Source organism: Cibotium barometz, chromosome 50 (assembly GCF_041138505.1).
Source record: "Cibotium barometz isolate CiBa-2024 chromosome 50, ASM4113850v1, whole genome shotgun sequence".
NCBI classification, from domain to species: Eukaryota; Viridiplantae; Streptophyta; class Polypodiopsida; order Cyatheales; family Cibotiaceae; genus Cibotium; species Cibotium barometz.
The window spans coordinates 34,405,311-34,477,399 of record NC_141095.1 but is presented as its reverse complement, the minus strand read 5'-3'; the positions used below and the strand labels follow the sequence as shown (position 1 = coordinate 34,477,399).

The 72,089-nt window shown below is 41.4% G+C and overlaps 2 protein-coding genes across 2 annotated transcripts; both read left to right on the top strand.

The window, feature by feature from the left end:
• Nucleotides 1-14,940: 14,940 nt before the first annotated feature.
• LOC147610053 (mitogen-activated protein kinase kinase kinase 20-like) lies at nucleotides 14,941-16,152 on the top strand. Its single transcript, XM_086787256.1, has one exon. It carries the CDS (start codon nucleotides 14,941-14,943, stop codon nucleotides 16,150-16,152), a length of 1,212 nt encoding a protein of 403 aa, XP_086643382.1.
• A 23,761-nt stretch (nucleotides 16,153-39,913) lies between these two features.
• LOC147610052 (mitogen-activated protein kinase kinase kinase 20-like) lies at nucleotides 39,914-40,537 on the top strand. Its single transcript, XM_086787254.1, has 2 exons — nucleotides 39,914-39,952; nucleotides 40,052-40,537. Exons 1-2 carry the CDS (start codon nucleotides 39,914-39,916, stop codon nucleotides 40,535-40,537), a joined length of 525 nt encoding a protein of 174 aa, XP_086643380.1.
• The last annotated feature ends 31,552 nt before the right edge of the window (nucleotides 40,538-72,089 follow it).

Here is a 72,089-nt window from a genome sequence, read left to right as displayed (position 1 = left end):
AATGACCACATTTTAGCAAAACTGCTTAGTTCAGTGTCCCGGTCTTGATTTTTACACATGGCCATAGTTGCAAAATCATCGGTGTGTTCTTTTCAGGTGCGTGCACACATGTGTTCTTTTAAGGTGTGTGCATGTATGTGTGTGTTTCTCAATGTGTGTGTCTATGTGTGTGTGTGTGTGTGTTTGATACGTATACTTACAAAAAAAAGTGTGTGATACGTATATGTTGTATGTTTTAATGACTTTGGAGTGTGTGTGTAATTTCTATCCGTGCATATCATGTATTTCTTGCATTGGTTACACACAATCTTAGTTTGAAGGAAGCCTCAATCAGGGTTTCTTAATTTTAATCAATGAAAGTGGTGTGTGTGTGCATTTTTTAGGTGCGCGCGCACGCGCGCGTGTGTGTGTATAAGTACATTACCTTAGTTCCCATGTTGTGATCATGGCTACTATACATGCAATATGTGTGTAGGTCAAACCTTTGCCTACATGGTTACACATTGTTATGGATGACCTTGATTAGCAAGAGAATGATGATGAGAAAAAGCTTGATAGTGACGACAAGCATGACATTTAGAACGATGGGAAGAAAAAGCTTGATAGTGATGATGAGCAAAAGCTTGATAGTGATGACGAGCAAAAGCTTGATAGTGACGAGCAAAAGCTTGATAGTGATGAGCAAAAAGCTTGATAGTGTGACGACGAGCAAAAGCTTGATGCCGCATGTGGCTGAGTCAACTATCCAAGCTGCTCTTTATGATCCTGCACAAGAGCTAGACCTAAAGATTGTTAAGGTGAAGCCTAGTTTTCTTACTTGTTTTTTTGGTGCAACAATGCTTAAATGTGTGTGTCCATACATGATGCTAATTGTGACGGGGCTAATTGTATTAGTGTTTACATGCTATACAATCTTTATGTGCAATATTGGGACAAGTACCAAGGCAGCCCAACTCCACAGATTGCGGCTTTTATGTGATGGCATTTGTGAGGTATCTCATTGCCGGCATACTGCAAGACGGCATAAGCAAGACATGGGTAAGTCTAACAAGCTTAGCGTGGCCTAGTTGAGCAAGGTATTCGAAGCTCAATCTTACTTTATATCCTTGGCTTGTTGGCAAATGTTTGTAGCTTACAAAGGATTGGTTTGACCACGAAGATGTGTGCAAGTTGAGAATGGAGCTACACCAATGGTGCATGAAATGCTTAGGTGAATCGTGAAAAAGCTCTCTTTTTGGATCAACGCATTCAACACTCTTTGGACCAGCTCTCTTTCTTTCAGCCGTAATTTCAGTTTTAGTGCAGCACTTGCCATTTCATTTTGCGGGCAGCCATGCACTTTTGGTGCATGTTATCTTATTTGACACTTTTGGTGGCGCACGCATTCGACACTTTTTGTATCTCAACCCAAATTCTTCCTTCTCATCTTCTTGGATGATCTCCATGATGATCATGACGTATTGATCCTGTTCCATCTTTCCACTTCAGTGATCTCCTCATTTTGGCTTGATTTCGTGCTGCCTTTGCTAAATCACTCATACGAGCCTTTTCCTTTGATAGTTTTTGCCCAAAAGTATATCTGTAGAACCAATTGAACATTTCTTTGAGGTAATTTGTACGAGTCTTTCCTCCTCCATGTCGGGTGTTTTTGAAATATACTCCTCTAGCTCGGTAGTAAGATTTTTCCATCCCTTGGGTGCTCCACATGTCAAGAGAACCATATTCATTCATGAAGTATGCACCATGTGCATACAAAATGTGCTGCAAAGAAAACACGACCAATTCCGAAGCTATACTTTATACCTTATAATCATTTCAAATTGATGAGTAGAAAGAAACTCGATTACCATGTAATGCGTAATGTTGGTATCACCCCATGTATCGACCATGGCTTTTGTAAAATTTTGAAGCTCTTCTAGAAATTTTTGGCACTCCTCTACAGTCGTCCTACTTTTTCTCATTAATTTAACCATCTTATTGAAGTTTGACCAAACTTTCTCATGTAGAACTACAAGGCTTGGATTGGTGCAGTCAAATGTTGTGCATTTCCACAAATCCTTCCACAAGTCCCAGGACATTGAGTCCTTTACTTTTCTGGCCTCTATAGAAAATGTCTTGCCTTATATCCAATCATTGACACCTGTTGGGACACTTCATGAGATTAATGCCAGAGGTTTTCTTGTTAACAGTAATCTGCACATTGCCGCCATGGCATCCAATTGAGTTCAGTAGTTCCTCTACTTTTTGAAGAGCTTCATGTTGTCTTTCCTTCCCTTGCATAGTAAATGCATAATCAATGTGAGACTTGAGAAGATGATCAAACACACACAGGAATGAATTTAAAGTATAAAAGTGGACATTCTTCAGTTCGAATGGAATTATAGGATTCCATTCGGGGTCTATCAAATGCCTGTTTGGCTCAGCTAGCATGTTAGCAGCAGATAAGACACCACCAACCCAATTTCCAGCATTATCATCCACTGTGTCATTTTCATCATCTTGATTCTCTAGCTTCCTCTTCCTTCCTGCCTTCTGTTTCTTTTCTCTCACCATTCTCATGCACCATGGACAAGGATTTGGGGTGTTGGCACCTTGTGGTGGACACCCAAGAAGGCACTTTATTGTCTTCATCATGTGTTGATCTCACTCTTTGCATATGCCATTGCCTCATTCATAAGTGTGACACTCATTCGTTCTAACCTCTTGCCTTTTACAATCTGACACTCATCCACTTTCAACACAAAACTTACCTTATCACCTTGCATGACAAACAAAAGTAGATAAGTTTTAGTACTTGAAAGATTTTTTTTTAAAGTTCGCAAAGAATGTAAAAAGTTACTTACATTGTTTAGGCAGTCCATAGAATAAGATCATAGCTCTCTGAAGACGTTGTAGAGATCAACAAATATGTTGTTGAACTCATTGTATAGGGATACATAATCTTACCATTTGTGCTTCGTTTTTTTCCCCAAGCTCCACTGGTTAATGTATCATTGATGCAATAGTACTCTCTAATTTTGCGTTGCACATCATCATTGCATGTCCTCTTTGCTAATCTTATCTTTTGGGGATAGGAAAAATATTCCTTGCGATGCTTTATTTGCGGAGTGTATCTTTTTGATGGAGGGCTTGATATCCTTTTGTGCTAGTGCCCACCTCATCGCATGCATTTTGAACCTCCTAAATGCTTAGAAGATTGGTAATGTCATCCATTATCTCGTTTGCGAGTACTTGTCGTATCTTCTTGTGGCGTGGGTCGCAAATAATGGAAAGAATGTCACGCCTCCTCACACAGCTACGTAATATTTCTCCAAAATCTTGAGGACCATTATCACCACATGCTTCTTTCAAAAAGTTCATATCATCACAAACCAATAAAGATTAGCAAAAAAAAGCTTACTCTATTGTTTATAACAGCCACAACAACCAAAATTCCTTAATAAAAAAAAAAAAACCTTGCTGCATGGATTCTTCGCTTGCGAGACGAGCACCATAACCAACTACGAGTTTTTGAATGTTATTGATTGTCCTCTTTCTCTCTCTTGCTCCCACTGGGTTTTATTAGTTTTCTCTTCAGCCCATTCAAAACACTAGAATGCCATTTTTTCAGCATTGAATTATGATCTATCTATATTTTGGAGCGTCAGCACACCGATTGTGGCACATGGCTACGTTGGGAACAGTGTTGGAAATAAACTTTTTTTCTAACCAGCGAAAATAAGGATGACCTTCAAGCTCAACCGATTTTTATTGAAAAAAAACATAAGTAAATATGTTTCATAACTAAAACTTCAAAAATTTGAATCTTTTAGTTCAAGACTACTTAAAATTACAATCGATTTTTCTCAATTTGAACCGTTAAAATTACACTTAGAACGATTTCGATTGAGAGAGAGAAAAAAAAGAATAGTTTTCCCACGCGCCACATTTAAATGGCTAGCCTTATCCGAGTGGGGCTTTAGATAGTTTTCCCAAGGCTAACCACGTCCCACACCGAGCACACAGACTTCAAAATGCAATATATTAAGAGCAACTTTTGAACTATTTAATTGAGAGCAACTTTTGATGTCGGGAATCTCCAATTAATTTTTTTTTGACAGCTGTCTCAGCATGTGAGCGGTATTTTAAGGCTAAAATACAGCACCGCACTTCCACAAGAGCATTTCCCAACATTGTTATGTAGCAGTCGAGTGCTTGCTTGGCATGACCTCCTTCTATATATCCTCCAGTCCATTTAGTGTAACGAAATTTTGTATGCAAAAAGTGTTATAAACATTTTTACTTAATACAGACCTGTAATTAAAACTTATTCATATCATTTCATTACATAAAAGATATAACAAAATATTTACAAAATGACAAGATAATTAACTGCTCTTGAGTCTCTTCTGTACTTGCTCTTCCTCTTCACTAGGCATTTTTTTCTCTATAACGCAAAGACTTCCTGCGACTATAACCCTTCAGTGCATTTACATCTTCTTGTTCAACACCTAGAGCATAGCTAGCATAATAGAGGAAGTATTCATTTCTAGAAGGCCAAAATCTTGTACCATATCCAAAGATACGAATAGCAGCACACTTCTCTATCAAAATGACCTTATGTGTATTGTAAGGGATAAAAGAATAGCTTGTATATCTAGATAGTGCCTTGAGTGTGAGAAGTGGAATTTCAGAATATTTGTTGTGGTAGACAATAAATATTTCTTTGTCAATAGATGGGATGTAGTGTGCAAGAGCAGCATCTTGGCCAACTCTTGTACGGGCAGCACCTCCATGTCCAAGGAAACCATCGGCATCATCAAGCTCAATCTGCAATAAAAAAGGAATAAGCTTTCACACATAAATTTAGTCAATACCAAAACATAAATTCACTCACTCAAGAACAGATAAATTACCTTCTGGTTCTCATCCTCTTCCAACTTCGATGCATCCCAAAGGTTGACAGAGCCTTCTTCATTTCCTTGATCAAGGGTGGGCAAGGGCTCTCTTCGTATTTTAGTTATTCCTAACTCCTCTTGAAGATTTTGAAATTCTAGCTCTGTGGAAAGAGAAGATTTAGTTTCCTTGGCTTTTTCAAAGCACAATGACATGGCTCTATGGGCTTCAATAAAGTTCCCTGTCACTTCACTATCCAATTTCAGAAACTCCTCTTTATGTTTATTTTCCACATCCAGTAAACCCCTGGCAGCTTCACAACCATCTGCTATAATTGTAAGGTAATTATCCTCCCTTAAATTATAAAGCTTTTGTATGTGGGAGAGAAGAATAAAATTCTTGCCATTAATAAGAAAGGAGGGCAGCCCAGGGAAGATAAAGCTTGATTTCAAGTGTTCTCCATGCTGCACAGATGATCCCTCATCAATAACAGTGGATGCCTTAAAGTCTGCCACATCAAAACCTGTGCTTAGAAGCTTCTCCTCATCACCAGAAACTAGGTCCATAACTTCATCATCATCAGATTCAATCTCTGTGACAAATGAAGCTTGTGCAACCTTTTGACCCTTCTAAACTTCCAGTTCATCCTTTGTGTAGTCCTCTTTGTCTGCAGCATAAAGAAAAAGATAAGCCACAAATCCAAAGTAGTACTCAAGAACTTTGCACTTTTTCTTGTGAAGAAAAAGATAAGTCACAAATCCAAAGTAGTACTCAAGAATTTTGCACATTTTCTTGTGAAGAAAAAGATAAGTCACAAATCCAAAGTAGTACTCAAGAACTTTGCACTTTTTCTTGTGAAGAGGACAATGTTCAAGGCATGTCTTTATCCTCTTATCTTCTGAATAGGCATGCCACCTGCTACTAACATGCTTTTCTTTTTAGATGAGGATAGGGCAAAGTTAGACATGTGAACATATTGTGATGATCCCTCATTTATAATTTTTGTACTAACAAATTTACTATATGCCTCCCACTCTTTCCCTAACATGGAGCTTACCATGTCCTTAACAATTTGTTCTAAATTAAACGACACATTAAATATAGGCTCAACATCTGGAAGACGCTCATTGTGTCGAGATCTCCTTAATAAATTAAATAGGTTCTCATTGGCACCAGGCTCATCTTTTACCTCTTCAAGTGCCTTTACATCTTCCAAAGGATCATAGGAGTGAACCACTTGAACCACCTCCATGCTGGCCACGACATGATGACAAATAAATAGTAAGAAGTGGAATTGTCTATCCCACGATGAATTGCAGACACGAGGGAAGCCAATCCATGGCGCGAGGACGAAGAAACAACTATAAAACAAACCCTCTTATCGCACGGTGAATAGAACTATAAAGCACGGTGAATAGAACTATAAAGCACGTGTGGAAGGGGAAAAGAAGGACATAAATAAATAAAAAATTTAATTTAAACAAGGCACGAATATATATAGATCTTATTAGGGATGACATCATACATGTACGATGGAAGTGAAGGGCTGACATCATACATGTACGATGGAAGTGAAGGGCTGACATTAACAAATTGTGCCATTGTGCCATGTGTAGGGCTGACATCATCACTGGAGTGACACGTTGTAGGGCTTACATCACCCTTGCAATGATGACATCGCATTTTATAAAATGGGTAAAATATTCATTTATTTTTTTTAATTGGCGTGCGAAAGTTTTGTCGGGTACCATTCCGTAATCTCCATCTACGGCACAAATACTACCATTCGTCAGGCACTCAACATGCTTTTCGCACTGTGGACAACGTCCTCCCTCAACGGCACGAATAGCTTCGTCTGGTAGGTTCCAACATCACACTTTTTGCACCTTGGATAGCGTCCTCCCTCAACAGCACGAACTAGTCTCTCACTCTGAACTCCTTCTCGCTCTCCTCCCATGGCACGAGTAGACACATCTGGTAGGCTCCAAAACCTTCTATCGCACCATGGACAGCCTCTCGCCCTCCTCCCATGACGCGAGTAGACACATTCGGTACGCTCTGATCTCTCCTATCGCACTGTGGCTTCCTTGTAGTATGGCTCGTACAAAAGCAGACTGTGAGGATGGTTTACCCAGATCCCTCTCTTCCTAAAGATTCAGTGCCAGAGCAAGAGCTAGAGCAGATCTTGGACAGTACCAATGAAAGCGAAGCCACCCCAGAATGGGGTGAGGAACTCCTGATATCGAGACAGGAGAGCCAGAACTTCAGTGCATGCATAATCCATTTGTCCAACAGCAAGCTCCTACCTCTCCCACACGTTTGCAGAGAAGCCTTGCTTCAAGCTCCACAATTTTATCTTGGAAAACATATAGTTGGAAGAATTGCAACCCAGGGTGAGAGGCATGGACCAACCACAAGAAAGCGAGCCCATTCCATCTCTAGATCCTAGAGCAGAAGCAGGACAAAGAGAAGGCCAACAAACCCAGATTGAACCACCAATCTGGAGAGTCGTGCTTGTCTCAGGTGTGGTTGATCCTTATAGGGCCCAACCTCCTATACAAAAACTAGGGCCAAGCCCATCATCCCAAGGACCATAAACCTCTCACCAAAGGGATAGGGTCTTCCCAGACCCTTCACATCAACCCGATCCACTTGTATATCACTTGTATATCACCAGTACCCACCACAAGGAGTCTACCCTAGGTACCACATGCGACCACAAGGGGTACATGCTAACCTACCTACTAGATAAGTGCCTCCAATGGTATATTATTCTCTTGCTCCCATTCCTCCACCAACCCTTCCTCAAACTACAACCGCTCCAGCCATGGTAGGCATTAGGGAAAAATGGGACTCACTCTTGGACCTTTTAGCGAAAAGACAAATAGACGCCCAACCAATGAGCAACAAGCCTACGTAACATAGAAATGCAATAAAAATGAGAAAAAAATACGGAAATATGCGGATTTCTTTGCTTTAAAAAAATAAGTTAAATGGAGATTCTCTCTCTTTCGTTTCTTTGAAGCAACTTGAACCCAAGGGGGAGAGCCAACATGCATACTCTCCATAGGAAGACCTTGAATTTTACGGGAATGTTAGCCTCCCAAATCAATTTCCGTCTCTTTCTCTAGGTTCCAACTTTTCAATTAACTTTTCAAACCTTGTTACATTATTCAAAATTCACCTCACTTTTTCTGAGCTCCAGGTACATAACCTTAGTTGTTCGTTTGTCTAGTTTCACCCCATTAAACCACATCCAATCTTTTCTCTAGCAAGAGTCATCATAGGCAGTAGGTACCTAGACTTTTTGAGTCTCTACCAATATCTCTCCAGCCACTTGTTTCTCTTTTGGGAGAAGATCAAAGTCAATTACCAATTGATCAAGCTCCTTCTATCCCAGCAAGAGCCCAATCCCATTAGACAACCAAATTCCTCAGGCCTTTGTTGTTTAGTAGTTTTGTGAGCGTAGTGTCCCAAAAGAGCCAAATTAGGGGGTTAAAATTAAGGGACCACCAGATTCCAAGATTGAAGAAGGAGTTTCCTGTGGCCCCAGGGCATCCTAGAGAATTGATTCGAGCACATCCTTCTATTTTCCACATATAAGAAGTTGCAAAAGGGGGAGTTTTGGGGTTAGGATTGAGTAGACATGAAGGGCATTTATTCAAGTGTAGTAGGGGTGATTAAAAAGATGTAGGTGATGGGTCCTACCATGGACCAAGCTTGCCCCCACCATGGCCCCCCCATCTATAGATGTACCTAGACGGCTATGAATGATGAAGCTTTAGGCGGTGTGTGTGCATAGAACAGAGCCCAATGAGATTTGTAGGTGTTGTGCATGGGCGAGGGCAAAAGGTGTTCCCATGTTCATAATCACCTAGAGACTCTTTTGTTTGACATGTGTTTATTGGTCAGCACCCCTAAAGAGGGTTTTGTACTAAGTGGCCCATGTGGCTAGAGTTGTGAGCTTACCTTTGAGTTTATCTTTGAGTGGTTGGATAAGCTCAGCCATGTGTAGCACTGCCCCTTGGTTTGGTGACAAAGTCGAGGGGCAAGGTGGAGATTTGTGGATGAGACTCCGTGGGTTGAAAGGGTTGGGTGAATTGAGCTTTGGAGTGCCCATGGGTTGGGTGTGGGCAAGCTTGGAGGATTTTGTCGAGGAGGAGGGAACTTGCTTACCCATTCGTCACCAAACCATCTTGGTCGATTAGAAAACTACTAGCGTGGTGGGTGTGGTTTGGGCAAATTGTTGAGGGGTATTCCTTGGGAGCCAAATGATGGAATTGCCAAATGAGGGGTATGCCTTGGGAGCCAAATGATGGAATTGCCATCGTGGAAGCTTTGGGCTTCTAAGAGACATTTAGGCACCCAATGTTGCCGAGTGATGAAGGTCCCTGGTTGCGAGGCTTCCAACTTTTTTCTCGACGAGGCTTTGAGCTATGAGGTGGTTGTCGACGCGGAGGAGAGGCTATCTAGTGTTGTTGGCTTCACTTGGGGTTGTGGGAACTTTTGTCACGGCTTCTTGTGGAGTTATTGTGAGTAAGTAGTACAAGCAGCATGCTTGAGGAGCCAGAGGCAAGTGATGCCTTCATAGTAGCCTTGTTCTTGTAAATAGGTGGTCGGGGACTAGCCAACATTGCAGCTTTATCTTAGGGTTGGTGGTTGTTGGCTTGGTTGGCGTTTTTCGCTTGGGTTTTAGATATGGTTGTATGGAGATCCATAGTTCTGTGTAGCCATCGTAGAATCCTTGAGCAGCAAGAAGATTATTGGGCACCTACCATGAGGGTCAATGTTGACAAGACGAGGCTTGATTGTCATTTTGGTGTATGGTGTCGACAGTGGCTGATTGACTGGCTTTGGTGAGGCATGGGGTGGAGGAGTAAGGTAGACTACTGGGGATGAAGAGTGTTATGTGCACATTATATGTGCATATACTAGGAGGCTAACCCACCCTAGGCATGTGAACATAGGAGCATGGGAACATGATCTAGTGGGGCAAGGGTTAGGTCTAATGCTGGATTGAGGTTAGGGTCATGCAACCAAGGGTCACACATAAAAATGGAGAGTCAAGAGTCATGCAACCAAGGATCACACATAAAAATGGAGAGTCAAGAGTCACTTGAGTGTTCTCCTATATAATAGGAGCATGGGGCACTCTCAAGGGATGTTCTCTTGTGTAGAGCATTGTATCTACTCTCTTCCCATTTCATGATAGAGCTATGTGTTGCTAGATTGACGTCATATCTCCTGGTGGTATGGGACACCAAGGTTAGGTATGTGGTACTTCATTGTATTGATGTGTGGGTTCGGGGGTGGTCGGGTGGATGAGTATATACCTGGTTTATGCATGTTTATGCATAGTGATTAGCTAGACAGATCTTTAGGGTTTTAACAAGGAGGGGGCATGAGGTGGAAGGGCAATCGAGGGTGAGGGTGTGTGGATGATTTCCTCTTGGGGACATAAGAGAACAATTGCTTTTTTGCCATTGCTTTCCATGGTGGCCGTTTCTTCATGCCAATTGATTTGGAAGTGAGTGGCATCAATCCACTCTTTTCTAATGATAATCCAGCCTTGGAGTGCACCTGCATCTATATGATATAAAATCTGCATTGCAACTGGTTATTTCCAATAGAAAGTTTAGGAATGAAAGACCCAACACTCATTAAATGCATTTCATGTGAATGTGAATGAACATAAATTAAATTATAAAAAATATCTTACAATGAGCTTGCAATCCAGATGGTGGAGTAGAAGGATGCATATGCATGTCTCTTGTCGTGTACACATGTTGCACCTTCCCATCTTTTGCTATCTTGAATTCCAAGATATGCCTCTTCCTGCAATGGTATTGTAGTAAGCCTCTTCTTTTCCTTTTTATCCTATGAGACCTTTGCATGATGGTTGCATAGTCATCCAGTCATTTAACTTGAAGTTTATACGTTTCCACAGACCTTGAACATCTTTAACATTGTGAAGGATGCATGATGAAATGGCATTAAGAGTGTACTTGGGTTAAACTGTTGTCTCGACATTGTTTGATGCTGAATAGAGGAGAGGATGATGAAAAAAGATGATGAGAAAGAGGTGCAACCGCAGAAGGCTAGGGAATTTGAAATGTATTTAATAAAATGTATGACTAATTTTGGAGAGAACCTAATTTTCAAAATTTTATTTTCTTAAGTACTAACATTTGGTACATGCGAGGAGGTTTGAAAGCTGAAACCCCCACAAATAGTCGTGCGCCAGATTACATTAACTGATGATCCCTCTACTCTTTTTCCATCTTCTGTACTTTAAGCTGATATACAAGGTTTGTTTGCGAGATTTTGTATGCCATTACCACAGAATCAATGCAAGCATTACATTTTATAAATTCACCCCTATGGATGACTTTAGTCACTTTCCATTCTGCTCCGATTGTATTATCCAAGGTAGACCCAGATATAAGTAGACAGTCACATTGCTTTTGTCCTCTTCATGTTTGCTTCTCGAAAACACGCCACAAATACATGGATAGGTATAAACCATGATAGATTAATCGTCTTAAAAAATCCATCAAGTTTTTATAGACTTTTGAATATCCAAGACAATATTCTTGGATTTAAATGCTAATAGAGTACCTTTTTTTTTGAAAAATCCCAATCTAAAGCAATTAGGCTTGGTATAGGTAAACTCTCTAGTCTTCCATAAGCTTCTAGTCTTGCAAGGACAATATACTTAGCATTGTATAAAAACATATTTTGTTAATAAAAAAGCAAAATGATTGATCGAAAAATAATACTTTCCTAGGATGAACATCATGCATAGCTTAAAAAGTCCTAATAATGAATGACTCCAAAGGTTTGCCACTCAATGCTTGTTGATGATAAACATCTATTACATATACAACACATGTGAATAAACCATAGAATCATAAAGAACATAAATTAAATTATAAAAAATATCTTACAATGAGCTTGCAATCCAGATGGTGGAGTAGAAGGATGCATGTGCATGTCTCTTGTCATGTACACATGTTGCACCTTCCCATCTTTTGCTATCTTGAATTCCAAGATATGCCTCTTCCTACAATGGTATTGTAGTAAGCCTCTTCTTTTCCTTTTTATCCTATGAGACCTTTGCATGATGGTTGCATAGTCATCCAATCATTTAACTTGAAGTTTATACGTTTCCACAGACCCTCAACATCTTTAACATTGTGAAGGATGCATGATGAAATGGCATTAGGAGTGTACCTTGGGTTAAACTGTTGTCTTGACATTGTTTGAAGATGAATAGAGGAGAGGATGATGTAAAAAGATGATGAGAAAGTGGTGCAACCGCATAAGGCTAGGGAATTTGAAATGTATTTACTGAAATGTATGACTAATTTTGGAGGGAACCTAATTTTTAAAATTTAACTTTGTTAAGTACTGACATTTGGTACATGTAAGGAGGTTTTGAAGCTAAACCCCCACAAATAACTGTGCCAGATTATATTAAGTGGTAATAACCCCCTAAAATATCCAACCCTAGTGAAGTTAGTGAAAAGTAGTGAAGTTAGTGAAAAGTATATATGAAACCTAGTGTCATATTATTGGTTTCATGTTGCACATTTCTATTGGTCCAAAGCATAATCCAAACTCGATATAAGTGATTTAAATGTGGCCCTTTTTAAAACATTTTTGGCCGTAATGATTGAAAAGACTAGCAAGGACTCACATAAGAAATATTGATATACATTATAGACTATTATGTAACCAATGAGAAGTATGGAGGAGGAGGATGAGTAGAGAACGGCCTATTGTGTTTTATGTTGTGTAACTCCATACTCAATGTAGCTCGCATGTTATGGAATTTTGGATGTAACTCGTCTTTTATAGCATTTGGGATTTAATACAATTAAGATTTCGAGAGTATGTATGCTTCAAGTGTATTTTTATATGTCGATATGTTTGTTAGTAAAAATTAGAATTATCTTCAATATATTGAATTAAAGTTTTTTGGGGCAGATTGGGCCGTTGGACGATGGAAATAATGACACTAACGTTTTTTTATTAGCGTGGCTTAGCGGCAAAAATAGCGATGTTTATTTTTTTATCAGCATCGCTGAGCGACAAAAATAGAAATGTTGATGTTTTTATCAGCGCTGCTGAGCGATGAAAATAGCGCTGATGTTTTTGATAGTGATGCTGAGCGGAAAACATTACGTGGGATATAGCAACGGTTATAACGTATGATATAGCAACGGTTATAATGTATGCTATAGCGACGGTTATAGCGTCAAAAAAATAGTGATACTTACACCTCAAAACTTTTTCAGATCTTTTAATAAAAGCCACGCTATAACCCCTGCTAACCCCTCTTTTTGTTGTAGTGACCATTGGAATAAATATATTATATATGAAATTAATATTGAGTTCTTTTTCTCGTTTAATATTGGTCATTTTGTCTTATACATCCTAAATATTATTAATAATTTTGAATAATTATTCTACAAAATGAATCCACAAGACAAGATAAATTGCTGCAAAATTATCTTATATTAAGAAAACTTAAATATTATACGAGACATAAATTTCATACAACTAAAAGTATTTTTTGATTTCTTCTCACCGTAACACCATCTACCTTAAATTTCAAGCATGATGGTATGGCATCTAATAGAGATCTAAGGATGTGCGCACATCCCTCAATGTCCTTTTCCATTCATAGGGACAACTCTGTTGTCCTCATAACTCAAGTTGATCGTTAGGTTATATTGCACAAATTTTTCCTCTGAATCCAATGGCATCCAAGTCCCTCTACACTAGTTGATATATAAGATTTGTCAAAAGATGTTGTATGCCATTATACCAAAGAATCAATGTAAGCATTACATTTTCTAAAATCACTCTTACGGATGACTTCAGTCACTTTTCATTATGCTCTCACTGTATTATCCAAGCCAGACCTAGATATATGTAGACAGCCACATTGCTTTTATCCTCTTGATGTTTACTTCTCGAAAATATGCCACAAATACATGGAGAGGTATAAACCATGATAGATTGATCCTCTTTGAAATCCTTCCAATTTTTGTAGAATTTTGAATATCCAAGATAATATTCTTGGATTTAAATGCTAATAGAGTACCTTTGTCTGGAAAATCCCAATCTAAAGAATTTAGGCTTGGTATAGGTAAACTCTCTAGTCTTCCATAAGCTTCTAGTCTTGCAGGGACAATATACTTAGCATTGTATAAAAATATCTTTTGTTAATGAAAAAAGAAAATGGTTGATCGAAAAATAATACTTTCCCAAGATCAGCATGCATAGCTTCAAAGGTCCAAGTGAAAGACTCCATAGGTTTGCCACTCAATACTTGTTGATGGATAAACATCTATTACATATACAACACATGTGAATAAACCATAGAATCATAAAGAACATAAATTAAATTACAAAAAATATCTTATAATGATCTTGCAATGCAGATGGTGGAGTAGAAGGATGCATGTGCATCTCACTTGTCGTGTACACATGTTGCACCTTCCCATCTTTTGCTATCTTGAATTCCAAGATCCGCCTCTTCCTGCAATGGTATTATAGTAAGCCTCTTCTTTTCCTTTTTATCCTATGAGGACCTTTGCATGATGGTTGCATAGTCACCCAATCGTTTATCTAGAAGTTTATACGTTTCCACAGACCCTGATGATCTTTAACATTGTGAAGGATGCATGATGAAATGGCATTACGAGTGTACCTTGGGTTAAACTATTGTCTCCACATTATTTGATGATGAATAGAGGAGAGGATGATGCAAAAAGATGATGAGAAAGAGGTTTAACCACAGTAGGCTAGGGAATTTGAAGTGTATTTATTGAAATGTACGACTAATTTTGGAGGAAACCTAATTTTTTAAATTCTCTTTTCTTAAGTATTGACATTTGGTACATGCGAGCAGGTTTTGAAGGTGAAACGAAATGGGCTCCGATCCTCCGCCACCCCGGTCGGTAGAAGAAGGGTGTATAAAAGGAGAGACTAGCACCTTGTATTTCCTCGCTTCGTCATAGCCGTTGCCATAGATACCCACCCAGCTAGCTAGCTATGGACAGCAGCATGTCCGGCAGCGACAAGGAACACTCCTTAACGCCGACATGCTGCGAGCCTAGTCCTACTAGAAGGCTACATGGGTGCTGGGAGAAGCAAAGGAAGCTCGGGCAAGGTGGTTGTGGCATCGTGAGCCTGGCGTTGGACACCACGTCCGGCTGCCCGTTTGTGGTTAAGAGCGTTCTGTGCGACAGCGGCCGGCGGCAGGACGGCAGCGCGGAGGCTGACTTGGACAACGAGCTGGCAGTGCTGCAAAGGGTGCAGGGCTGTCCGCACGTGCTCAAGTACCTGGGCAGTGACACAGACGTGGACGAGTATGGTCGGGCAGTGAGGTTGCTCTTTTTGGAGTACATGGATGGTGGCAGCCTGCAAGACGCCATGGATCGGGAGGTCAAGAAGAAGAACAAGAGCGGTCTGTCAGAGGGCAGCGTTAGATTATTTGCCCGTGCCATCCTCGAGGGTTTGGTGGAGCTCCATCAGTGTGGTCTTGTGCACTGCGATATCAAGTGTGCTAACGTCCTTCTGCGCCGCCGCCGACGATCCCATCCGGAGCTTGTACAGCAAGCCAAGAACCACCTCTCCCGGGAAATGCAAGAGGATGAGTTCGAGGTGAAGCTAGGGGACTTCGGTATAAGCAGAGAGTACGACCCCTCGTGTCTTAGCGGCGGCGTATGTGGGCAATACAAGAGGAGAGGTACACTATCCCACATGGCGCCAGAGGTGGTGCAAGGTCGGGGTCCTTGCCCGGCGTCGGATGTGTGGAGCCTGGGCTGTACTGTGGCAGAGATGCTGCAGGGAAGCGCACCCTGGGGTTCCGGTGAGGAGGCCCTCTTGCGGCAGGCCATGGCGGAGCCGCCACATCTACCCCGTAATCTCTCCAAGCCATGCAAAGACTTCTTGCAACACTGCCTGGTGAGGGAGCCCAGCGCACGCTGGACCCCACACCAACTTCTGCAGCATCCCTTCCTCCGACCCCATCATCACGGCGTCATCAATCTGCATGCCCTTACTGCTGCCCTCAAGAAGTCGGTGGGCCACCTCGGCCGCCGTCACCACCACGACGCTCGCCACGACGACCAGGCAGACCATTCAGAGCAGCGCAGCTGGATCGCCAAGTTCTTGAATCACCACCACCACCTAGCTCCCACCTGCGCTGCAGCAACGTCGTCCCACCGGCTTCATGTTCCAAATCGTCACGTTGCCCTCTAGTTGTAGTTTTCCAAACTGAGATAAATTCATTTTTGTATTTTCTGCCTCATTGTCTAACATGGTTTTTTTTTTTTTTGGGGGGTATTATGCTATGCCACCCCCCAAACCTCATTATACATTTTTTTTGAAATGGATGATCACTAGGTCCGCTAGGCAAGCAGGTGAAACACCAACAGGGACTCCGGGAGCGGGTTAAGGGAACTTGGGGTGATTGGGTGCTAGGGAGACCGACTCAAGAGGGGAGGGGCAATTAATTTAGTATTTTGTATTATTAGATATTGTTGTCTTTGGGGGATTTGGAACTCCAAGAATCTGTTGATATTTCAAAAAGGGTTTAGTCAGGTTCTAGATGTGTCAAAACTCATGTATAAGTGTGTGCATACTCGTTGGTCTGTATATCATTCTCTTTTTCGCTTGTTTAGAGAGCTGTGGGATGTGTGTGCCAGGTATATAAATTGACCTTAACCATTTGAGAGAGTTTGTGGAGGTAGACATGATGCAGGTCCTAGTCATGGATTAGTCAGGTTTGTATCATGAAGGGTCAACTCAAGATGGCATCATAGGCATCCATGACCACAAATGTGAGGTGGAATGTCATGCCAACAGACTTTGACCTTGAGGTCATGCACTAGGCCCAAGGGTTTTGTAGAGTTTCTATCCGCAAGATTGATCACTAATTTGGTGGGATCCCCAGTTTTCCTCCCAACATGTTTGTGTGAGGATGCTTACACTAGCACCTCCATCCAGGATGCCTTTGACCACATGTCTATTATAGGAAATGGGCAATGCTGCATTTGTGTCATCACTTTCAAAACATTTTCCTAGCGCATCGGATACGAATTGTGGGTGCGCCTTTGGGTTGGGAGTGGTGGTGACGGAGTAAGTCTGGACGATGGCACCCAGATTCGTCCGAGGAATCTAAGGGAGCTTCCTCCTCAATAGAAGCCTACAGTTTGTGTTCCATCCAATCTCGAAGGTCATTCCATAGATTTGGACTACCTCTTAACAAGGTTCCAATGGGCATTTGGATTTGGGAGGAAAGGAAGGCAGAGAGGCCGGCCAAGTCACATTGATGGGTAGGGGCTTCTTAAGGGGCGGGGCCTTGATCATAGGGTGGACCAGCAATAGTGTATGGAAGTTCAAGTTGGCCCTTATTTGATAGGTGTGGAGGTCGAGATGTGGTTACAGTAGGAGCAAAAAATACCTCAGCAACTTTGGTGTGTGGACCTCGTGTGTCTCTGGCAGCAGCAGATTCTATGTTAGTGTTCGCATCAAGTTGTTCGATGATGTGAACGTGGGATTTGGGCTTGGCCATTTGTGGATTAAGCATTGGAGGACGAGGAGGTGCATGAGGGGCAAAATCTTTGTTTGTTAACATCATGTTGGCAAACGGATCATCCTCGGCCTTGAGCATTTGTAGGGCCTCCTGACTTACCTGGTGTGGAAGTTTAGGTTCAATGGGGGACGATGCACACTCATGTATGTGGTTAAAGGTTACAAAAATGGGTGGCGGTTCTAGTTGAGCCTGGTATTGCTCTACTAGTGCTTCAGCCTCCTGAAGATGTTGCTTCTCAAGGATGGCATTGGGATAAGTGGCCAACTATTTTTCCCGTTTGGTGGGCTACATGCGGATGCTAACCCGATCACCTCCGTGGATAACATGCTTAGAGCATTGTTTCTTTTGGGATGTGGCCTTCTTTAGCTTGGCTTGCAACCGTGTGATGACATTCAATGGGACAGTCAAAATCTTCCCATGTTGAACGCTCAACACGTTGTGGGATGGCATGTCTTTGAATGTGGAATGAGAAACTGATTGGAAAGGGAAATCCTTATAGTAATGGTCAATTCCATAGCCATGACATTGTGGTTGCATTGGCAGACATTTCTTTTGACGGTAGTCTGCCACTCTATGGGGTCCATGGTAGAGGAAACACAAAAGAGGTGGTTGTGGGTGCACCTATAGTGTGCACAAGTGGTTTAGGGGGTCCATGTGAGGCACTAGCAAAGGGAGATGAGGTGATAGGGGTGCCTCGGGGATGGTGGAGCTCAGGGGCTCCATAGGTTTAGCAATGGACCTGTTTGGAATCTTTCTATGAGCAATAGGGTGTGCCTAGAGAGGCAATCATTTGGGATGGAAAGATTGGCACTGGAGAGGGGTGTGGTGTGCGTTATGTGAGTAGTTGGTTTGGGGCGGTGCCACCAATAAGGCTTGGGGCCGGAGAGGAGAGGAAGGTAACATTACAAAAGAGCTTTGGATTGTCATTGGCGCAGTGGCCAATTGCGTGGAATAGCTTTCTCCTATGTCGTCATTGAGAAAGATGGCCCATTTGCAAGCCTGATCAAAGGTGGAGGGGTCCTTGACCAACACGTGGTCTCATGAAGCCTTGGATTATGCAAGTCCAAGAGGAAATGGTTCATTAATTGCTTATCTCTCAACTTTTCCCTCTCTTCGCAGTGTGAATCAAGTGTGTGTGCGATGTAGTCGCATAATGTTTCCTCAAGTTTTTTTCCAATTGGAACAGTTAGATGATGGGGCTCCATTTGGGCTCATAGGGTGCAAATCTAAGAATGAAGGCCTTCCTCAGCTTTGAAAGCGCTTTTGTGCCGAGCGTCCAAGGATTGGAACCATTGCACGGCCTTGCCTTCAAGGCTGAGTCCAAGGAGATGGACTTTGGTTGCATTATCGAAAATTTCAAATGCCTGACAGATTTGGTTAAAGACCTCGATATGGAATACGGGGTCTCCAAGTCCGTGGAGTTTTGACAAAAGTTTGAAAATTTTTGCCCACATAGGTTTTGTATGTGATGTTTGTGGGTGCAAGTGTTGTGACACTGCCCTTCCTAGAGCTTGTGCTTAGCTCGAAATGTTAAGTTGTGGCATAAGGGGAGGTGGTGCAAGAATGGGGATGGGAATAGATCCGTGGTGGATAGAGAAGAGGGTACATGAATGTGCTCGAGGCATCTATCCACACTGGGGTGTATGTATGGAGGGACACCATTAGATGAGGGCTCTTCAAAAATTGTTTCTCCCTAACGGCCAAACATGTGTGGCATAGGCGACATGTGAATGTGTAATTGAGGCCGAGGTGGCACTGAATGGAATGGAGGCACTAGGGGCATGCAACCATGACCGAAAGGTTACCATAGTGTGCGGGAAGCTTAGAAAAGCTTCAGAGATGCACGCGTGGGCCCAACTTTGGGCATGTAAGGTTAAAAGTGGTTTTTTGAGGCGTTTTATGCATGTAAAAATGACACTAGTGAGTTGGGGAGGTAGACCAAAAACACCTCTAAAGATTTGGAAATTTTGATTTTTTCAAAAAAATTTAAAAGTTTTTTTTGGGGTTTGGTACGGCCGTACGCCCTTGGCTTTGGTGTGGAACGACCTCGACAAGTGTGAAATGATTGCTTGGAAATTTTTTAAATTTTTTGTTTGAAAAAAAGTTATTTTTGGCACGGTCATATGCACAAGCATACGTGCGTGGCTTTAGTATGGAATGACCGTGGGGACAAGTGTGGAACGACCATTCGGATTTTTTTTAAAAATCATATTTTTTTGATTTTTTTTGGGGTATGGCCATACACTTACAAGCGTATGCTCGTGGCTTTAGTGTGGAATGGTTGCCACAAGTGTGGAATGACCGTTCGGCTTTCTTTGGATTTTTTTTTGGTTTGATATGACTATACGCTTACAAGCGTACACCTGTGCCTTTAGTACGGAATGGCCATTCAGAAATTTTTTTAATTTAATTTTTTAGAAACGTTTTTTTAAGTATGACTGTACGCTTACAAGCGTACACCTGTGGCTTTAGTGTGGATCAGCTGTTCGATTTTTTTTTTTGAAAAAGAAGTTCTTTTTATGTTTTGAATGGCCGTACGCTTATAAGTCGACACCCGTGGCTTTAGTGTGGAATGGTCGTGTGGCAAGTATGGAACGGTCGTTCGAAATTTGTAATTTTTTTTGGGAAAAAAGTTTTTTTAATTTTGGTATGGCCATATGCTTACAAGGGCATGCCCATGGCTTTAGGTTGGTACGGCCGTGGCAAATTGGAATTTGAATTTCAATTTGGAATTTAGAATTTGAATTTGAATTTCAAATTGGAGGGAAGTGAATGGGAGACAACGAAGACTCCCTCATTAATGCTAGTAGGTGGGAAAGGGTCAAAGTTTGAGGCTACCTCTAAATTAGTGGGTTTCGACTAATTTAGAGGCACTCTAGCTTAACTAAAGATTAATTCACTTAATTTTACTATTAATCACTCCTTAATCCTCTTCTTTGCCTTGAAGTTTAAGCATGGAGATTTGATAGGTGGATTAGCAATGTTTATGCTAATCCAAACATGTGATTATCCCAAAATAATTTCACTAATTAATCCACTTAAAAGAGGAAAAATTAGACAAAAGAGACCAAAGTAGTGCTAATTCTTACAAATTAGGGCCTAATTGGAGTGAACTAAACATAGATTTGAGTCAAGGCAAGTGTTTAGAACACTAATGCCACTCCAATTAGTCTAATTGCAAGCAATTAGGCTCAATGTTTTAGGTTTTTGCTCTCTTTAGGTCCACTAATCACACTAACCAGTAGGTAAGTGATAGTAAAAATTAAGAGATAGTTTATGTTTTTTTTACTAGTGTTCTATCTAGTAATGCTAACCTACCTATCTAAAAAATATGATTAAGCTAAAAATTAATAATAAGAGTCTAGGTTTAAGCAAACCCTCTTGATTAGCCCTCTAATCACCCAAATCATAAGTTTTTTTAACTCAAACAAGTGATAATCCTACTCTAAACACAAAGCTATACATGAATCTCAACAAAAACATAAAAAAACCGCATCCCAAAGAGCCTACCTAGTACCGGGCTATGGAGGCTCCGTCAGATTTGAATCAAAGATGGTGTTGACAAGTAGCAGATGGCGCTCCCCAGCAACGATGCTAAAGATGTTAAGGAAACCCTACCCTAACATGTCATGGGAAGCTGTCTATCCATGCTGGACTATAGCTAGGCTCAAGAGATCCACCGTAGCCGCTCATCACCGCGCCTCCCGCACTCATTGTCACACCGAGGTGGTTGCTCTAATCCAACGGGTGCAACCTCTCTCGCACGAAGATCTTGTGGGATCTCCACAGAAGAGGATCGCGTTGGTTAGCCTAATCACTCAAGAGAGAGAGAGAGAGAGAGAGAGAGAGAGAGAGAGGAAGCAAGAGGGAACAAATGATTAGCACTAATCACTTCTAAACCCTAACCCTAAGCACACCACACATGCTAGATTAGAGTTGCAACAAGAGAGAGGGAGAGAGAGAACACTCCACTTCTAATACATAAATGGGAGAATGAGTTACAAACAAGAGAAATTGGCTTTTATAGTTTCAAGCCTTTTCCCACTAGGCCGCTCGGGAGGGAGTGACCCTGGGCACCCAAAACATAGTTACAAGGGTTTTCTCTATGGTTTGGCCAACTAACTAAGATCCTCTTATCTATGCTTTGAAGCTTAATACTTGCGAGCGTCTTTAGGGTGTTTTCCTCATCAAATGACGGGATTTACAATATAGTACGAGTGCCCATTACATAAGTGCGCAGACATAGTTGTCATAGGAATGTGTTAACCAATATGTGGTTAAGATGATGATGAGGAGGAGCAGGATGTGTAGAGACCGGCCTATTATGTTTAATGTTGTGTAACTCCATACTCAATGTAGCTCGCCTCTTGTTATGGCATTTTGGATGTAACTCGCCTTTTATGGCATTTGGGATTTAATACAATTAAGATTTTAGGAGTATCTACGTTTCAATGTATTTTCATATGTCGATGTGTCTGTTTGTTAAAAATAAAACTGCCTGCAATATATTGAAATAAATTTTTTTTTGGGATAGATTGGGCCACTGAGCGATGGAAATAACGACATTAACATTTTTTTATCTACGTTGCTAAGCAGCAAAAATATTGATGTTAAATTTTTTATCAGCGCCGCTGAGCGACAAAAATAGCGATGATGATGTTTTTATCAGCATCGTTGAGCGGTGAAAATAGCGATGTTGTTTTTGACAGCAACGTTGAGCAGCAGAAGTTGCGTGGGATGTAGCGACGGTTATAACACATGATATAGCGGTGGTTATAGCATCAAAAAAATAGTGACACTTACACCTCGACACTTTTCAAGATCCTTTTATAAAGGCCATGGTATAACTCTCGCTAACCCCTTTTTTTGTTGTAATGATCATTGCAATAAATATATTACATATAAAATTAATATTGAGTTCAGTTTCTCGTTTAATATTGGTAATCTTGTGTTATACATCTTAAATATTAATAATAATATTGAATAACTATTTTACAAAATGAATCCACAAGGCAAGATAAATGAGTGCAAAATTATGTTGTATTAAGAAAACTTCAAGATTATAGGAGACATACATTTCATACAACTAAAAGTATTTCAGATTTCTTTCCACTGTAATAGCATCTACCTTAAATTTCAAGCATGATGGTATGGCATCTAATAGAGATTCCAAGGATGTGTGCACATCCCGCAATGTCCATTTTGCATTCATAGGAACAACTCTATTGTCTTCATCACTCAAGTTGATTGTTAGGTCATATTGCATAAATTTTTTCTCTGAATCCAATGGCATCCAAGTCCCTCTACTCTTTTTCCATCTTCTGGTACTTTAAGCTGATATACAAGGCTTGTTGCGAGATTTTGTATGCCATTACCACACAATCAATGCAAGCATTACATTTTATAAAATCACCCCTACGGATGACTTCAATCACTTTCCATTCTGCTCTGAGTGTATTATCCAAGGTAGACCCAGATATATGTAGGCAGTCACATTGCTTTTGTCCTCTTCATGTTTTCTTCTCGAAAACATGCCACAAATACATGGAGAGGTATAAACCATGATAGATTAATCGTCTTAGAAATCCTTCCAGTTTTTATAGACTTTTGAATATCGAAGACAATATTCTTGGATTTGTCCCCTTCATGTTTTCTTCTCGAAAACATGCCACAAATACATGGAGAGGTATAAACCATGATAGATTAATCGTCTTAGAAATCCTTCCAGTTTTTATAGACTTTTGAATATCGAAGACAATATTCTTGGATTTGTCCCCTTCATGTTTTCTTCTCGAAAACATGCCACAAATACATGGAGAGCTGTAAACCATGATAGATTAATCGTCTTAGAAATCCTTCCAGTTTTTATAGACTTTTGAATATCCAAGACAATATTCTTGGATTTAAATGATAATAGAGTACCTTTGTCTGGAAAATCCCAATCTAAAGAATTTAGGCTTGGTATAGGTAAACTCTCTAGTCTTCCAGAAGCTTCTAGTCTTGCAGGGACAATATACTTAGCATTGTATAAAAACATCTTTCATTAATGAAAAAAGAAAATGGTTAATAAAATAATACTTTCCCAAGATCAGCATGCATACCTTCAAAAGTCCTAATGAATGACTCCACAGATTTGCCACTCAATGTTTGTTGATGGATAAACATCTATTACATATACAACACATGTGAATAAACCATAGAATCACAAAGAACATCAATTAATTATAAAAAATATCTTACGATGAGCTTGCAATCCGGATGGTGGAATAGAAGGATGCATGTGCATGTCTCTTGTATGTACATATGTTGCACCTTCCCATCTTTTGCTATCTAGAATTCCAAGATATGCCTCTTCCTGCAATGGTATTGTCGTAATCCTCTTCTTTTCCTTTTTATCCTATGAGACCTTTGCATGATGGTTGCATAGTCATCCAATCATTTAACTTGAAGTTTATTTGTTTCCACAAACCCTGAACATCTTTAACATTGTGAAGGATGCATGATGAAATGGCATTAGGAGTGTACCTTGGGTTAAATTGTTGTCTCGACATTGTTTGATGATGAATAGAGGAGAGGATGATGCAAAAAAATGATGAGAAAGAGGTGCAACCACACAAAAGGCTAGGGAATTTGAAATGTATTTACTGAAATGTATGACTAATTTTGGAGGGAACCTAATTTTTAAAATTTTATTAAGGTTTTGAAGCTGAAACCCCCACAAATAGCCATGCCAGATAACCCCTAAAATAGCCAACACTAGTGAAGTTAGTGAAAAGTAGATATGACACCCAATGTCATATTATTGGTTTAATGTTGCACATTTCTATTGGTCCAAAGCATAATCTTAATTCGATATAAGTGATTAAAATGTGGCCCTTTTTAAAACATTTTTGGCCCTAATGATTGAAGAGACTAGCAAGGACTCACTTAATAAATCTTGATATAGATTATAGACTATTATTTAACCAATGAAACGTTTGTAAAGGAGTGCATTTTATATTCCCTCTTATGCCTTGAAGACAAGAAGGAGGAGAAGAAGAAGATAGAGAAGAAGGATAACATAGTAAAAAGAAGGAGAAGTAGCACGAGAAGGAAAAGTAGCCAAGAGTCTACTTTAGCCAAGAGTCTCATTTATTTTTAAAAATTTTCTAATATTAATTCTTTCGCTTTCTAACTCCAATAGGCAAGGGGTTGCTGTTGGAATTAGGGTTGCAAGAAAGCACACAAAGCTTGGAGAAGAAGAAGCAAGAATGCACACAACACAAAGTGTATTAGATTGTGTCAATGTATAAAAGATAAGTTAGCCCTAGAATGATGGGCGTATATACAAGCCGGGGGAAAAAACCTCCTAAAGAGGAAAAAAGTACCTCGGCGGTCCTAAGTGTGTTCACACACATCACTGTGCCTATATATATGGCAACAAATCCCCCCTGGTGGGAGTGATGGTGTGGACGAGAGCTGGCACTCATGTATAGGGGAGTGCCATGCTCGAAGTAGATCAATCCACAAAGGGGAGCAAGCCCAAAACTTTGCGGAAAGCTTCGAACTTCTCACGAGGAAGCGCCTTTGTGAAAAGATCGGCGAGGTTGTCCTATGTTGGCACATAGGCCAAGCTGATCTCTCCTGCTGAGAGTCTCTCCCTGACATAGTGATAATGCACCTCAATTTGCTTTGTGCGAGTATGAAAAACTGGGTTTCTCGCAACTGCCAATGCGCTCTGACTGTCAGTGAAGATATAGGTGGCAGACTCCTGTCCAACACCCAAGTCAGCCATAAGCCGTCTGAGCCACACACACTCAACCGTAGCTGTGAAAGCTGCCCTGTACTCAGCTTTACAACTCGAAGTGGCCACAGTAGGTTGCTTCTTGCTCAACCAAGATATGCATGAGCTACCGAGCATGAAATAAAAACCACTTGTGGACACTCTTGTGTCATAGCAACCAGCCCAATCTGAGTCCGAAAAAGCATGCAAATCTGGCGGCAACGATCCCCCCTTGGGATAAAACAACCCAAGATGTATGGTGCCACTCAAGTAGCGAAAGATGCGTTTAACTGCCTTCCAATGCTGAGACCCTGGGCTATGCATAAACCTGCTCACCTGTGAGACTACAATCTGAATGTCCGGCCTCGTAATGCATACATATATGAGGCAACCAACAGCCGTCTGATAGAGTGTGACATCAAAGTGATCTCCAGCATCATGAAGACTCAACTTCAAACCTATCTCCGTTGGAGTAGCAGTAGGCTTGCAGTCTTCAAGGCCAAATCTCCGCAACAATATCTCAATATACTTTGTTTGACACAAAGCAATACCTCCATCACACTGCTTAAACTGTATCCCCAAATAATGATGCAAATGCCCCAAATCTGACATCTCAAAAGAGGCATTCAAATCAGCCTTAAAATCAGCAATATGACTCTCATTTGGTCCTGTGAGCAGCATGTCATCGACATAGAGAGCAATGATTAGATGTACATCATCCACACGTTTAGCATACAAAGTGCTTTCTGTTGGACTATTCTGAAAACCATGTGCAGTCAAATATGCACGTATCTTTTCATACCAAGATCGTGGAGCTTGCTTTAAACCATATAAAGCCTTTTTCAACATGCACACTTTGTTTTCCTGCCCTCTTTGAACAAAACCACGAGGCTGCGATACATACACCTCCTCATGAAAATCTCCATTCAAGAACGCACTCTTTATGTCCAACTGATGTACATTCCAACCATTATGCGCTGCCAATGCACAAATGCTACGAATGGTAGTCATACGACAAGTGGGAGTAAAGGTCTCATCAAAATCAATGCCCTTTTCTTGAGCATAACCCTTTGCAACAAGTCTAGCTTTATAGCGATCAACACTGCCATCTGGCTTTCGTTTCAACTTAAAAACCCACTTACATCCAATGGCCTTTTTACCAATAGGCAAATCACACAAAGACCATGTACCATTCTTCATTATAGCATCATATTCACTTTGCATTGCAGCCAACCAATTTTTTGATTTTTGTGCCTCATCAAATGAAAGAGGTTCTTCCTCTTCACACATACTAGACACAGCCAAAGCATAACAATCTGATGCATAAGAGGCATGCTGAAAACCTGAACGAGTACGACTAAACATAGGTGCATCAATTTTACTATCACGCAAGGTTTGCACCAGCCATTTAGGCATACCTCTAGCCTGCTCATTTTTAGCCCTATCCTCATAGATTACATCCTGTAAATCTGCATCAGAAATAGGCTGATCTATGATGTCGTTTGAAATCTGCATAGGCTGAGTATTTGCCTCATTAGGACTTACATTTGAATTTCCACCTGTAAATAGAGGCAACAGCGTATCAAATACATCCCGTGAGCTCACACTTGTCTCTTTAGTACATGATAACAAAGGCTGCACAGCATCTTCCACAAAAACAACATCTCGACTAATCAAGATACGCTGTGACTGTGGATGATACAATCTGTAACCCTTGCTCTCAGCACTGTAACCAACAAAAATGCATTTGACAGCCTTATCATCCAATTTTCTGCGTTGTTGCATAGGCACTAAAGCATAGGCCAAGCAACCAAAGACACGCAAGTGACCAATAGAAGGCTTCTTGCCATCCCAAGCTTCGTATGGAGTAATAGACTGCAAGGCCTTAGTGGGACACCTGTTGAGTACATATGCAGCGCACATGATAGCCTCAAGCCAAAATGCATGTGGCAAAGCTTGGCTCTTGACCATACATCGTGCCATCTCCATAAGTGACTTGTTTTTTCTCTCAGCAATACCATTTTGCTGAGGGGTATACGGCACTGTACATTGGTGTTTTATCCCACGACTAGCCAGAAATGCATCAAACTCTTTAGACATGTACTCCCTCCCTCGATCAGAACGGAGGGTGCCCACATTACAATTGGATACATTTTCAACCATAAGCAAAAACTGTTTGAAGCACAAAAACACTTCGGACTTTGCCTTCAGTGGATATACCCATGCATGCCTTGAGTAATCATCAATGAAAGTCACAAAGTACAAGTGTTTACCAAATGACGGAGTTTGCATAGGCCCACATACATCACTATGTACAAGTTGCAATTTGCGAGTGGCCCGCACAGAACCATCCTTTGGAAACGTAGAACGCTGCATTTTGCCCAAAATACAGCCTTCACAAACATGTTTCAATGGTGCCTCAAGAGGGGGCAATGAAGCAACCATATCAAATTTCTGCAAACGCAGCAAACTAGCAAAGTTTAGATGACCAAAACGAGCATGCCATAGTTTTGCATCTGAAACTGCCTTTTCATCAGAAACTACATTTGCTGAATCTTCCACACACTTGTCATAAGAATTGAGCCTATACAGCCCACGAAACAAGGTGCTAGATACAATAATCGTATCACCAGAAGTCAAATCATGAACAGTACATCTATCATCCACAAATTTGACTACAAGTCCAAGTTTAGCAAGCACAGAGACAGACAATAGATTCTTCTTTATCCTTATCCCTGGCACATACAAAGCATCTGAAAGTGTGAAAGCGCTCCCATTTGTAGCAGTAAGCATAATTTTACCAATGCCCTTCATCACTGGGTAAGAAGCATTATTGGCACATGAAACAGTATTCCCATTAGGGACAGCCTCAAGACAAGTGAACATATCACGATGCGAGGTAATGTGCTTTGTAGCACCACTGTCAAAATACCATACATGAGAGTCAACAGAAACTGCCAAACATGCATCATGTACAGATGGGTCATACTGGCAATACACGCTAAACGCCCATTCTATATCCTGCACAACATTTGCAAAATTTGCATTTGTAGAAGCATCCGCTATTGTGGCTGCATTTGACTCTTTCTTCTTTGCCTCTTTAGCCTTTAGCTTAGGGCAATTCTTAATGACATGATCATTTGCCTTACAATAGTTGCACCTGATCTTTTTCTTGCCTTTATCAAGAGCCTTCTCAGACTTATTGTTGCTACCTGTGGAAGGAGAAGAAGTTGCAGACCTATTAATAGGAGAAGAAACAGTGGAAGGGGCTGCCTTACCACTTCTTCTCTGCTGGGTAGCAATAAATGCCTGATCAACTGCACGCTGCCTAGCCCTGTTTTGCCTAGACTGCGCTTCTTGCAAGAGCTTGTTAACTAAATTATCATACTTGACAACATCAGGTCTGTCCTCAGTAACAAGTCTCCACGTGGAAGCAAAAGTCTGATATGACTCAGGTAAAGCATCAAGAACAGTCTGCACAACAGAATGATCGGGAATAATCTCACCTGCAGAAATCAACTGTTCCTTGAGATCTTTAATCTCAGCAAGAAAAACATTTATGTCATCATCTTCCTGCATAATCTTCGATTCTAGCTCTTTACGCAGGTAAGAGATTTTTGCCTCGTTTACGACCTACATACAAACCAGCTAGAATATCCTAAGCATGTTTTGCTATTTTAGCTGAACGAATATGTGGGGTGATGTTACGTTTGACAGAAAGTGCAATCAAGGCATGAGCCTGCGCATCTTTACCATCCCAACGAGCTTGTTCAGCAGTGGATAAACCAGCAGCAACAGTAGAGCTGCTAGAACCTGCAACATCCTCAACAGATCCTACATCCACAGAACCTGGACGTACATCCATACCCTGCACAATGTTTCACACTCCTTTTGCAACCAAAACATGCTGCATCATGTATGTCCAAAGTGGGTAGTTGCTGTCTCCGTCCAGTTTGTCATCAGCAGACAACATGTGAAATACATCATTGCTATTATCAGCCATGGCCACTGACTGAAAGTGATGCAAAAGCTACGTGTAATGAAGTAAAGACTGAAAACAACTCGTGCTATGTAGCACGGTCCACAATAGAATACGTATGCCTGTTTTGCAAAAAACTGCACTGTCAAAATTTTTGCACAAAATGACGAAAACACCTGTGCAGAACTTGAAATGCAAAAACGGAGCCCGAAACGACCTCAGATTGCAATTTCTGAGAACGCATAGCCCTACGGGTTTATTCGCAGAGTATAGGGACTTGCAAGCGCTCGTGAAAGCTCACCTCAATCGAAGAACGTGAGTCGGAGGGTGCCGGCGGCGTAGCCCTAGGAGCCGATGCCTGCTCTGATACCAATTGTTGGAATTAGGGTTGCAGGAAAGCACACAAAGCTTGGAGGAGAAGAAGCAAGAATGCACACAACGCAAAGTGTATTAGATTGTGTCAATGTACAAAAGATAAGTTAGCCCTAGAATGATGGGCGTATATACAAGCCGAGGAAAAAAAACCTCCTAAAGAGGGAAAAAGTGCCCCGGCGGTCCTAAGTGTGTTCACACACATCACTGCCTATATATATATGGCAACAGTTGTACATAAGCACATGGGAAACCCCTTATTAACTTATGCACATGGCAACTTGTCCATTAATTATAAATTTTATTTTTCTAATTTCTTAATTACTCAAATTCCAAACCTCTCATTAAAATGCACACCTTATTTAAAATTCCCATTCTCTCACTAGAAATTACACCTTAGAAAATAATGTTTCAATTGCATTAGGATAAGGGAATAGAGATCTTACACATTTTATATATAATGCATAACAAGTAAATCTAAAGACTCTTCAAATAACATCGATACATAATTCATAATATCAAAATATTGAGTGATTTGTGAGTGCTAATAATAATTAATCAAAAGGATAGAAAGGGTTCCACCTTACCATGCTCCTAGTCTTTGACATTAACTTTATTAGAGATCTTAATGCATCAAAGATCTATTCACACTACAAGCGGTTCATCAAATTCCAAAGCATAATATACCAATCATTAGGAACTCAATGGAGTCTTCTTGGGCCAGGGATTTAATATTCACGTGATCACAAGATTTTTTGTGATAATAACACATGTGAACAAGCTATTCACATGTTCTCATGTTATCGTTCACAAAATAACAGGTCACTTGCCATTTGGGAACCCCTTAAAAGCTTGGCTACACATGGAAATAAGCTATTCACATGTTCTCATGTTACCATCTTCACATAATAGTAGGTCAGTGGCCACCTAAGAAGATTTTTTATGCCCGACAAAGATAATTTTTTTAGGCCCTTGTGAAAGCTTTGTGAATATAACATGTGATCACAAGATTTTTTGTGTTATTAACATATGTTATTAACATGTTCACATGTTCTCGTTTACGTCAATGAAATCCCTGTCTTGGGCTCTTTAATTTGGACGTTTAGTGAAATGCTTAAAATGCTAATCCATCTTTGACTAAGCCTAGAAGCCTAGTCCTAAAAGCATATATTTGATTTTTCACAAAAACAAAAAAAAATAAAAAAAAGGAGATATTCCTAGATCTGGCCACCTAGGTGACTTTAAAGCTTTGTAATGGGCTGTCGGTCAGTAATCATAGCCTGCAGCAACCTTTTCGAACTCCAAACATTCCAAAAATTCGTCACTTTCTTCCCCCCTTTTTTGTGTGTACACCAGATCTCTTTCTCTCTCTAAATCTTCTCTCTAAAACGCCCTGCACTCCTTCTCCATGGAAAAAAGCGTCTTTCTCTACTCCAAAAGCCATAGCTAACAGATCTGTACTCCTAAATGAGCCTTCTCTCTCCAAACCCACAGTAGTAGCCATGGCTTGCAGGGAAGAAGCTTACCATGAGCATTCTCTCTACAGTACTTGGTCCTCTCTCCATAGCTAGCAGGTCTATACTCCTAAATGAGCCTTCTCTCTCCAAACCCACAGTAGTAGCCATGGCTTGCAAGGAAGAAGCTTACCAGGAGCATTCTTTCTACAATACTTGGTTCTCTCTCCAAACCCACAGTAGTAGCACAGAAGAACCTTTTCATGAAGTATTCTCTCTCTATATTGCTTAGCAGCCATAGCTTGCACTAAAGAAGCTTCCCATGATGCATTGTCTCCTTTGCATTTTTGTCTCACCATTGCCAACCCTCTCTATGTTTCTTTGGCTCCCTTTCTGGCTTCTTTCTCTATCCACAATGCAGCTCTAGAGAAGCAACCCTCATCTCCATTCTTCCCATTATTTTTTGATACCATATCCTGCTCCTTCCACTCCTATTCAACCCAAGCTTACAAGCCTACTTTCTTGTAGATGGCACTACAAGACATCACCAATAAGCCTTCTAAGATCCGCCTTCAGGTTGATTTGGAGACAGAATACACAACCCTACGCAGTAGGCATGTTGCACCCAATATTTCATACGATCAGCTTCGAATGCAAGGAGCAAAGGCCATTGATCTTTGGATTGATGGAAATCTTTATCCACCAGATCCAGTATCTGGTGCCCCTCCACCATTCAAAAGCATTACAAGTTTTCTTATGTTTGTTGGTGATGGTTTCAATGGGCTTCTTGGCTATTGTAGGAGATTACACATGTGGCTAGATGAGGCAGCTGAAAAGAGGCAAACACAATTTGTCTTCGACCAGCTTCAAGCGGCATCGACTAAGCAGATCAATGGTTTGATGCAGAGGATTAAAGAGCTCTCAGAGGAGCTTGAGGTGCAGAAGAATAATCTAGCGGATCGTGTGCGCACAATAAATCAATTTACCGATAATTATGTTCGTCTTCAACACTCCACTCGTAATCTTCGGCGTCGTGTTCACCATTTCACTCATCTTCCCATGGGATATCACGCAAGGCAAAGAAAACGTAAAGCTGTTGGGTTGCTTTCAAAGACAGCAGGAACATGCAAGAGGCGTAAACAAACAACCAGGTAAAAATTTTTGTAGGAATTATAGCAGCTTTGAGAAGCAATTAATGAATAAAGCATCTCTCATGGTTGACCATTGTGATTGTAGGGCTTGTGCAACAGCTATACTAGGATGTAACAACGCTGAGGACAATGTTAATGCCTCCCTTCTTCAGCATGTCCTTCAGGAGAAGGATATTATGGAAATGATAACAGGTTCTGGTAATGATAAGCTGCGGGAGACCCTTCGTCAACATTTCTTGAAGGAAATCAAAGAAATTGTCACCCCCAAAGAGATGCTTGATATATGTGACTCAGCAGGTATTAGCCAGAAAGGTTACAGAGCAATGTACAGGTCAATCACTTTAGGGTTGCGAGCAAAGGGAGTTACGCAATCCTTGCTTCCAACACTTTATAGCTTACAGATGGCAAAGAAGTGTGCTAATGGTGATATTGCATCCATGTTCGAGGGTGGGTACAAGTGGGTGGAGGATATTATGCCAATGCCAACAATCAAACCCTTTGAATACAATGCATATAACAATGTCTACATTGACATGGAAGTGCTACAAAAAGCAATGATTCAGTACTATGGCCTCACACTTGAAGAGACAGGTGGAAATGCCGTGTTTGTCTTGAAGCTGGATGAATGTCAAGTGGTTAAAGGTCAAAGACTGGAGCGTGTTAGTTTAACCTTGATGAGCCGAGCACTTAGAGGAAGGCCTTTAGAGACCCAAGAGTTGGATGCAACTGAAGACAACAACAATAGGGGTCAAGGGCATAAGCAAGACTACTACGGCATTCACACTCGAGTCTTCAACTCGCTGGAACCGCTCCAAAAGAGCCTCTATCAACCTGTCTAATGTCAAAACACTAGGTGGTATAGCCTTAGCTTCCTTTGCTTCAAAACCTTTGAGCCAATCTCTAGCATCGCTCTTCAAAAAGATCCTCAAAAGTTTCAACACCTGCTCTTCATTATCAACAAGGTTGCTAATGCACGCAACCTCGAACCTCTCAAGAAAATCTGCTACATCTTTATTAGAACCACCAAAAAACTCCGGATACGACATCATTTTTATCCCCAAGCTTCACCTTCAGACCAAGAAAAACACTAGAAACACCTTCCTTCAATCTCTTACTCTAGGGCATACACCCTCGTAGGCAAAAGAAATATACCTGAGCTCTCCTCACTGGAACATACACCCTTCTAGGCAAAGAACAACACCAGAGCTCTCTTCAGTGGGGGCACCAGAAAGCATGTGAGGTGAAAACAAGAAAAAAGGCCATGCCTCTATAGCCCTTCACCTCCGAACTTTGGAAACACTAACACCAACAGGGCCACCACCAGCCATAGGCTGGAACACTTCTCACTGTTCACCACCCACCCACACCAAAAAGACAGCTCAAAACCATGATAGACAATTGATCATCCAGCAAAAAACATACACAGCACCATCAACACCATAAAACTCAGCAATTACACCAAAAACCAGGACTCTGGCCAGGATTTACTGCCAAGGGAATTCACCCTTGCGTCTGACAACCAAGCCTCTGTCTCCTCGTCTCTGCTTCTCTTCAGAGGGCACCCCATCAGCAACCCTCCACTCTCTGCTTCACTCTAAAACAATAACCATACACAAATGACCAACCCGGCCAACCAAGGCAACGCTTAGCCCAAGGCTCTCTCTGTCCTGCCTCTGCATGCTGCGCCAACCACACCACTAAGAGGGAAACGGCGACCCCCCAGCTTTCAGCCACCGCCAACTCACAAAGGCGGTTCTCTCCCTACCGCCGCCGGCGGTCCACAGTCGTTACCAGCTCCCAGTCGTCACGACCAGCAGCAACACATGCCCTTCATCAACACCCTTCTAGGCGGCTCCCCCACCTGTCAGTGGGGGTGGCAGTTCACCAGTCTGTCACCAGTCATAGCACCAACTTCTCTTCGTTGCTCTCCCTTTACACCTGCGGCTATGCTCCAGCCACGCTCACACCAGAATCACCCCCGCAGCCTCTCCATCAACAAGGCGGCAACACTTTCCTCGCCTCTGTGGTGGCTGCGACCATTCTCCCCAGGCAATCTCTTCATCTACGAGGCGGCCCATACACAAATGACCCAGCCCTTCTGCGCACCCAGAGGCCTGCAGCTTCTCTTCCTTTGCGTCTGCCTGCAGAACCACCAGAGCCGCTTCTGTGCGTTTGCTTGGCTCCTCTGGCTCAGTCGAGCATCTCCCTTTTTCAAAGCGGCCCTTCAGCATTCGCCAACCTTCCAGACGTCTGCTGGCAGCGAGATAAACCTCCACGTCGTCTCCTTCTTTATGGCCACATTGGTTGGTATTTTTATTTATTTATTTTCCTTAAAGCCTCAATGATGGCCACCAATGCCCTTTCATTACCTTGTTTCATCTGAACATGCGGCGCCCAGACTTTCCAAACATGACAAGAGAACTGCCCACCGTCTTCAATAAACTGCATCATCGACTTACCAAAACACGACCATTCCCCATGCTCCAAAGGCGGCTCACATTCGAATCGGTCGGTGCCTTACATTTAGCAACCACCCGCACACCATACTGCTGCAATAAAAAAACTTCCAATCTCAAGCACCTGCTCCCAAAAAAAACAACACGCATGTACCAGCTCACTGCAAAACCATTCAGTTGTACATTTGCCAGGGCATTCAGTGCAAAGTTTTTTCACACACCATGCATTCCATATGTACACTAGCTCAAAACACCTTTCAGATTTTTGCCTGACAAGTGGCAAACCTATGGAGTCATTAACTTGGACTTTTGAAGCTATGCATGTTGATCTTGGGAAAGTATTATTATTTTTTGATCAACCATTTTCTTTTTTCATTAACAAAAGATATTTTTATACAATGCTAAGTATATTGTCCCTACAAGACTAGAAGCTTATGGAAGACTAGAGAGTTTACCTATACACCAAGCCTAAATTCTTTAGATTGGGATTTTCCAGACAAAGGTACTATATTAGCATTTAAATCCAAGAATGTTGTCTTGGATATTCAAAAGTGTACAAAAACTAGGAGGATTTCAAAGAGGATTAATCTATCATGGTTTATACCTCTCCATGTATTTGTGGCATATTTTCGAGAAGTAAACATCAAGAGGATAAAAGCAATGTGGCTGTCTACATATATCTAGGTTTGGCTTGGATAATACAGTGTCGAAGCATAATGGAAATTGACTGAAGTCATCCATAGGAGTGATTTTAGAAAATATAATGCTTGCATTGATTCTGTGGTATAATGGCATATAACATCTTTCGACAAACCTTGTATATCAGCTTAAAGTATAGGAGATGGAAAAAGTGTAGAGGGACTTGGATGCCATTGAATTCAAAGGAAAAATTTATGCAGTATGACCTAACGATCAACTTGAGTGATGCTAACAACAGAGGTGTTCCTATGAATGGAAAATGAACATTGAGGGATATGCGCACATCCTTAGATATGCGCACATCCTTAGATCTCTATTAGATGTTATACCATCGTGCTTGAAATTTAAGGTAGATGGTATTACGGTGAGAAGAAATCTGAAATTACGTTTAGTTGTTGAAATTTGAGCATAATGATGAGCTATGGTGGATCATACACTAGAATCAACATCATTAATAAAGTGATTAGCAAATGATTAAGATGTAATTAGTGAATAATTAGCAAATAGATTAATGTAGGCATGGATACTCAAAAACCAGCAAATTCTCATTAGGGCTATGCCTCAATTTATAGAGTTTACATCACGTACCAAATGTCAGTACTTAAGAAAATAAAATTTTGAAAATTAGGTTCCCTCCAAAATTAGTCATACATTTCAGTAAAATACATTTCAAATTTCCTAGCCTTCTGTGGTTGCACCTCTTTCTCATGATCGTTTTGCATCATCCTCTCCTCTATTCATCATCAAACAATGTCGAGACAACAATTTAACCCAAGGTACACTCCTAATGCCATTTCATCATGCATCCTTCACAATGTTAAAGATGTTCAGGGTCTGTGAAAACGTATAAACTTCAAGTTAAATGATTGGACTACTATGCAACCATCATGCAAAGGTCTCATAGGATAAAAAGAAAAAGAAGAGGCTTACTACAATACCATCATAGGAAGAGGCGTATCTTGGAATTCAAGATAGCAAAAGATGGGAAGGTGCAATATGTGTACACGACAAGAGACATGCACATGCATCCTTCTACTCCACCATCTAGATTGCAAGCTCATTGTAAGACATTTTTCAAAATTTAATTTATGTTCTTTATGATTCTATGGCTTATTCACATGTGTTGTATATGTAATAGATGTTTATCTATCAACAAGCATGAGTGGCAAACCTATGGAGTCATTCACTTGAACTTTTGAAGCTATGCATGCTAATCTTGGGAAAGTATTATTTTTCAATCAATCATTTTCTTTTTCATTAACAAAAGATGTTTTTATACAATGCTAAGTATATTGTCCCTACAAGACTAGAAGTTTATGGAAGACTAGAGAGTTAACCTATACCAAGCCTAAATGCTTTGGATTGGGATTTTCTAGACAAAGGTACTCTATCAGCATTTAAAGAATATTGTCTTGGATATTCAAAAGTCTATAAAAACTAGAAGGATTTCTAAGATGATTAATCTATCATGGTTTATACCTATCCATGTATTTGTGGCGCAAACATGAAGAGGACAAAAGCAATGTGACTGTCTACATATATATGGGTCTACCTTGGATAATACAGTCGGAGCAGAATGGAAAGTGATTGAAGTCATCCATAGGGGTGATTTTAAAAAATATAATGCTTGCATTGATTTTGTGGTAATGGGATACACAATCTCACAACAGACCTTGTATATCAGCTTAAAGTATAGAAGATGGAAAAAGAGTAGAGGGACTTGGATTGCATTGGATTTAGAGAAAAAATTTATGCAATATGACCTAACAGTCAACTTGAGTGAAGACAAGCGTCGTCGTTAAAAACATCAGTGCTATTTTCACCGTTCAACAACGATAAAAACATCATCGTCGCTATTTTTGCCGCTCAGCGGCACTGATAAAAAATCAACGTCGATATTTGACTAGTGCTAATCACTTGTTTCCTCTTGCTTTCTCTCTCTCTCTCTCTCTCTCTCTCTCTCTCTCTCATGATTAGGCTAACCAACGTGATCCTCTTCGGTGGAGATCCCACAAGATCTTTGCACGAGAGAGGTTGCATCACCCATTGGATTAGAGCAACCGCCTCGGTGTGACAACGAGTGTGCGGGAGGACGGCTACGGTGGGGCTCTTGAGCCTAACTCGAGCTCTATGGATAGGCAACTTCCCATGACATGTTAGGGTAGTGTTTCCTTAACATCTTTAGTGTTGTTGCCCAGAAGTGCCATCCGCTACTTGCCTACACTATCTTTGATTCGAATCTGATGGATCCTCCATAGCGCAGTACTAGGTAGGCTCTTTGGGATGCAGTGTTTTTATTTATGTTGTATTTTGATGTTTTGTTTTGTTGTTTTGTTGTTTTTTATGTTTTTGTTGAGATTCATGTATAGCTTTGTGTTTAGAGTAGGATTATCTTTTGTTTGAGTTAAAAAAAACTTGTGATTTGGATGATTAGAGAGCCTAATCAAGAGGGTTTGCTTAAACCTAGACTCTTTTTGTTAATTTCTAGCTTAATCTAAATTTTTGCTTAATTCCTTTGCTTAGGTAGTTAAGCATTACCAGATAGAACACTATTCAAACAAATAACCAAAAAAGAAAACATAAACTATCTCTTAATTCTTACTGATTATCACTAACCTACTGGTTAGTGTGATTAGTGGACCTAAAGAGAAAAAAACTTAAAAATTGAGCTTAATTACTTACAATTAGACTAATTGGAGTGGCATTAGTGTTCTAAACACTTGCCTTGACTCAAATCTATGTTTAGTTCACTCCCATTAGGCCCTAATTTGTAAGAATTAGCACTACTTTGATCTCTTTTATCTAATTTTTCCTCTTTTAAGTGGATTAATTAGTGACCTAATTAGTGAAATATTTTTGGGATAATCACATGTTTGGATTAGCATAATCATTGCTAATCCACCTATCAAATCGCCATGCTTAAACTCCTCACCAATTAGGAGTAATTTGAAGGCAAAGAAGAGGATTAAGGAGTGATTAATAGTAGAATTAAGTGAATTAATCTTTAGTTAACCTAGAGTGCCTGTAAAATAGTTGAAACCCACTAATTTAGAGGTAACCTCTCACTTTGACCCTTTACCACCTACTAGCATTAATGAGCGGGTCTTCGTTGTCTCCCACTCATTTCCCTCTAGTTTGAAATTCAAATTCAAATTCTAAATTCTAAATTGAAATTCAAATTCCAATTTGCTACGGTCGTACCATCCTAAAGCCATGGGCATACCCTTGTAACCGTACGGCCGTACAAAAATTTTAAAAAACTTTTTTTCTAAAAAAATTTTACAAATTTCGAACAGTCGTTCCATACTTGCCCATGGCCATTCCACACTAAAGCCACAGGTGTACACTTATAAGCGTACGGCCATTCTAAACCTAAAAAGAAGCTTGGAATAGCTTTCTCGCATGTTATCACACATTGAGAAAGATCACCCATTTGCAGGCCTGATCAAAGGTGGAGGGGTCCTTGACTAATAGGTGGTTGTGAATCCTTGGATTATGCAAGCCCAAGAGGAAATGGTTCATTAATTTCTTATCTCTCAACTTTTCCCTCTCTTTGCAGTACGATGTAGTCGCATAATGTTTTCTCAGGTTTTTTTCCATTTGGAACAGTTAGATGACGAGGCTCCATTTGGGCTCGTAGGGTGCAAATCTAAGAATGAAGGCCTTCCTGACAACTTTGAAAGCGTTTTTGTGCCGAGCATCCAAGGATTCGAACCATTGCACGGCCTTGCCTTCAAGACTGAGTCCAAGGAGATGGATTTTGGTTGCATCATCGAAAATTTCAAATGCCTGAGAGATTTGGTTAAAGACCTCGATATGGAATAGAGGGTCTCCATTTCTGTGGAATTTTGGCAGTAGTTTGAAAATTTTCACCCACATAGGTTTTGTATGTGATGTTTGTGGGTGCAAGTCCCTTTCCTAGAGCTTGTGCTAAGCTCGGAATGTTAAGTTGTGGTGTAAGGGGAGGTGGTGCAAAAATGGGGGTGGAAATAGATCCATGGTGGATAGAGAAGAGGGTACATGAATGTCCTCAAGGCATCTATCCGCACCGGGGTGTATGTATGGAGGGACACCATTAGATTAGGGGTCTTCAAAAATTGTTTCGCTCTCACGGCCAAACATGTGTGGCGTAGGTGACCACATGTAAATGTACAATTGAGGCCGAGGTGCCACCGAATGGAATGGAGGCACTAGGGGCATGCAACCATGATCGAAAGGTTAGCATGGTGTGCAGGAAACTTAGAAAAGCTTTAACAATACTTAGAAAAGCTTTAACAATAAATGTGCGGGACCGAAATAGGAGTTTTAAGTTACTTTTGCTTTGCGCGCTTAAGGTTAAAAGATTTCTTTTATATATATGTATGTACAAAAACGAAATTCCTCGGTCGGTAGGAGTATAAAAGGAGAGACTAGCTCTCGCTTCGTCATTGCCGTCGCCATAGATACCCACGCAGCTAGCTCGCTATGGACAGCAGCATGTCCAGCAGCGAGAAGCAACACTCCTTAACACCAACACCAACATGCTGCGAGCGTAGTCATATTAGACCGCTCCATGGGTGTCGGGAGAAGCAAAGGAAGCTCGGGCAAGGCGGTTGTGGCATCGTGAGCCTGGCATTGGATAGCACGTCCGGCTGCGCTTTTGCGGTTAAGAGCGTTCTTTGCGACGACAGCGGCTGGCGGCTGGCGGCAGGATGGCAGCGCGGAGGCTGACTTCGCCAACGAGCTGGCGGTGCTGCAAAGGGTGCAGGGCTGTCCGCACGCGCTCAAGTACCTGGGCAGTGACACAGACGTGGACGAGTATGGTCGGGCAGTGAGGCTGCTCTTTTTGGAGTACATGGACGGTGGCAGCCTGCAAGACGCCGTGGATCACGAGGTCAAGAAGAAGAACAAGAGGGGTCTGTCAGAGGGCAGTGTTAGATTACTTGCCCGTGCCATCGTCGAGGGTTTGGAGGAGCTCCATGACCGTGGCCTTGTGCACTGCGATATCAAGTGCGCTAACGTCCTTCTGCGCCGCCGCCGACGATCCCCTACGGAGCTTGTTCAGCAAGCCGGGAATCACCTCCCGGAAACTCAAGATGATGAGTTTGAGGTCAAACTAGGGCACTTCGGTATCCGCAGAGAGTACGATCCCTCATGTTGGAGCTCACACGAACTTCTGCAGCATCCCTTGCTCTGACCTCATCATCACGGCGTGATCAACCTTCATGCCTGCGCTCAAGAAGTCGGTGGCACACTTAGGCTGCCGCCACCACCACGATGACCATACAGACCATTCAAAGCAGCGCAGCTGGATTTCCAAGATCATGAATCAGCGCCACCACCTAGGCCCTACGAGCGCCGCCGCAAAGTCGTCCCACTGGCTTCATGTCACGTTGCCGTCTAATTCTCCTCTTTTTCTTTGCCTTCTCGTTATTTTCATTTCAACTAATAATTTCTTCTTATTTGCAGACTCTTACAAAAGCTTTCAACCAAGCCTCTTCTTCGACACGATCTTGCTATCGCACATTTTTTTTGGTAGAAGCTACCTTCCCATCTTCATTTATTTACTCTACATTTCTATGCATAAGATCGCTTATGCATATTTTGTTGTAAGTTCTTATACACTCGATCTCTTATGCATCAACAGTTCATGCATAGTTCTCTCACTACAAGAGACATTTCTAATAGCAACGGATATTTGCAACAACTATGCATAAAAGGGATGGAAAGATGTACTGAGGTACTGGTATTGATTGGTGGGTTTTTTTTTTGCATAGTTCTTAAGCATAAAAATAGTAACGAATATCTTTAAATCCAAAAAATCTAGTATTTGTGATTGTTTTTTTTTGGGAAGTATATATTTATAATATTAACACTAAAAGTTTTTTACAAACCACTTCAAAGGGGGCCAGGGGCAGAACCTAGACTAGGTTATTTACATTGTAGTTTAGCACATTCCATAGCATGTCCCACCTACCCTCTTCCCAAACAAAGGAAGAGTGGCTCCAAGATACATGATACCCTAGATGCATAAATGCTATCATCATAGCTTCAGTAGTGCATCCTTTTGGGGATAGCTTCTGCAAGATTTTAATTTTTGCCCACACCTTCACCACTGGCTGGTTCCTAGGGGGTTCTCTATGAAGGCCACAAATGTATAGGAGGTGTGTTTGACTTTCTGGTACCATCTTCTAGTCTTTGGCCCAAATTTGGGGAGCTTTGCCTTCACTTCATACCCTGGGTTCCCCTACATAACATTATGAGTTATGCATCCCCAGTATGCGTAAGGATCTGCAAGCTTGCAGATCAGCTAATCCTAGATTGGAGAGAGAAAATAGCCTTAAAAATGTTAGCATTCTTTAACATGTTAACATAATAAATGGGTCCTGCGCACAGATCAGTATAGTTATACATCACCTCAGTTATATCTATTCCAGTGTTCCTGTCCTTCTGAAAGACTGCTATTTTTGGATATCCAAATTTTCCATAAACATCCAAATCTAATAATATTAACGATATTATTAATATCATCTTCAAAATCTACTCCCCTCAATCCCCCTAGAGTCCCAAAACTCCTTAACATTTGGCTACCCATTTCCCAATCTTAGCCCAGGTTGCCCTTATGGTAGGCTAGTCCCAGAATGCATGCATCCCATCCTCCAGAGCTAATTTACACCTAGGGCAGCAACTTGAAGGAAGTTTCTTTGAAGGGGGAGAGCCAACATGCGTACTTTCCATAGGAAGACCTTGAATTTTACTGGAATGTTAGCCTCCCAAATGAGTTTTTCGTCTCTTCCTCTAGGTTCCAACTTTTCAATTAACTTTCCAAACCTTGTTACATTATTCAAAATTCACCTCACTTTTCCGCAGCTCCAGGTACATAACCTTAATTGTTCCTTTGTCTAGTTTCACCCCGTTAAACCACATCCAATCTTTCCTCAGCAAGAGTCATCATAGGCAGTAGGTACCTAGACTTTCTGAATCTCTACCAATATCTCTCCAGCTCGTTGTTTCTCTTTTGGGAGAAGATCAAAGTCAATTACCAGCTGATCAAGCTCCTTTCATCCCATAAGAGCCCAATCCCATTAGACAACCGAATTCCTTAGGCCTTTGTTGTTCAGTATTTTTGTGAGCGTAGTGTCTACACGGCTATCAATGACGAAGCTTTATACGATGTGTGTGCATAGAACAAAGCCCAATGAGATTTGTAGGTGTTGTGCATGGGCGAGGGCGAGGGCGAGGGTAAAACGTGTGCCCATGTTTGTAATCACCTAGAGACTCTTTTGTTTGACATGTGTTTATTGGTCAGCACCCCTAAAGAGGGTTTTGTACTGAGTGGCCCATGTGAGTTGTGAACTTACCTTTGAGTTTATCTTGAGCGGTGGAGCTTTGTGGATGAGGCTCTGTGGGTTGAAAGGGATGGGTGAATTGCGCTTTGGAGTGCCCATGGGTTGGGTGTGGGCAAGTTTGGAGGATTTTGTGGCTTTCATAGAAGTCAAAGATTATAACCCGATTGTGATGCCAAGTAACTAACAACTATGCAGGGGTTCACTCCAATCAGCTGAGCGACTCGCTTACGGGGCTCGTCTCCCAAGGCTTGACCATTGCCTTCAAAAGTGGCCAATATTTGGAAGGGTGGTGTCCCTTGTGGTACATAGGGGTGTGTGTGTCCATTAATCGTAAATTTTATTTTTTAATTTCTTTATTACTCAAATTCTAAATCTCTCATTAAAATGCACACCTTATTTAAAATTCACATTCTCTCACTAGAAATTACACCTTAGAAAGTAATGTTTCAATTACATTAAGACAAGGGAAGATCTTACACATTTTATATATAATGCATAACAAGTAAATCTAAAGACTCTTTAAACAACATCGATACATAATTCATAATATCAAAATATTGAGTGATTTGTGAGTGTTGATAATAATTAATTAAAAAGATAAAAAGGGTTCCACCTTACCATGCTCTTAGTCTTTGACGTTGACTTTATTAGAGTTCTTAATGCATCAGAGCTCTATTCACGCTACACTATTCACACTACACGCGGTTCATCAAATTCCAAAGCATAATTTACCAATGGTTGTAGGGACATAGATATGAACCTTGACAAAAATTATGGAGTCTATATAAGTGCTAAAAATATGTATTTGTATGCACATCAATAAAAGTGTCAAGAAAAAACATCAATATGTATTGATATATACACATTAAAAAAAACGTCAAAAAAAAACATCGATATCAACATCAATATCCAACATGAGGGATCGTACTCTGCGGATACCGAAGTCCCCTAGCTTGTTGACCTCAAACTCATCATCTTGAATTTCCGGGAGGTGATTCCCGGCTTGATGAACAAGCTCCGTAGGGGATCGTCGGCGGCGGCGCAGAAGGACGTTAGCGCACTTGATATCGCAGTGCACAAGGCCACGGTCAAATAATCTAACGCTGCACTCAACGATGGCATGGGCAAATAATCTAACGCTGCCCTGACAGACCCCTCTTGTTCTTCTTCTTGACCTCGTGATCCACGGCGTCTTGCAGGCTGCCACCGTCCATGTACTCCAAAAAGAGCAGCCTCACTGCCCGACCATACTCGTCCACGTCTGTGTCACTGCCCAGGTACTTGAGCGTGTGCGGACAGCCCTGCACCCTTTGCAGCACCGCCAGCTCGTTGTCGAAGTCAGCCTCCGCGCTGCCATCCTGCCGCCAGCCGCTGTCGTCGCAAAGAACGCTCTTAACCGTAAAAGCGCAGCCGGACGTGCTATCCAATGCCAGGCTCACGATGCCACAACCGCCTTGCCCGAGCTTCCTTTGCTTCTCCCGCCTTTGCCCGAGCGGTCTAATATGACTACGCTCGCAGCATGTTGGTGTTGGTGTTAAGGAGCGTTGCTTCTCGCTGCTGGACATGCTGCTGTCCATAGCGAGCTAGCTGCGTGGGTATCTATGGCGACGACAATGACGAAGCGAGTGCTAGTCTCTCCTTTTAAACACCCTCCTACCGACCTCGTTTTTGTACATGGTTTCGTTTGCGGCATGGGGAAAAGTTTTGCTCTCCATGCTAAAGTTACACAAGCTTGTTAGTTACTATGTTGAGCCCTGGGCGTTGGTGCTGTAATTTTTGATGTGATAAGCATTCAATCAAAACATGTATTTTTGAGTTTTCTCCTTGTATATTGAAGGCATGTCAATCTGCCCCTTTTCCTCTCCTTTCTTTAAAATAGAATATACTTAACTCTTTCTCCCCACTTTATTTTCTCAATCAAAAATACCTAACTTAATCCATCTCAATCATGACTTTATATCGTCATACCCAAATCTCATTTGAAGTTCTTAATTCTATAACTCATGTGTAAAGGGAAACTTCAATGAAGCTGAAGTGCCCATTAAATAGGTTTTGAGTTAAAATCCTGTTGTTGGCAATACCCTACCGACTCTGTGTTCGTGTGCAGGTGGCATCCTACACCATTGCTACATTGCTTAGGTGTTTCCACCTCTTCATCGACAATCATGTGATGAGAGAAGTGTACTATGCTTACCTCTCAAGCTTGATGCTCTAGATCAGGGATGGTGGCTTTCATAGAAGTAAAAGATTATAACCCTATTGTGATGCCAAGTAACTAATAACTATGCAGGGGTTCACTCCAATCAACTAAGCAACTCACTTACACGGCTCGTCACCATTGCCTTGAAAAGTGGCCAATATTTGGAAGGGTGGTGTCCCTTGTGGTACATAGGGGGAGGGGTGTGTGTAGAAGTAGGTTGGAATTCTTTGCACCCATATGCTACACTTAGGACCCTATCTGAAAAGGAAATTTAAAAAAATGCACTAAGACTTATATCATATTTTAATGGATAATTAAAAATTACATTCAATTTGTTTAAGACATCTTTAAGTTTGATTGTATCATAAGCTATGACTATAATGTTAATTCTTTAAAAGAGAAAAGTACATAGGGATGCATACCAAGAGTTTGTTCTTCTTGGCTAAAGTAGACTCTGCCTCCTTTTCCTACTTCTTCTTCTTCTTCTTCTTCTTCTTCTTACTCTCCTTCTTCGCATTCTTCTTCTTCTTCTTGGTTCAAGAGTAGACTCTGCCTCTTGTTACTCTTCTTCTTCTTCGCATTCTTCTTCTTCTTCTTGGTTCAATAGTAGACTCTGCTTACTTTTCCTTCTTCTTCTACTTCTTTTTACTCTCCTTCATCTCATTCTTCTTCTCCTTCTATCCTTCAGTGCATAATGCTCTCCTTCATGCTTATCTCCACATTAATATTGATTTTTCTTCCCAAAAATTACTTGTATGTTTTGCACTCCACCTTCCAACCTTAGAATTTAGATTCACCTTAATTTAATTAAAATGTGCATTCTTTTGTATTTCAATTTTTTGCCAAGACTAATGCTCACACACCCTAGCAAATCTTATGAATGCCCTTTATTATTATTTTTTTCTGTAAATAACTCATTCATTTATTTTTGAAAATTTTCTAATATTAATTCTCTCTCTTTCTAACTCCAAAGGGGTTGCACATGTGCACATGGGAAACCCCTTATTAATTTATGCACATGGAAACTTGTCCATTAATCATAAATTTTATTTTTTAATTTCTTTATTACTCAAATTCCAAATCTCTCATTAAAATGCACACCTTATTTAAAATTCACATTCTCTCACTAGAAATTACACCTTAGAAAGTAATGTTTCAATTGTATTACGAGATAAGGGAAGATCTTACACATTTTATATATAAAATCTAAAGACTCTTTAAAGAACATCGATACATAATTCATAATATCAAAATATTGAGTGATTTGTGAGTGTTGATAATAATTAATTAAAAGGATAGAAAGGGGTCCACCTTACCATGCGCTTAGTCTTTGATGTTGACTTTATTAGAGATCTTAATGCATCAGAGCTCTATTCACACTACACGCGGTTCATCAAATTCCAAAGCATAATTTACCAATGGTTGTAGGGAGATAGATATGAACCTTGACTAAAAATTATGGAGTCTATATAAGTGCTAAAAATATGTATTTGTATGCACATCAATAAAAGTGTCAGAAAAAACATCAATATGTATTGGTATATACACATAAAAAAAAGCATCAAAAAAACATCGATATCAACATCCAGAAAAATTGTGATATCAGCATCAGAATATTGAAAGAAAATACTTAACCTTGCATATACTTTCTTATGTTATTATAATTTTATAAAGGTGGCATTTGGAGAGGATTATACTCTGCAACATTGGGTCACCTAAGGGACCTCAACACTAGCAGCTCTCTAAACAAGCGAAAGAGAGAATGATATACAGACCCACAATTATGGACACGCTTATACAGGAGTTTTGGACACATCTTGAACCTGACTAAACCCTTTTTAAATATCAACAGATTCTTGGAGTTCCAAATCCCCCAAAAGACAACAATATCTAATAATACAAAATACTAAATTAATAGCCCCTCCCCTCTTGAGTCAGTCTCCCCAGCAGCCAATCACCCCAAGTTCCCTTAACCCGCTCCTGGAGTCCCTGTTGGTGTTTCACCTGCTTGCCTAGCGGACCTAGTGATCATCCATTTAAAAAAATCTATAATGAGGTTTGGGGGGTGGCATAGCATAATACCCCCAAAAAAAAACAAACCATGTTAAGAAAATGAGGCAGAAAATAGAAAAAGGAATTTATCTCAGTTTGGAAAACTACAACTACGTGAAGCCGGTGGGACGACGTTGCTGCAGCGCGGGTGAGAGCTAGGTGGTGGTGCTGATTCAAGAACTTGGCGATCCAGCTGCGTTGCTCTGAATGGTCTGCCTGGTCGTCGTGGCGAGCGTCGTGGTGGTGACGGCGGCCGAGGTGGCCCACCGACTTCTTGAGGGCTGCAGTAAGGGCACGCAGATTGATGACGCCGTGATGATGGGGTCGGAGGAAGGGATGCTGTAGAAGTTGGTGTGGGGTCCAGCGTGCGCTTGGCTCCCTCACCAGGCAGTGTTGCAAGAAGTCTTTGCATGGCTTGGAGAGATTACGGGGTAGATGTGGCGGCTCCGCCATGGCCTGCCGCAAGAGGGCCTGCTCACCGGAACCCCAGGGTGCGCTTCCCTGCAGCATCTCTGCCACAGTACAGCCCAGGCTCCACACATCCGACGCCGGGCAAGGACCCCGACCTTGCACCACCTCTGGCGCCATGTGGGATAGTGTACCTTTTCTCTTGTATTGCCCACATACGCCGCCGCTAAGACACGAGGGGTCGTACTCTCTGCTGATACCGAAGTCCCCTAGCTTCACCTCGAACTCATTCTCTTGCGTTTCCGGGGAGAGGTGGTTCTTGGCTTGCTGTACAAGCTCCGGATGGGATCGTCGGCGGCGGCGCAGAAGGACTTTAGCACACTTGATACCGCAGTGCACAAGGCCACGCTGATGGAGCTCCACCAAACCCTTGAGGATGGCACGGGCAAATAATCTAACGCTGCCCTCTGACAGACCGCTCTTGTTCTTCTTCTTGACCCCCGATCCACGGCGTCTTGCAGGCTGCCACCGTCCATGTACTCCAAAAAGAGCAGCCTCACTGCCCGACCATACTCGTCCACGTCTGTGTCACTGCCCAGTTACTTGAGCGCGTGCGGACAGCCCTGCACCCTTTGCAGCACTGCGAGCTCGTTGTCCAAGTCAGCCTCCGCGCTGCCGTCCTGCCGCCGGCCGCTATCGCACAGAACGCTCTGAAACGCAAATGGGCAGCCGGACGTGGTGTCCAACGCCAGGCTCACGATGCCACCACCACCTTGCCCGAGCTTCCTTTGCTTCTCCCACCACCCATGTAGCCTTCTGGTAGGACTAGGCTCGCAACATGTCGGCGTTAAGGAGTGTTCCTTGTGACATGCTGCTGTCCAAAGCTAGCTAGCTGGGTGGGTATCTATGGCGACGGCTATGACGAAGCGAGGAAAGACAAGGTGCTAGTCTCTCCTTTTATACACTGTCTATTAGAAATAACTAGTTGGAGTGCAGATTTCATGTCATAGATGCAGGTGCACTCCAAGGCCAGATTATCATTAGAAAAGAGTGGATTGATGCCACTCACTGCCAAATCAATTGGTGCGAAGAAATGGCCACCATGGAAATCAACGGCAAAAAAGCCATTGTTCTCTTATGTCCCCAAGAGGAAATCATCCACACACCCTCACCCTTGATTGCCCTTCCACCTCATGCCCCCTCCTTGTTAAAAGCCTAAACATCTCTCTAGCTAATCACTATGTAGCATAACATGCATAAACTAGGTATATACTCATCCATCCGACCACCCCCGAGCCCAAGGGTGTACACATCAATACAATGAAGTACCACATACCTAACCTTGGTGTCCTATACCACCAGGAGATATGATGTCAATCCAGCAACACATAGATCTCGCATGAAATGGCAAGAGAGTAGATACAATTCTCTACACAAGAGAATATCCCTTGAGAGTGCCCCATGCCCCTATAATATATATAGGAGAACACTCAAGTGACTCTTGACTCTCCATTTTTATATGTGACCCTTGGTTGCATGACCCTAACCTTAACCCAATGTTAGAACACTCAAGTGACTCTTGACTCTCCATTTTTATGTGTGACCCTAACCTAATGTTAGACCTAACCCTTACTCCACTAGATCATGTTCCCATGCTCCCATGCTCACATGCCTAGCCTTAACCCAATGTTAGACCTAACGCTTACTCCACTAGATCATGTTCCCATGCTCCCATGCTCACATGCCTAGCGTGGGTTAACCTGCTAGTATATGCACATATAATGTGCATATAACACTCTTCATATAATGTGCACATAACACTCTTCATCCCCGGCAGTCTCCCCTATTCCCCCACCCTATGCCTCACCAAAGCCAGTTGATCGGCCACTGTCAACACCATCCACCAATGAAAATCAAACCTCATCGTCGACATTGACCCTCAACTCTACAACCTCAACCACCCACACTGGAAGCACCCTAACCTCATATCTTTATCATGACACTCAATGGTAGGTGCCCAATAATCTTCTTGCCACGCTCAAGGATTCTACGATGGCTACACAAAACTATGGATCTCCATACAAACATCTCTAGAACCCAAGCAAAAAAAGCCAACTAAGCTAACAACCACCAAACCTAAGATAAAGCTGCAATGTTGGCTAGTAGTCCCCGACCACCTACTACGAGCACAAGGCTACTATGAAGGCATCACTTGCCTATGGCTCCCCAAGCATGCTACTTGTACTTATCCACCAACAAAAGGTCCCACAACCATGGGTTCGACAACCCCAAGCGAAGCCAACAATGTTGGGTGCCTACCAATGTGCTCAATGCACAAGACTTCCATGAAGGAAACACACACCTGTGGCTCCCCAAGACACAATAAAAAGCCTCTCCTCCACGTCGACAACCACCTCATAGCTCAAAGCCTCGTCAACAAAAAGGTTGGAAGCCTTGCCAACCAGGGACCTTAATCACTCGACAACATTGGGTGTCTAAATGTCTCTTAGAATCCCAAGGCTTCCATGATGGCAATTCCATTATTTGGCTCCCAAGGCATACCCATCAACAGTTTGCCCAAACCACACCCACCATGCTAGTAGTTTTCTAATCGACCAAGATGGTTTGGTGACCAACGGGCAAGCAAGTTCCCTCCCCCTCGACAAAATCCTTCAAACTTGAAATAAAGTGAATAGGGTGTGTGCGGGAACAAGCCCTTGGCAAGAGGCTGTAAAAGGGAATTTGTAATGTGAGAGAACCTGTGAAAAGGTGAGAATTATCTACTGGGAAAGAATAAAGGGTAGCATGAGGAGATTTAGGAGGTGTGGAGATATTTTGGGAGAGGTGGAGAGAATCAAGCAAAAGAGGTGGAGTGAATCAAGGAGAAATCAATGGGATTAGATGCTTGGATGTAAACCCTATAAATTGAGGCATTGGCCTAATGAGAATTGGCTGGTTTTGGATTACCCATGCCTACATTAAGCTATCAGTTAATTTCTCACTAATCACATCTTAATTATCATCTAATCTCTTTGTTAATGATGTTGATTCTAGCATTTGATCCACCATAGCTCATCACATTGCTACAAATTTAACATGGTATCAGAGCCTAGCCTAGAATCCATCAATTTTATGAGCCCATTATCTTGCTAATCACTTGGCTAATTAGGATTAGTAGATTATTAGATTTTTTTTACCTCTTTTTCAAGTAGTCTCTGCACCCCTAGCCAGTGGAGGGGCTTGATCTCCCACTAGGAGAAACATTAGGGAAAAAGCTCTTAGCCACACATAGCCATATCCATTGGCCTGCTCTAGCCCATTCAAGAAATTCATCAAACCGCCGGCGCAAGCAAGAGAAAATCGTGATTTTTCCAGCATATCTTTTTCTGAAGAAATTGGAGATCTTTTCTTCCACAGATGCAATGGCTCTGATTCCTCTTAGCCCTAGGGGTTTTCAAGATGCTCTACAAGCTGGTGAAGACAGATTTTGATTTGAGGCTCTTCATCAAATCTGCAGGTGACTTTGGTAAAATAGAGATTAAGCATTCAATGTTCGGTCAGATCTTGTGTTTCTTGGCTTAATCCTCTACTAGACTAATTGCTATTTATGGTCTTGAAAGGATTTGAGTTCATTTGAATTCTAAGGCCTCAGATCTGGACTCCCCGTGTATACTCTGTTTTTTACACATAAAATAGAGGATTAGTTTCCTAATCAATGATTAATTAGTACTAATCACTATATTTGGGTACAATTGAGGGTTCAAATTAACCATTAGGTATCTGATACAGACCCCTATAACTTTATATTAAAATTCAGAGATGGTTTGATACTCCAACCATTCCGTACAGATTTGTTACCCTTGATTTAATATAATTTCTGGTAAAATTATGCTGATAAATTTGCGGTAATCATCATCTTGCATTTATCCCTTGGTTAATGCCTACAAATCACACTCAAATTCAAGATTATTCACAGCCAGAGTTGCATTTGGGAATGTGCATAAGAATGAATGCTATATGCATTATGTATTGGGCACACATGGGTGATTACATCGTCATAAAAATGGGATCAAACACTGGCCTTGTTCAGAATAAGGCAAGAGACAAGACCTCCCGCATAGATTTGGGTTTGCATTGCATAATGACACAAGATAAACATTAAAAGCCCAAAAGAACTGTCAACAACAATACATTAAAACATGTTGCTCACATGGAGTAAGAATTAACGATTAAGCTCATGGCCCCAACCATGAAAGAAGAAGAACATCTCTTTCCAAGAGGAGGATCAACACCGAGAAGAAGAGCTAGAGCAAGCATTGAAGGAAGATATGGATGCATGAAAAGAAGCTACCATGACAAGAAGACTGAAGACAAGAGAAGATGTGAGGCTCCAAGAAGTGAGAAGCCATGTGAAAATCTCTGAGAGAGAGAGAGAGAGAGAAACCCCACAACCCAATGTAACCTGCCCCAATAGAGTAAAACCACCTCTAAGCCACCGATGATGTAGGCCATGTGGTAGATGTATGTGTGAGCACTTTAGTCAAGGTCACGGGCACTTGTAGTAGCCTTGGACACATAGAGAGAGAGTGTGTCAAGGACTATGAGTTTAGTGACTTGAGGCACTGGTCGCAGACTATCAAGTAAGAAGGAAACTTAGTATAGGGTCCAGGTGTGCTAGGATTATTCACTTGAGGAGAGGTGTGCTAGGCACTGGTTGCACACTATCAAGTAAGAGGGAAACATGGTATAGGGTCTAGGTGTGCTAGGAGTATTCACTTGAGGGGAGGTGTTGAAATATACAAGTGAATAGGGTGTGTGGGGGAACGAGCCCTTAGCAAGAGGCCGTAAAAGAGAATCTGTAAATGTGAGAGAACTTGTGAAAAGGTGAGAAGTATCTCTACTGGGAGAGAATAAAGGGTGGCATGAGGAGATTTAGGAGGTATGGAGATATTCTGGGAGAGGTGGAGCAAAAGAGGTGGAGTGAATCAAGGAGAAATCAATGGGATTAGATGCTTGGATGTAAACCCTATAAATTGAGGCATTGGCCTAATGAGAATTGGTTGGTTTTTATTACCCATGCCTACATTAAGCTATGAGCTAATTGCTCACTAATTATGTCTTAATTATTGTCTAATCTCTTTGTTCATGATGTTGATTCTAGCATTTGATCTACCATAGCTCATCACATTGTTGCAAATTTAACAGCCCACACCCAACCCATGGGTACTCCAAAACTCAATTCACCCAACCCTTTCAACCCATGGAGCCTCATCCACAAAGCTCCACCCTGCCCCTCGACTGGGTTCCCTATATAAACATGGTATATGTGTCACATATCTGAGTGCACAACTTGGATATAGACTCCACCTTAAATTCGAGCCTCCAGATTTCCAATAATAGAAGAAGACAAAGCATACATAGAAAAAGAGAGAACACCACAAATTGATGACTCAACACCCACGGGAGCTAAGATACCCATCATGGTGTCTTGACAAAGATGCTAGAGCTTCATAAACATCACCATCGACATAGAGCATCTCGGAGCGCAAACAGTCTCCATGTGTGTTGTCTCCTTGTCCCTCCGAAATTCCTCTCTCGCCACTTGCTTACTAACCCCATTGTTTTACTAACTCCTCTTTAATCATACCACCTACCACTGGGATACTGGTCATTAAGTATTACATGCTAGTCTACTCATTCAAGTACTCTGACTCCTCTAATGAGGATGTCCAACCCCAAAGGGCATTACTTTTCTTAAGAGAGTACTATTGGGCACATAATAAAAAGCAAACTCATAAGAACCCATCAGACTTGCCTGGATACTTAATCACTAGTACTCCACTAACTTCTTTCCATCTTACTAACTTTCCACTAGCTTGTGGGCTGTTACTCTTCTATTGTTGCTTGGAACAAAAGTAGCAATAGAAGAGTGGTAGCCTGGCTTGCTTGGAACAAGTTTTACATGCCTAAACTGGAAGGTGGCTCAGGTATACTTCATCTCCCCATCCATGCCCTAGCTAGAATTGCCCTTCTCTTACCTAAATTCCTCCTACAAGAAGAATTCTAGTCTATAATGCTTAAGGAAGTGGTAGAAGATTCAGTTGTTCTTCACAAAGGTAGATGGTTGGGCCTGAACTGGAGAAATAAGCTCCTCTCTTTTGCCCCTCTCAAGATAGCCAACTCTCCCTTTTGCAACTTCTTATGTGGAAAATAGAAGGATGTGCTGGAATCAATTCTCTGGAATGCCCTGGGGCCACAGGAAACTCCTTCTCAGCCTTGGAATCTGGTGGTCCTTTTATTTTAACCACCCTAATTTGGTTCTTCTGGCCACTACGCTCACAAAAATACTGAACAACAAAGGCCTAAGGAATTTGGTTATCTAATGGGATTGGGCTCTTGCTCGATGGAAGGAGCTTGATGAGCTAGTATTTGACTTTGATCTTCTCCCAAAAAGAGAAACAACTGGCTGGAGAGATATTGGTAGAGATTCAAAAAGTCTAGGTACCTACTACTGCCTATGATGACTCTTGCTGGAGGAAAGATTGGATGTCGTTTAATGGGGTGAAACTAGACTGGGCAGTGGCTTCCGATGTGGATGTACTTCTACTACTACTTCTTCTTCTTCTTCTTCTTACTCTCCTTCTTCTCATTCTTCTTCTTCTTCTTGGTTCAAGTAGACTTTGCCTACTTTTCCTTCTTCTTCTACTTCTTATTACTCTTCTTCTTCTCATTCTTCTTCTCCTTCTATCCTTCAGTGCATAATGCTCTCCTTCATGCTTATCTCCACATTAATATTGATTTTTCTTCCCAAAAATTACTTGTATGTTTGGCACTCCACCTTCCCAAAAATTACTTGTATGTTTGACCTCCCGATCCACGGCGTCTTACAGGCTGTCAACGTCCATGTACTCCAAAAAGAGTAGCCTCACTGCTCCACCTACTCGTCCACGTCTGTGTCACTGCCCAGGTACTTGAGCACGTGCGGACAGCACTTCCATCTCGTTGTCCAAGTCAGCCTCCGCGCTGCCATCCTGCCGCCAGCCGCTGTCGCACAGAACGCTCTTAACCGCAAACGGTCAGCCAGGCTCACAGTGCCACAACCACCTTGCCCGAGCTTCCTTTGCTTCTCCCATCACCCATGTAGCCTTCTAGTAGGACTAGGCAGCATGTCGACGTTAAGGAGTGTTCCTTCTCGCTGCCGGACATGCTGCTGTCCATAGCTAGCTAGCTCGGTGGGCATCTATGGCGACGGCTATGTCAAGGCGAGGAAATACAAGGTGCTAATCTCTCCTTTTATACACCCTTCTTCTACCGACCGGGGTGGCGGAGGATCGGAGGGCATTTGGACCCATTTCGTTTGACTGCAATGAACTATGATGTTAATTCTTTAAAAGGCAAAAGTACATAGGGCTCCAATCAAAATAAACTAACTCTACTATATGTAAGAGTTTGTTCTTCTTGGCCAAAGTAGACTCTTGGCTACTTTTCCTTCTCGTGCTACTTCTTCTTATTATATTCTCAATCTTCTTCTTCTCCTCCTTCTTGTCTTTAGCGCATGAGAGGGAATATAAAATGCACTCCTTTACAAACTTCTCATTGGTTAAATAATGGTCTATAATCTATATCAAGATTTCTTATGTGAGTTCTTGCTAGTCTGTCCAATCATTAGGGCCAAAAATGCTTTAAAAAAGGCTACATTTTAATCACTTATACCGAATTTGGATTAAGCTTTGGACCAATAGAAATGCAACATTAAACCAATAATATGACATTGGGTGTCGTATTTACTTTCCACTAACTCACTAGTGTTGGCTATTTTAGGGGGGTTATCACCACTTAATGTAATGTGGCATGGCAATTTGTGGGGGTTTCAGCTTCAAAACCTGCTTGCATGTACCAAATGTCAGTACTTAAGAAAATAAAAGTTTGAAAATTAGGTTCCCTCCAAAATTAGTCGTACATTTCAAATTTCCTAGCGTAAGGAAACCCTACCCTAACATGTCATGGGAAGTTACCTAGAGCTCCACCGTAGCCGCTTGTCACCGCCGTCCCCCCGCACTCGTTTTCACACAAAGGCGGTTGCTCTAATCCAACGGGTGATGCAACCTCTCTCATGCAAAGATCTTGTGGGATATCCACAGAAGAGGATCGCATTGGTTAGCCTAATCACGAGAGAGAGAGAGAGAGAGAGAGAGAGAGAGAGAGAGAGAGAGAGAGGAAATAAGTGATTAGCACTAATCACTCCTAAATCCTAACCCTAAGCACACCACACATGCTAGATTAGAGTTGCAACAAGAGAAAGGGGAGAGAGATAACACTCCATATCCAAGAATATTGTCTTGGATATTCAAAAGTCTATAAAAATTGGAATGATTTCTAAGATGATTAATCTATCATGGTTTATAACTCTCCATGTATTTGTGGCATGTTTTCGAGAAGCAAACATGAAGAGGACAAAAGAAATGTGACTGTCTACATATATCTAGGTCTACCTTGGATAATATAGTTGGAGCAGAATGGAAAGTGATTGGAGTCATCCGTAGGGGTGATTTTATAAAATTTAATACTTGCATTGATTCTGTGATAATGGCATACAAAATCTCGCAACAAACCTTGTATATCAGCTTAAAGTATAGAAGATGGAAAAAGAGTAGAGGGACTTGGATGCCATTGGATTCAGAGAAAACATTTATGCAATATGACCTAACAATCAACTTGAGTAATAAAGACAACAGAGTTGTTCCTATGAATGCAAAATGGACATTGCGGGATGTGCACATATCCTTGGAATCTCTATTAGATGCCATACCATCGTGCTTGAAATTTAAGGTAGATGGTATTACAGTGAAAAGAAATCTGAAAATACTTGAAGTTTTCCTAATACAAGATAATTTTGCACCCATTTAAATTACCTTGTGGATTCATTTTGTAAAATAGTTTTTCAATATTATTAATAATATTTAGGATGTATAACACAAGATGACCAATATTAAACGAGAAAGTGAACTCAATATTAATTTCATATGAAATATATTTATTGCAATGGTCACTGCAACAAAAATAGCAGTTAGTGGGGTTTATAGGGTGGCCTTTATAAAAGGATCTTGAAAAGTGTCGAGGTGTATGCGTCACTATTTTTTGATGCTATAACCGCCGCTATATCCTGCGTTATAACCGTCTCTACATCCCACGCAACTTTTGTCACTCAGCGTCGTTGTCAAAAACATTAACGCTATTTTCATCGCTCAGTGTGACACTAATAAAAACATCATCGTCGTCGCTAGTTTGGCCGCTCAGCGGCGCTGATAAAAAATCAACGTCGATATTTTTGCTACTCTCAGCGACGTTGATAAAAAAACGTTAGCGTCACTATTTCCATTGCTCAGTGGCCTAATTTATCCCAAATATATATATATATATATATATATATATATATATATATATTAAAGACAGTTCTAATTTTTATAAACAGACATATCGACATATGAAAATACACTTGAAACATAGATAATCCCAAAATTTTAATTGTATTAAATCCCAAATGCCATAAAAGGCGAGTTACATCCAAAATGCCATAACAAGCCAGCTACATTAAGTATGGACTTACACAACATTAAACACAATAGTCCAGTCTCTACACATCGTCCTCATCATCATCATGCTAACCGCATGTAGATTAACACATTCCTATGACAACTATGTTCGCACACTTGTGTAATGGGCGCTCGTGCTATATTGTAACTCTCGTGATGAGGAAAATGCCCTAAAGACACTCCCAAGTATTGAGCTTCAAAGGAGAGATAAGAGGATCTTAGTCAGTTGGCCAAACCATAGAGAAAACCCTTGTAATTATGTTTCGGGTGTCCCTAGTCACTTACTCCTGATGTGCGGCCTAGTGGGAAAAGGCTTGAAACTAATGCCATAATTGATGCTCATAGAAGTCGCATTGTAGCTTTATCTGAGCTACCCAAGAAGTTTCTAGAATACCCAAACCCTCGTGTGAGGAGAAGATCAATCTAGCTATACATCAGCAACTCATTAGGGAAGCTCAATCAATACTTGAGGGCCCACCTCCACCTATCCCTCGGGGCCCAGCCTCTCTTAAGCCAACATTAGAAACCATACCAGAAGTGTCATCAAGTTGGGAAATGAAAAGTGAGCTGATCTCACAAGCTCATAGCGAGAAGTCTGCACCAATTGACACCCCATTTAAAGAAGGCATTCTGCCACCACCTAGTCTTGCCTTCCCGTGCAATGATGAAGTTATTGATGCTAACGAGGACATGGCAAATGAGATGTGGGTAGCAGTTCATGAGAAAGTTAATGAGAATATGTCCTCTATTATTTCACCTCCATTCTCTGAAGTGGATTTTACCAGGGGCACAGAAAACAACTTTAGACGCCCAAGCATCCAGGAGGAAGTTCAAACAATTGTTTCTCCTAGAAGTAAGCATACAATGAAAACATTACCATCTTATTTGGGAGAATATGAGAACTGTTCTCAAACCTTGAGGATACCCTCCATGCATAGAAGGTTGACAAAGGAGATGGATATGGGTATCGTGCAAGTTATTTTGTCAGCACCAATGGCTTGTACCTTACCTTTGCTTGATTTGATAAAGCTTCGACCAGAGTTGTGGAATGATATTGCCACATGTTTGTCAGAGCAGGTATTGCTACAAAAGGGTCACCATCAATGTACTATACACCCTGAGACAAAGCATGTTATGCCAGTTCCTATCAACAAAGTAGGAAAATTTTGTGAGGACGATTAGGGAAATGCTACCCTCCCATTAGAAGTGCGAAAAGTAGCTTCAACTGCAATACTTGATAGTGGTGGAGGAGTGGGCATTGTGCCAAGGTCCATTTGGGAAAAGTGGGGCAAACTATTAGGAGTACAAGGATGTGCTTGCAGCTAGTAGATGGAAGCTTAGAACATCCCATTGGGCTGCTAGAGAACATATTGGTCACCACATGTGGGATTGAATATGAGCACACATTTGCAGTAGTGGATTTTGGAAAGCATCCAAACTATGAAGTGATATTGGGTAGACCATTCATGCGTCAATTTCAAATGATTCAGGATTGGGGATATAATTATTTGTACCTCCGACATGATTCTGTCATCACAAGGGTCAACCTAAAGAATCACTCATATCGTGATGTAACGCGGTCTCCAATAGATGAGTTTGATTCTGCTTCATCTGAGGGCTCAAGAGTTACATTGTCAGATGGGCAAGAAGATATGTGGATGTGTGGAGCCTCATGTAAGGATTTCAACACTGAAAGACTTAAGGGTAATCGAAGTGTATCAAATGAGGCATACATTCCACAACCCTTCCCTGAGCACTTAATTGATCCCCTAGAATGGAGTCATGTCCTTGCAACATTTATCGACATGTGCTTTACCTAAGCCAATTCAATTTTGCGACTTACATGGATATAACATTATTCCTATACGAATGGTACAACCACGTGACCTTCTCTAGATGATTTGTACTATGGGGTTGCATCTACAGCACTGCATGTAGAGGAAGTCTCAGTGGAGGATTTAACACTCGAATCGGCTAACGATGCTGATAAGGAAGACGGATGGGACTCTGATTTTGATGATGATGTGATAATCCCCGAGGAAGATTTAGGAAAGGCACGCCTACTCTTGAGAGGAAGGGAGGTTCAAATAGAGATCCCTTGAAGCCGACCCAAACGTAAATGATGTAAGAGCCATAAGAGAATCCATAAACAAGATGAGAGGGAACGACGTGAGAGAATACAAAAAGAAAATGAGGAGTTTAAGAATGAACACTCTTGACCACCACCTCACTTCTCAGGAAAGAATGGATATCTATACTATGTCCAAGCATAAGATAGTATCAAAGACCAAGTAAAACGATCAGATGGATTCCAACCAGGAGAAAAGCTAACAACTGTTAGCGAAAATTACAAAAGAACAAAGAGACCAAAACAAAAACTCAAGTCTCAAACCAATTCAAAAGAGTGTCAGAAGTGCAAAGATAACGGTTGAACAAAAAACTCTGATGCAAGATTGCAAAAGAGAGCCCAAAACCGCATGGTCTTCAATTAGTGATGACTCAAGTGGACAAGAACAAGGTCTCAATGTTCCCCCCAACTTCACACAGTACACTCTTCAAGATCGGAAGATTGTTCTTCAACAGCCCATGCGACAAAAGCCAAGCATGCCAGGGGTTTCATATGATGGTCCAGAAGATGCAAAAAAATTTGATATCGCTAAGCTAGGAGAAGAGCCTCGCTATGTGTGGATTGCCACAGACTTGTCCTTAGATGAGGAGAAGTTATTAATTCAAACAATAAAGGAGTATCGCGATGTTTTTGCTTGGAGTTATAAAGACCTCAAAGGAGTTGATCCAAGCATATGTCAGCATACAATTCCATTGCGAGAGGATGCAAAGCCTTCCAAGCAACGTCCTTATACTTACAATGAGAATTTTGCACAAAAGATAAAAGAAGAAATAGACAAGCTCTTAGAGGCAAATTTTATCTATGAGATTGAACACACTGAATGGGTCTCCCCTATTGTAGTGGTGCCCAAGAAAAATGGAAAACTTCGAGTATGTGTAAACCTCAAGAAGGTAAATGCAGCTACTGTACGTGATCATTACCCACTTCCAATCACGGATCATGTTTTGGAACGTGTTGTAGGGAAAAAGGCATATAGTTTCTTGGATAGATTCTCCGGTTACAATCAAGTGTCAATTGATCCGAAGGATCAACACAAGACATCCTTTGCAACTGAAGATGGCATCTTTGCCTATCGTGTTATGCCATTTGGTCTAACAAATGCACCTGCAACCTTTCAGCGGTTAATGAGTCATGTATTCAAGGAGTACCTTAGGCTATTTCTTAAGATCTTCATGGATGATTTATGTGTTCACTCACAAGAGCAGTTTGATCATATAGAGCACCTCAAACTTGTGTTTCAAAGTGTCAAGTTTATCGTATATGCTTGAATCCTGACAAGTGCAAATTCATGGTAAGACAAGGGAAGATTTTGGGCCATATTGTTTCTCGCAATGGTATTTCAACAGATATGGATAAAATTGACGTCATTGTCTCATTACCCCGGCCTATCAATCCTAAAGGGGTACAAATATTCATGGGACATTGTGGCTATTATCGTCGATTCATCTACATGTACGCTGTCCTGGCCAGACCATTATATGCTCTTCTTGTAAAGTTTAATTGGACTGACGAGTGTGAGGAATCCTTTGAAAAGTTGAAGCAAGCATTAGTGTCTACACCTATCTTACGGGCACCAGATTGGAACCAAATCTTTCATGTCCATATTGATGCTTCAAACTTTGCAATTGGATGTATTTTGGCTCAATCGGAAGAACATAATAAGGATTTTCCAATCTCATATGCTAGTCGACAGTTGAACAATGCTGAGAAGAATTATACCACAACAGAAAGAGAAGGTTTGTCCATGATATATGCAGTGAAAAAGTTTTGCCATTACCTTTTGGCAAACAAATTTATATTTTTTCTGGACCATCAAGCACTGCTATATTTGGTGAATAAGCCTTGTGCAACTGGAAGGATTGTGAGGTGGTTTGTCATCCTTCTTGAGTTTGATTTTGAAGTGGCAGTCTAAAAAGGAATAACTCATCTTAGGGCAGATCATTTGTCTCGAATCACCTCTGGCGAAGCTCCTATGGATGTGGATGATGATATGTTAGATTCAGCACTTTTCCTTGTAGAGACAGCTCCTAAATGGTCTGAACCCATCTTAGAAATTTTGACAAGTGGGCAAATACAACTAGCGGGTCCTAATGTGGACCTATGGCGACCATTCAAGTTAGTCTCAGGGAGATTATATCGTCAGGGTAATGATGAAGTGTTGCGGCTTATACCTAACCCTGACCAATATAAAGAGATCTTGGAATTGGCACATGAGGGTAATGGTGGAATCCATGCATCAGCTACTACTTGTGTGCGACATAAAACTCAGGATGGGCAATGGTGGCCTACCATGCATGCGGATGCTGAAAAAATTATTCGTAACTGTGCTTCATGTCAAATTCAACAACCAATTCATAATGTCCCATTATTTCAAATTTCAACTACACCAAGCTAGAGCAAGTATATTGTGGACTATGTTCAGCATGGTCATACTGATCGAACAATTTCTAAATATCGAAATCATGCTATTGAAGTTGAAGCGGCCAACTATATGCTGATAGAGGGCCAACTCTACAAGAGGGGCAAGGATGGCAACTTGCGCATGTGTGTATGTGAAGCTGACTACTTGAAAATCTTGACTCATGCACATGCAGGTGTTGGGGGTGGACACTTTTTGGGCAATACCACAGCTAAGTTGATTAGGTGGTCTGGGCTTTGGTGGCCAACCTTACAAATGAATGCCGAAGAATATGTGAAACGTTGTGACGATTGTCAAAATACCAAACCTCCCATCACAAAGGACAATATGCCATTGCGGCCTATGTTAAGCACACGTGTGTTTGCCAAATGGGGTATTGATTTTATCGGTCCCATTAAACCTTCAGCTCGTCACACGCATGCCGAATATATTATAGTCGCAATTGACTATTTGACCAAATGGGTAGAAGCAAAGGCTACAGTAAAAAATGATGCCAGAACCACAACCAAGTTCTTGTATGAGTATGTGTTTACACGCTATGGCTTACCTATTGAAATTGTTAGTGATCAAGGTGTGCACTTTGTGAATGAGGTCATAGAGTTTTTACTTCAAGAATTTATGGTAATTCACAAGCGTTCTGCACCCTATCATCCGCGCGCAGACCAATGGTCAAGCTGAGAGTACTAACAAGATTCTCTGCACAGCACTCTAGGACTGATTGGGAGTAAAAGTTGCACTCAGTTCTTTGGGCATATAGAACAGCCTATAAAGCATCTGTGGGCACAACCCCATTTGAGCTTGCTTTTTGGCTAGATGCAATTCTTCCCATTGAATTTCTTGTATACCTACTCTACAAGTTGCTAAACAATTGGACTGGACTGGTCATGAGCTTTCTCAATGCATTGATGAATTGGAAAAGCTTGATGAGACCCGCTTATTGGCGGTAATGGGGATGTATACGGAGCAGAGGAGACAAAAGCAATGGTATGATCGAAATGTAACAACTGGCCGATTCAAAAAAGGGGACCTTGTGCTTTTGTACACACTTAAGAAGCATAAGAGAAAGCTCAAGAACAGTGGCCTAGGACCGTTTGTGTGGTTAATGAGCTTACTCCAACACTACTAGAGCTTTAGGGCATACCGACGTTAAAATACCGACGCAAATGTCGAACATCGGTATGCCCATCGTAATCTTGGAGGAGACAAGTCGGGCGGGCTAATTTCAAAATTTCGAATACCGACGTGTATATCGACGGGTATACCGACGCTTTTACCGTTGCTTATACCGATGCATATACCGAGGTATATACCGGCACTTTTACCGACGCACATACCGACGCTCGTAAGTTTTTTACAGCCGAGAGCCTATTGTTCTCTATTTTCCGCGGCGTTCCAGAGAAGGTATGCATTTCAGCATCTCCTTCCTTCTTTCCTCTTTTCTCCTCTTCTCCTTCTCCACTTTAACTTATATGCTCTTGCTTTTACTAATATGCTCTTGCTTTTGCTTTTTAATTTAGGATATAGGACGTTTAGGGTTTTGTGTTTTTTTTGGTTCTCTATGCATGTTGAGAGCTCTTTATGTATGCATAGATCTCCTAATGCATGCATAGAGATTTTAGGGTTTTGTATTACTTTGTATTAGTTCTTATTCTTATGTTTAATTTACTAATTACTTTGTTTAATATTTTTTTTTTGCAGCTCTTTCACCAATCTTTCACCAATCCTCTCCTTCAGCTTCGCAAAAAAGAGGTAGTCGACCCTCTTTCGATTTTCCTTGTTTATGCTTTTTTCTACGTATTATTGCACCCCTGTTTTATGGTTTAGGGTTACTTTAGGGTTCTTGCAAGCTTATACATAGGATTATTGTAAGATCTATGCATAAAACCTATCATAAGCTTGCAATCTCTATGCATAGCCTTCTTGCAAGCTTTATGCATAAGCTCTATTCATAGAGCTTGCGAGCTTGTAAAATCTCTATGCATAAGCTCTATGCATAGGATTTATGCATAGAGTTTGCAAGCTTATAAAATCTCTATGCATGGGTTTCTTGAAAGCTTGCATGGACATTGTACATAGAGCTTGCATAGCCTTCTTGTTGAAAGCTCTATGCATAGCCTTCTATGTAAGCTTAATGCATAAGCTCTATGTATAGGCTTTATACATAGAGGTTGTAAGATTATGAAAGCTCTATACATAGGGCTTGTAAGCTTATGCAAGATCTATACATAGAGTTTATGCATAGAGCTATATGAATCTAGTTGAATACATGAATTAAGATCTATGCATAAAGCTTAATACATAATGTTTTATGTATAAATCTTATGGATGAGCTTTATGCATAAGGCTTCACATGCGTTACGTTTTTATGCATAAAGCTTTTTTTGATGTAGAGTGCCTTGCATGGATGGAGAGCATAAGCTTTTTGAATGTTTATACTCTCTTATACATATAACATATATTTCTTATGCTCTGTTTTTCTATGCATAAGGTATTCTCTTTATTCATAGAGTTTATATATGTTATCAAGGTAAGATCTCTTATCCATGTAAGACAAGATCATGTTTATTACACCATTGGGTGATGGGATTAAGGGTTAGCATAGTGCATAAGGCTTATAGCATAGGGCTTATGCATATGGCTTATGCATAGAGCTTATGCATAAGTCTTGCAGCCTTATTATGCAAGCTTATACTTAAGGCTTGCAAGCCTTACTATGCATACGATTGCATAAACCTTATTCATAAAGCTTGCATAAGACTTACGTATAGAGCATTACACATAAGCTTATGTATAGATCATTATGCATAGGCTTTATGCATAAGGCTCTATGCGTTCAGCTTTAGGTGTAGGCTTCTATGCATAGAGCTCAATGTGTAGGCTCTATTTGCAGAATCTATGCATATAGATTTTTGCATAAGGCCTTTATAAATAGCTATTTATGAATAGAGATATCCTCTCTCTCCATCCTTGTTCTAATTACCTTCTTAATTTTGTATGGAGAGAAGATAAGCTAATGTATAAGTTATTTTTAAAATCTCCCTCAACGGCTGGGGAAAAGAAGCCCGTTTGACGCTTTTTTTAATATTTTTAAAGTCTCCCTCAATGGCTGGGGAAAAGAAGCCCGTTTGACGCTTTAAATGTTATTTTTAAAATCTCCCTCACGGCTGGGGAAAAGAAACCCTGTTTTATGGTTTACATAATGCTATGTGTAATGCATAATGATTTGTATTTAATGAGCTACATATACATGTTATCCTGTTAGATGGAGCCTCTCAATCTTGAAGAGAGAATAGCGTGTCCATGCATGCGATATAAGTACCAAATCTTTCGAAAACGAAGGATTTGCAACCAGCATATTCATGACGCTGGCATATTTCCAATGGAGCGCTTGCAAAATTTACGAGTCATGTATTCAGGAGATGTCATCGTATCCCCTTATCCTTGGGCAACCCTACATTACAGCTGTAAGGATGGAAACAAAGGTTTTGGATGATGGTTCAGCATATGCAAGAATAAGGAGTAAAGATGGCAAAAAAGCTGTTCAATTTTTGACAGTTTGCATTAACCATGAAAGGAATCGTGAGTCTCTTCGGGCACAGTCACTCCCAAAGATAAACAGAGAGTTCATGAATTACAGGGATGAGGGATTTTGGCCAGGTGCCATTGTAAAGCGGGATTCCAATGATACAAGGGGAAATGAGTTCTCGCAGGACTCAATCAATGTAAATAGTTTTTCAGCAAATTTTCAGGGATTCTCCAGTTATGGGTCACTGGTTTTTGTAAAAAGCAAGGATTTGAAGCGTGGCATGCGAAAACATATACAAAATGAACAAAAAAGTTTTGAGCAGTGTGGTCTTTTGGGGAAGAATGAGTTTATTTCAGGGGTGCTTGATGAGGTGTCATTTGTAGATACTATGGATGTGCTTTTTGATATGGGAAGAGCATGCTTACAGGGTGGAAATGAAATGATAGAGGTGTCATCTGTGGAGATGTATGATATAATCCAGGAATTTGAGGGGGTGGAATGTAAAAACATGAATTGTGAGATGGATGCTCATGTTGATACAAAGTACAAAACGGTTGCAAAGAAGGTGAAACCAGTTGCCTTGCCCTTGCCGCCAGGAAGCAAGGAGAAGATAGATGGAGCTTCTATGCAACCAAATCTTAGAGATCCGAAGAAAATTGGGCATAAATTTACTCAAGAAACTCTAAAAGAGCTGAAGATTGGTGAGAAGGATTTTCTGTTGCCAGTTGAAAGGGAATGCTTTGAGGAGATATTGTAAAACATGGGAAAGCCTTTGCTTTTTAGCCGCATGAGATAGGCTGTGTTGATCCAAGTGTAACAGCACCAATGGTGATCTTTACTGTTCCACATGTGCCCTGGAACCTGCGGCCAATTCCAGTACCAAAGGCTCTCTTGCCAAAGTTGATGGAATTACTAAAAGAAAAGATCAGGATTGGAATCTTGGAGCCATCATGTGCCCCATATTCCAACAGATGGTCTACTGTACCAAAGAAAAATGGGACATTACGCTTTATTCAAGACATGCAACCTGTAAACAAAGTCACAATCAGGAATGTGGGAGCAGGTCCAATTGTGGATGAGTTTGCAGAAGCATTTGCAGGGAAAGCTATATACTCTATGGGTGATCTGTATTCGGGATATGATCAGTTCCAGCTGGATATACAAAGCAGGGACTTGACCACAATGAGAACTCCTTTGGGATTAGTAAGGATGTGTACCTTACCATAGGGAGCCACCAACTCAGTGGCACATATGATGAATGGAATGAATAAAGTCTTACGAGACTTCATACCACAAAAAACTATGCCATTTTTGGATGATGTGCCAATAAAGGGCTGTGATGAGAAAGACAAAGATGAGGATTTGGATTCAAAGGGGTGCCGCAAGTTTGTGGCAAATCACATAAAGGATTGTGACATGATTCTATCCAGGCTTGAAGAAGTGAATCTTACTTTGTCTGGGCTGAAATCAGTGTTTGGAGTTGGTGAAGTGCTAATAGTGGGACATCTTTGTAGTACTAGTGGACGCCGACCTTGTCCAGCCAAAATAGATGCAATACAAAGAATGAAAGAGACATGCATTAATGTTACAGAGCTGAGGAGATTTCTTGGAGCATGTGTCTTTTATGTTATTTGGATCACACATTATGCACATGTAGCAGATCCTCTGTATCAACTTTTGAGGAAAAATAAAATTTTTTTGTGGAGTGCAGTACATATTAAAGCTATGCGGAAGCTGAAATATTTGCTCCAATCATCACCCATTTTGAGAAAGGCAGATTATGAGTGTGGCAGGCCTGTGATTGTTACAGTTGATACTAGTCCTACTGGGATAGGATGGGCAGTAGGGCAAGATGATGAGGATGATCATAGGTATGTAATTAGATTTGGAGCAAAGGTATTAAGCTTTCGGCAACGAAAGTATCCACAGATCAAGAGAGAGTTATGGGGAATAGTCACGGCTCTAAAATGTGAAAAAGAATATCTTATTGGAGCATCTGTACTTGTGGAAACTGATTGCTTGCCACTTCTTGGGATGATAGCAAGTTGTACCACTCCAGATATTGCTATGCTTAGGTGGATTGCTTATATCAAGTCACTAAATCCTGAGTTTGAGCATATTGCGGGAAAAAATAATCCAGTTGCAGATATGCTATCAAGAGCCAGGTATGAAGATGAGAAAGAGATGATTAGTGACATTGATGATGTGGGTACAAAGTTCTATACTACAGCATATGCAAAAGGGGATCATATTTGCCTATCAAATGTACTCGAGTCTTTTATTGAGGAAATATATGAAGGAGATTGGTTGCTTATTGGTCAATATTTGAGTACTCTAACAAGGCAAGAAAATTGGTCTGACTCAGAATTTAAGAGGATCCGCAGAAAAGCATATGGTTATTTCCTAAAGGATGGGTATCTCTGGAAGCATCCTAAGCAGAGGAATGCTATGCCACAGAGAGTCATATGTGATAAAGAGACTCAAGGAAAGCTTGTGAAAGAATTCCATGAGAGTCTCTGGGCTGGACATAGAAGTGTGTGGGCCACCTTTACCAAAATAAAGGAAAAATATTGGTGGAAAGGAATGTACAAGGATATTTCCCAATATGTGGAAACATGCATGGTATGCCAAATGTACTCAAATGTGCGGCATCGTGATGGCTTGCAACCAACCTACCCACCTGCCATGCACTACAAAATGGGTAGTGGATCTAGTTACAATGCCTTTGGGAATTTGGCAGATGCGGTATATAGCACTTGCAAGAGAAGATTTGACAAATCAGGTAGAAGGGCGTGCTCTTAGAACAAAGAGTACGGAAACAGTATGCAAATTTCTCTTGGAAGATGTGATCTGCCGATATGGTTGTGTCGGGAAAATAACAGCTGATAGGGGTGAGCTAGATGTTGAAGAAGCAAGGGAATTCTTCTCTAGAATTGGTATCAAACTGTCCCTAACATGTGCTTACAATCCTGAGGGCAATGGAAAAAGTGAGCGAGGACATCCTCCAATCATTAAAGCTTTGGCTAAGGCATGTAGAGAAAGAATGAGAGAGTGGCCAAAGCTGCTACCATATGCCTTGTGGGCTGACCGTACAACTCATAGCTCAGTGAGAGGATACATGCCTACAGAATTAATGTATGGTCAGAAGCCAGTGATGCCAGTTGAAGAAGTAATTCTAACTTGGAATGTATTGCCCTGGGTGGAAGGATTGAGCAGAGATGACCTCCTTGCATTGCGAATAAGACAGTTAGAGAGGAGGCCTGGAGATATAGAGCTTGCTAAAGCTCGCTTGAAAGATGCAAGGTTGAAAAATAAAGAAAGATTTGATAGTAGACACAGACTCCGGCCAAAACCTATTGAAGAAGGTGATTGGGTTCTAATGTATGATAGTAGCCTTGACAACCAATTCACCGTTCAAAGAAAATTTGCAAAAAGATGGTTTGGCCCTTACATTGTCAAGCATGTGCATGGAAATGCCACGTATACTCTGTGTGAGCTTGATGGAACAGAAATAAAGAATCTTGTGGCAGGCAAAAGGATCAAGATATTTAAAAGAAGGCATGATAGTGATCCTTTTGATTCACAGGAGACTCAGGATGAGAGGCTTGACAGTGGTAGTATGGATATGGTTGAAGAGGAAGAGGATGATCTTCCTGACAATGCAGAAGATGAAGACGACATCCAGCTATATGTAGATCTTGATGATGATTTGGCACATACCAGAGGATGTGCAGGTTTAGAGGGGGTGGATGTCGTGCCATGGCACGTCTATGGTGTGAAACCGTGCATGTGAGAGTTGATGTTTTGCATCAACTTTGATGCAAAATATCGAGTTGATGCAAAACATCAATTTTTTCATAAAATTTGACGTTTTGCATCAAAGTTGATACAAAACATCAAGTTTTATGAAAAAGTTGATGTTTTACATCGATTTGATACAAAACATCAACTTTTCCACAAAACTTGATGTTTTGCATCAAAGATGAGGTTATGTGCCATGACGAGTCATTATATGATGCCATGTACATATGTTCATATTGTAAATGAGGTTCAATAAGACAAGCTGAGGCTGAGCCAGATCTAGGAGTTTCTGTATATGAGTGTGGAGGGTGATGGTTCTGCTGTTACTCGGAGCCCATGGGTAAGTTAGAAACATCCAGTTATATATGATCGTATGGGTGGCACGCCAAAGGGATAAGTTAATGATGTTAATGGCTTCCCATGTGCATAATGTGTGGTAGCTTTTAAATGGTATCGATTGGGTCAAATCAGTGAATACCTCTTATGGAATGCAAACATGAGGGCATCCCAATGCACAAAGGAATGTATTTATGAAGACATGGGAAAATACTTGAATGAACAATTGGGGAGTCTATAAATCACATGGCCAATATGATGATTTATGAAGACATGGGAAAATACTTGAATGAACAATTGGGGAGTCTATAAATCACATGGCCAATATGATGATTTATACACTATGGAGGCATCAAGAATAATAGAGATTCAATGGACATTACAGTGCCGAAGAATTTATTGAATGCCGGGGAATAAAATTAAATGAACTGCCTTGCATTGAGAACTTTAGCATTGAGTGGTGTGAGGTGAAAACAAGAAAAAAGACCATGCCTCTATAGCCCTTCACCTCCCAACTTTGGAAACACTAACACCAACGGGCGGGGGCACCACCAACCACAGGCTGGAACACTTCTCACTGTTCACCACCCACCCACACCAGAAAGACAGCTCAAAACCACGATAGACGATTGATCATCCAGCAAAAAACACCATCAACACCATCAACACCATAAAACTCAGCAATTACACCAAAAACCAGGACTCTGGCCACGATTTACTGCCAAGGGAATTCACCCTTGCGTCTGACAACCAAGCCTCTGTCTCCTCATCTCTGCTTCTCTTCAGAGGGCGCCCCACCAGCAACCCTCCACTCTCTGCTTCACTCTAACTAGTAAGCATACACAAATGACCAACCCGGCCAACCAAGGCAACGCTTAGCCCAAGGCTCTCTCTATCCTGCGTGCATGCTGCGCCAACCACACCACTAAGAGGGAAACGACGACCCCCCAGCTTTCAGCCACCGCCAACTCACAAAGGCAGTTCTCTCCCTACCGCCGGCGGTCCACAGTCGTTACCAGCTCCCAGTCGTCACGACCAGCAGCAACGCATGCCCTTCATCAACACCCTACTAGGCGGCTCCCCCACCTGTCAGTGGTAGTTCACCAGTCTGTCACCAGCCATAGCACCAACTTCTCTTCGTTGCTCTCCCTTTGCACCTGCGGCTACGCTCCAGCCATGCTCACACCAGAATCACCCTCGCAGCCTCTTCATCAACAAGGCGACAACACTTTCCTCGCCTCTATGGCTGCGACCATTCCCGCTAGGCGATCTCTTCATCTACGAGGCGGCCCATACACAAATTGCCCCAGCCCTTCTGCGCACCCAGAGGCCTGCATCTTCTCTTCCTCATTCCCGCTAGGCGATCTCTTCATCTACGAGGCGGCCCATACACAAATGACCCAGCCCTTCTGCGCACCCAGAGGCCTGCAGCTTCTCTTCCTTTGCGTCTGCCTGCAGAACCACCAGAGCCGCTTCTCTACGTTTGCTTGGCTCCTCTCGCTCAGTCGAGCGTCTCCCTTTTTCAAAGCAGCCCTTCAGCTATTCGCCAACCTTCCAGACATCTGCTGGCAACGAGATAAACCTCCACGTGGTCTCCTTCTTTATGGCCACGTTGGTTGGTATTTTTATTTATTTATTTTCCTTAAAGCCTCAATGATGGCCACCAATGCCCTTTCATTACCTTATTTCATCTGAACATGTGGCGCCCACACTTTCCAAACATGACAAGAGAATTGCCCACCATCTTCAATCAACTGCATCATCGACTTACCAAAACACGACCATTCCCCATGCTCCAAAAGGCGGCTCACACTCGAATCGGTCGGTGCCCTGCATTTAGCAACCACCCACACACCATACTGCTGTAATAAAAAAACTTCCAATCTCAAGCACCTGCTCCCAAAAAAAACAACATGCATGTACCAGCTCACTGCAAAACCATTCAGTTGTACATTTGCCAGGGCATTCAGTGCAAAGTTTTTTCACACACCATGCATTCCATGTGTACACTAGCTCAAAACACCTTTCAGATTTTTGCCTGACATACTTTGCCAACCCCCCAGCCTGCTAGAGCATTCATGCTCAGCAGAAAACAAGAACTTGCATTCATATTCCTGGATCAAACGGCCAAAGTTGTATCACCCAACTTAACATCATAGCATACCACATCCACCCACCTGGGTCAAAGAACTTACCACATCCACCCACCTGGGTCAAAGAGCATCCTTTTAAATTCACCATGCCAGCATAAAGGCTCTTGAAAGAACAAGGATTGATCAATACACTGCCACCACTTGAGAAGATAAGCACCCTCAACATCTGCATGCAAACCATGTCCAAAATGCATAGACCACCATTCAACTTTAACATCCAAGAGTACCTCTTTTGACCATATATCCATCTTTTTCATTGAAAGCTTCTCCTTTATCACCACACCATTCTCACCCATAGCAGCTAAGAACCCCTTTGTAACATCCTCATCACACATCTTGTCCTCTTTGTCCAAAACTTTGGTCAATTCCTGCTTCAAAGCATCACATAAGTGATAACCCACAAAGCATAGACTCATCTGCCTAACCTGTTGTATGGCAACACTCATCATCAAATTCAAGACCACTTGTGAACACCGTCCTCTAATCAAAGCATACAGGGAGCCTCATCTTTCCTGTCCAAAGTCACATCAAAGCAATCATCCATAACATTCTTGTCTATGCCCATCCAGGTTTCATCTTCATGCATAAGATCCATATCACTTGGCTCATCAGATAAGGAAACATCCATAGCATCAATCACATTCTCACAATCATAAACATGCTCATCCAAGAAGACCGCAATGACCTGCTCCTCTTCATTTTTCAAAGCAATCAGCTCATGGTCCACATCTTGTCCACACATATAAGCACTCACATCATCATCCTCAAGTGAAAAGCTCTCTAC

What these genes read in the sequence shown, in the direction of transcription:
- LOC147610053 (XM_086787256.1), top strand. Translation starts at nt 14,941, where the DNA reads ATGGACAGCAGCATGTCCGGCAGCGACAAGGAACACTCCTTAACGCCG.
- LOC147610052 (XM_086787254.1), top strand. Translation starts at nt 39,914, where the DNA reads ATGGGTGTCGGGAGAAGCAAAGGAAGCTCGGGCAAGGCG. An exon ending in AAGGAAGCTCGGGCAAGGCG is followed by an intron (nt 39,953 to 40,051) that starts GTTGTGGCATCG and finishes GGCTGGCGGCAG; the next exon opens with GATGGCAGCGCGGAGGCTGA.